The following is a 72,089-nucleotide window of genomic DNA, read 5'->3' as shown; positions in this document are numbered from 1 at the left end:
CCAAGATAATGCATTGCCTAAGCCATTATACGGCTGGTATGAGCAGATGGGCAGGAATGCATAGGCAGGGCACTATTCTGTAGCTGGATAAAAAAAGGTAAGAAGAAGGTTGGGGGGATAAACCTTATTCAGGGGTGGAGGGGATTGTACTCTCTGTCCATCTGGGGCAGTCCCCTCAGGATGTCACTGTCTTCCTCTCCAAGATCTGACCACCCCACCGCCCTCTCTTTCCTCCTGGGCTCTTGAATCTCTTCCCACCCTTTGTGTCACATCTTGCAAAAGTGGCAGTGCCCTCGACTGAGCTCTGGCATTTTTGGGAGCTCCACTTGCAGTGCCAGCCAACATGATTGTTCTCAAACGCTGACAGAGAACAACCCTTCCAGGCAGTGCAATTAAAGGCAGGCCATAATTTATCAGAAGATTATTTTCAAGAAATAATGCCATACAACATCTTCCAATCTGCACATTTTTATATTTATAGATACAACATCGGGAATCTATTGTTCCTGGGACCTTAGCATTTTACTTCACTTTTAACAATTTCTCATGATTTTACGTTATCTTATATTTTTAGCAGGTGCTTTAAAGAAAATGAAAGCTACACTGACAAAATGCATCCTGACGGTTTAGAACTACACTGCAAAATAAAAAAAGCGGTTGCTTTCTGTACTCATCCCTTTGTCCATCATATCCAGTTTAGTCCAAGACTATGCCATACAAATGTCTGTGTTTCACTCTTCATTAAGTTACAGAATTTATCACACTTCTTTGTGTAGATTAACTGCTTATAATATTCTGGAAAAGTTAAGAAATATTAGGCCAAGGCATTATTAACTCATTAGTAGAACAAAGCGTAAAATAATCACTCTTTTTTTTAAATAGGTCATTCTTTTCCAAGGCAGAGATTATTACTGTTCAATTGCTGCTCAAATATTATGTTTAAAGGATTGAAAGGGCAGTCTTGAATCCACCTCAAGGTGATAGTCACCTCTGGCCTATCTGCAGTCCCACTGCCCACTGTCCATCCATCAAACAGCCACTTGACAACAGTCTCCTCAACCATATTTCAGACAGTGAACATTATCTATTGATTTATTGACAGCAGCATGCCTGGGCCAAGAGCTGCGACTCAGGGAGCCTATCTGCTCTCTGCCAGCTTTCAGTCAGGGATTTAGCTCTCTGCTGTTATCTCAGTCTTGTGGAAATGGCTGCAATATCCCTATTCAAAACTGCAACGCAAACTGATATTCTACTGTTTCAATTTTTTTTTTAAATCACATTTTACTGAATAAAATATTTCCTTCACATTGGATTCCATGTAAACGCTCCTTGACACAATGAGTAAAAAGAAAATTGGTTTAGATAGAATTTTCTGTTTCCATGTTTTTGCTATCAGAGATCGAAGATTTTGTTATGTTAGGTGCAGAGGTTCTTCTATTGCCCTGCCTTCCCTGCAGATGACATCCTTAAATTAGAAATAGAGATTCTTTTCTTGCAAGTTCCTTTCAAATCTGATCTTCCTTCGAAAGAATAACCTCAACCAATTGTACTGATCAGATTATTATCTTCACCAAGCAACCAAGGGCCCTCTGATTGCACGTTCCCAGGCTCATCCATTATTTAGAGAAATACCATTATACTCTTAGTATATTGGCTAGCTTGCCATATTTATGTAACCTCTACCTGACTTAAGGCAGTAATGTCACTGGATGAGTAATTCAGAACCCCAGATTAATATACTAGAGTCATGGGTTTGATTCCCACCAAGGCAGATGGTGGGAAAATTGAATTCAATAAAACTCTGGAATCAAAATTGGTGACCACTGCTGATTGCCTTTAAAAAAAAGCAGATTCACTAATGTCCTTAGAGATGAAAGTCTGCAATCCTTATCTGGGATGGTCTGGCCTACATGTGACTCTACACCTTCAACAAAGTGGTTGACGTTTAACTGGCCTCTGGTCAGTTATTCATAGGCAATAAGTGCTGGCCCAGCCAGCCACACCCACATCCCATCAATATATTCAAAAAAAACTCTGTGTAAGTGCCCTTGTTTCAGCCAATGGGAGCCATAAAACACGCAAAACTTAAAACATGGAGTCACAGTGATACAGCTGAAAATGTGTGGGTTTTCAGAGCTATGATACAGCAAGGTTTGAAACAAAATAACAATGTAGGCATAAAAGAAAACAATCTTCAACTTTGAATTTCTAGATGAGTTGAAATAGCTGTGCATTTTCTATTCCCTGTTGCTGTGGAAATGAAAGGAGTTAGGAGACAGATCAATTACTTTCTTCCACATTGTCAGCACCAAAAATGGCAACAAAATTAATTTTTAAAAGCCTGAGAATATAAAAGTCGCAATGTAATAGTCAGTGCTGGATAAGAGTGCGGCAAGTTGTTTTGCTGCCTAGATCAGTGATTTCTGACCTTTAAAGGATCAAGGCACAGTTCAGTTAGACTAACAATTCCATAGCACACCCATATTTTTCAGCTGATGTGATTGCTTATAAACATCGCATTTATTTGCATTTACTATAGTTTGGGTGGACTAGAGAGTTTTGCAACATAACGTTTCAAATCCTCCGACAAAAAGACTTTATATGAAATGTGTGTGCAAAGACAGATGAAAGTGGAATAAAGTGCAGTTAATATACTGTTTTGTTAATGAATAATAATGGTCTTTGTGACCATGTATTGGATAACTTGTGTGATTTGTAACTACAAATGATAGTGCCTGCAAATTTTTTTTTATTAAAAGGGGTTATTTTCGGCAAGCCAGCTAGTACACAAAACATACAATTGTATTAATTGTATATTTTTGTACTAGCTATCTTGCCTTGGACGTGTGGCCCCTATATCCATTGTAAGTGCCTTTGTATGCACCATATAGGAACCATTAAACATGTCACTTGAATTACCATTCTGCTGCAGGAATAGCTGGAAACATAATGGATGTGTTACCTTGGAGAAACCAGTGACTGATTATAGAAAGGTACAGATTGCAACTGGGGCAATAAGTCAGGCTATCTCTACTCTTGCCTGAGATGTGGGTAAAATTGGCATTCTTTTGCCTGTCCCTAATTGTCCTTGAATTGCTTGGCTCTCTGGGCCAAGTTAGAGGACAGTTAAAAGACAACCACATTGAGATGGGTTTGGAGTCACATGTAGACAAGACTGGGTAAGGATGGCAGATTTGTTTCCCTAAAAGACATCAGTGAACCAGGTAGCTTTTTATGACAGTTAAGAATGGTTACTATTATTATATGCTTATTATATTCTATTGGCTTTTACTCCCAGAATTTTTTTTAATTTCAAATTTCACAATCTGCAATGGAGAGATTAGAAATTAGTGTCCTCGGAGAATTAAGATGGAGCTCTGGATTATTAAACCAATAACATTATCACTACAGCAGCACCAACTCGACAACGGCAGCTCCACCTTAATAACTATTAAAGAATAGAGACTGATAACTATCAAAAAAATGCTTTGAGCTTCTAATTGAGAAATGAAGGAATGATACATCAAGATTTACTTTATTAGGTAGTCTGTCACAGTAACACAGAACAAGATATTTCCATATTTTGAGGGGTTCGAGCAAACGTGATGAATTTGGGAAATTATGGCAAGGATGAAAAAAATTATCTTTCTGACATCAAGAAAAATATTTACAATTTTCCTCTTCGGGTTTAAACAGTGAGTTCTGAATCTTGCTAATGAGTGGCAACTACTATATTTTGAGATATTTGCCTCTTACTAATAGCTAACTCACTTCATTTGTATGTAGTACCTCATTCTACCTTCCGACCCTGAGAAGCCAGATGGTACCAATTGCTGACATGAATGTCATGCTGTGGAGGTGCAGGTGTTGGACTGCGGTGGACAAAGTCAGAAGTCACATGACACCATAGTTCAAGAGATTTATTTGAAATTACAAGCTTTTATTGACTTCAACTGATGAAGGAGCAGCACTCCAAAAGCTTGTGATTTCAAATAAACCTGTTGGACTATAAACTGGTGTCATGTGACGTCTGACTTTGACATGAATGTAAGAGCAGTTAGCTGGTGGAACAGCTCATACTTGGTTCTTTAAGTTCCGCCATTTCTACTGTTGCCCTGCATGCTCCTGGAACACCCACCTCCTCCACCCTTTGTCCATACAACTGAGCAATGCCAGACTCACCACATCAAGTTGCCAGCTTCTGGACAAATTCAGTCCTTCAGAGTTTCACTTTGAAGCTCATACTTTTGACATGTTGCACAGGCCTACATGCATTCCATGTATCTACACAGGATACATCTTACCTTTACATTGTTTTATGATGCATAGGCACTTGAGTGGAATGCCTCATCTTCCACCTCGGAACACTTCAATCCCAGGGCATCAATGTGGACTTCACCAGTTTCCTCATTTCCCCTCCCCCCACCTTATCCCAGTTCCAACCTTCCAGCTCAGCACCATCCTCATGACCTCTCCTACCTGCCAATCTTCCTTCCCACCTATCCACTCCACCCTCCTCTCTGACCTATCACCTTCATCCCTACCCCCGTCCACCCATTGTACTCTTTGCTACCTTCTCCCCAGTCCCACCCACCTCCCATTTGTCTCTCCACCCTGGTGGGTCCCTGCCTTCATTCCTGATGAAGGGCTTTTGCCTGAAACATTGATTTTACTGCTCCTCGGATGCTGCCTGACCTGCTGTGCTTTTCCAGCACCACTCTAATCTAGACTCTGATTTCCAGCATCTGCAGTCCTCACTTTTGCCTGCTTCAGTGCTAACATACTGGCTGTCAGTCTCTCAGGGTTCCATTGCAGTTTAGCACAGAGGGAGAAGCAAGCAGTTTCTCACCATTTCGAGCATTGAACAGCCAAGAAGCTGGAGATAGCATGGAATACTGCCTGGCACTGGGCTACATCAATGTGCTAAATACACCTCATGTGATTCAACCAAATGACATGTCTGAAAATCAAAGGGGCCCAGTCTCTGGTATTGTCAAGGTGGACTACAGTCAATCACAAGGTGGCGTCACATTCAGTCAAGGATCTGAGTCCAGGGTTAGCCATGGTGAGCCAGGTATCCACCAGGATTGGGATCACAGCTATGTCAATCAGGAAATATCTGTGAAAACATCTATCTGGGGCTGGCTCTTGCTTAATCACGACTTCCTCCCAACTCATACCAGGGGGTGGGCCCAGTTAGTCGTAGAGTAACGCACAGAAACATACCCTTCGATCCAACTCGTCCAAGCCATCCAGATATCCTAAATTAATCTAGTCCCATTTGCCAGCATTTGGCCCATATCCCTCTAAAGCCTTCCTATTCATGTACCTATCCAGATGCCTTTTAAATGTTGTAATTGTACCAGCCTCCACCATTTCCTCTGGCAGCTCATTCCATACATGCATCACCCTCTGTGTGAAAACGTTGCCCCTTAAGTCCCTTTTAAATCTTGGCCTCTCACCTTAAACCTATGGCCATTAGTTTTGGACTCCACAACCCCAGGGAAAAGAGCTTGGCTATTCACCTTAACCATGTGTCTCATGATTTTATAAATCTCTGTAAGGTCACCCCTCAGCCTCCGAAGATCCAGGGAAAACAGCTCTAGCCTATTCGGCCTCTCCCTATAGCTCAAACCTTCCAACCTGGGTAGCATCCTTGTCAATCTTTTCTGAACCCTTTTGAGTTGCACAACATCCTTCTTTTTGCAGGACACCAGAATTTCTTGAAATATTCCAAAAGTGACCTAACGAATGTCCTGTACAGCTGCAACGTAACATCCCAACTTCTTTACTTTATGCACTGACCAATAAATGCCTGGGCTTTTAGACTTTAATGATTAGAGGCTCATTGTGGAGCAGTCCTGAAGAGAATGGGAAGCTTAAGCCCAGATTTGGAGACCATTTAACTGGGTCACTGAGGAAATGATAATAGTGAAAGGGGGCATCACAGGATAAGGTAGATAGTTATGGGTGGTTACGGGTTGCATGGAGGCTTTCCCTCTGACATTGCTGATGACACCTTCATGAAATCCTCAGGTGGACCCGGAATGGAGATACATGCTTGCACCCAGGGCCATACAGAAACAGACTGTAGATCTATTTAAGAAGATGTCTTGATGCCTGGACCAGTCCAGCAGGACTTTGCAGCATTAGTGGTATACCACATAATTGTGGTGCCCCATAATTGGGAGTGACAAAGGATGGAATCCTGGAATCAGATGAAATGGAGAAAGAACAGGAATCTCTATAGATGAGGACATTGACCTAGAGGGACATCCAAACGGTCCTGATAGAGCTATACAATATTGACAGAAAGAGGCCAACAAAATTTCATTGCACATAGGAGGCATCATCTGTCTTTGCACTTCTGGCTGGCTGGGATGCTCTTTGAAGGGTCAGTATGGACTCAATGGGCTGGATGGCCTGTTTCCAAACTGTCGGGCTTCTGATTCTGAGAGTTGTAGACCATCGGCCTTGGTCACTTGGGTGTGCAGCAAATGAAATTGGTTGAAATAGTAGTGGCCCTGTGAGTTTGGGATAGCAGACAGAAGTTGGTGGCATCTATGTTTGTATGGTCATTAACTCTCTTTTAGCACTGAAAAGCTTTTATGCTAATCCAAGACACCACTTTGACCTGGTGACTATCTCCATCTAGGCTGGCTGTGTTACGTGGTGTTGCTTCCTTTACTGTCCTTTTTTCGACCACCTTGTCCATCATGATTCTTGATCCCTGTCAGGAAAAAATCCCCCCAAAATACATTTTGCCAAAAGATGGGAAAATTCAACCCACAGTTACTGTAACAAATGGCTATAATTACTGTTAGCTAAATACTGTCCTTGTGGGCAAGTTATGTTTTAAACTACAGAATGGAGTATCCTCCTCGTTCTTTGATCAAACAAATATAAACACACTTCACAAGTATACTTTACATTATCCTTTACATAAATGCTTTTTTTGTCACAGAATCAATCCAAAGTGTCTCCCAACTCTTGGGGGTTTAATCCTGCTCTTTTCTTTACACAGCCTGGTAGAAATGTCTTTCATCATGAGGTTTTATTTTCACAAAGACTCCCTGAAGCCCAAGCCAGGCAGCACTTCTAGCCTCATTATAATTTCCCAGGAATTTTGAATTTCCGGTCTAATTGGGAGCTTCCTGTGTGATGAAGCATAGAGATATTTCTGGTCTGTAGCTGCTCCTTCCCTCTTGGATCCAGATAGACTCAAAACACTGTTTGTATGCTAAAAACATTTGCAACTAGATGCTTTCCCCTGAATCTTTCTCCACAACAATGTGAACCACATGGGTTTTCTTTGTATCTCAGTAAAAATGATCGTTGGTATCCTTGACAGTTTAAGTCCATTTCATCTCAGAACCAGTTGGACAATCGAAAACACAACTGTTTACAAATTGACATTCCAACACCTTTATGGGACCTTGGGGATTCATGGCCTCCACTTATTAAAAAAAATTTACTAGTGGGAATTGCTACTTGACCAGCACTTACTTCCTCATCTCTAGTTGCCACCTTGAGAAGGTGGTGATGAGTTACTTTCTTGAATCACTGCAGCCCATGAGCTGTAGGTAGATCCACAATGTCCTTAGGGTGGGAATTTCAGGATTTTGACCTAGTGACAGTCAAGGAAAGGCAATATATTTCCAAGTCAGGATGGTGACTTTGGTGAATCAGGCGATGAGTTACTTGTCACAGCATTCCTAGCCTCTGACCTGCTCTTGCAGCCACTGTACTTTATATGGCAAGTCCAGTTGAGTTTCTGGTCAATGGAAACCACTAGTATGTTGATAATAGGGGATTCAGCATTGGTACAATTGAATGTCAAGAGGCGGTGGTCAGATTATCTCTTTTAGGACAAAGGCTTCTGTTATTGTCTTTAAGCATACATAACTTGCGCCTTCTTCCCAATAAAAGCATCTAAGTGTTCCTTAGGCCTCCAACAATCAAACCATCCAAGTTCACTGTCAGGCAGACTTCAGAACAGGTCACATGACCGCATTCATTTTTACATTAAGTTTAATGACACAGTGCCAAAACGTAGTAACCTTTCAAACTTCAAAATTGGAACACAACAACAAATTGCATTTATGTTACACCATCATGTTCAAATATTCGACAACATTTTACAAAACTTTACATACCTCGACGAAAGTTGTATAGGTCAACTTTTTTTTCATGAAGATAGGTCAGCAGGAGACAGTGCAAAGTGGAAATGGAGGTCAAATCAATTCAGTTGCCAAAAATTGGTAGTTGGAGGGATATGGGCCAGGTGCTGGCAGATGGGACTCGATTGGGTTGGGATATCTGGTTGGCATGGACAGGTTAGACCGAAGGGTTTGTTTCCATGCTGTACATCTCTATGATTTTTGACTCTATTCATTTTACTTACAGTAATCATGAGTAGTAATATTAATAAGACCATGTTACATACTACATTTTGATGTATTAGTTTTCCATTGACATCTTATCACATGACATGAATCTATGCATCAAAAGCTGCGAACCATAACAAATGCTATTTACAAATTCATCCGCAAACTTCAAATCAGAGGTGGCAAATATAAACAAAAAAACGAAGGAAGACAAAATAAGAACTTAAAAGCTGTGTTGTCAATTTCTTTTTGACTCAACAGCATTAATGGTAACTATATAAACCCTAAGAGCTTTATCAATGTGGCACTGACTTAACCTTCATAAAAATTTCCAACACATATCCCACTGACCTGTAATATACTGGTTGATGAGAAAAATATGTTAACCTATGTCTTTGGCTTACTCATTCTAATAAAAATTAGACTAGACAGGAGACAAGACATAGAGGGATGCACACAGATACATAGTCCGCTCTGCTGTTTTATTATATGCATTCAGTATTTGGACACTAAATCATCTCAACTGCCTTGATGCTTATTCCTGAAAATAAATTAATTTTTTAAAAACGTATTTCTCCTCTCTTCTTGACTGAAGACAATAGCTGAAAATCAATACCAGCCTTCTACTTGCCATTGCGATACATACATCAAGCAATCTAACTGAAATGCATTAAATAATATACAGCCTATGAGTATAGGGACAAAGATTCGAATTTCACACCAGTTGACACTGAAACTTCGACTGAGATCCATGGACAAACTGTTTGTTTTTCCAGACATGAGGGAACCGAATAGTCATTAAACAAAGAAAATAAAGGAGAGAAATGTATGAATTCTCAAACCTATGCAGTGAATATGAGTTTGTTCATTACACAAAGGTTCTAATTTCACTGCTCTCCAACGCATCTGCTTTAATATTCTGATTTTTTTCAGTTTGTTTCCCCATTAAGGAATCATTAATGAACTTTCATTACATTGCGTTTATATCGAACTTGCAATTATTCTCTTGTGAAGGCTAATTATCTATGATGAGGCTTTCTACATGAAGAATGGTTTTTTATGAAGATAAACCGGAGCTAAAGATTTCTGAGTGGAGATGGAGACTGAGTTTAAACCCATGCAATCCATTATATTTAACAATTCTTTCTGGGTTTGTGGGAATTGCAGGCAAAGCCAACATTTATTGTTCTCAACAAGATGGTGATGAACTAACTTCTTGGCTGCTGCCCACAGTGATCTGCCCACAGTGTTGCTGGAGTGCTGGTGCACTTCCAGGATTTTAACCTGGCAACAACAAACAAAATGTTTTCAAGCCAGGATGGTTTGCATCTCAGACAGAAATGTGTACATGGAGGATTTCCCACAAGCCTGCTGCCTTTGTCCTTTGACGTGGTAGAGTTTTCAGGAGTGGAAGATGCTCTCAAAGAATTTGCAAATTGCTATGGTTTATCTTGTGGATAATAAACACTACCGATACAGTACACTGGTTGCTGTGATAGTGAGAACAATAGAAAAGGCTGAGATGCATTATTCTCCTGGATACACACTATTGCAAACCTTTCAGCCTTGCAATGAATGTGTGAGTCATGGTGACATGAAAAATGATCTTTTCAGTCTGTTTGACTGTCTTATGACACACATCTGTAGCCGTCACTTCCTGAGGCGAGACTTGAACTGAGATTTTCTGGCCTAGAGATAGGAGGACCCTTCAATTGTGATAGCATGCCACTTCTGTCCTACATAAATATAAACTCTTCACAAAGGTGTTCTTGTGTTCAAGGGCAAAGACAGCTTTCCCTCAACTACCAGTGGGACCATATGTGTCAGCGCCCTATGAAGAACCCAATGCTCAGATAATACAGAAAACAGATGGATGTTCCATCCTTACCAGATTTACAGAGACTAGTATAAATGTTCCACCATTATCAGATTTGCAAAAAGGGAGCATATACCCAACCCTAAGCTGATTAGCAAAGTTCAGTTCATAACCTATCTAGACAACTGGGCCTTACATTTGCGGCTTGATTTTTGGAGAGGCTTTTGAGAGTCTGGTATTGAGTTAATTGCTGCAGAATACTCAGGCTTTGGCCTGCATCTAGTAACCATCCCCTGTCCGAACTCCTTAATGCCTCTCCTACATACAAGGCACAAGCTAAGAGCCTTATGGAAAACTCTCCACTTGAATGATGGATGTGGTGGCAAAGCATTCAAAATCCTCCATGTGATCGAGAAAAAAGCTGTGTTTGATAAGCAGCCTATCCATTAGCTTAAATGTCTCTGCATATCATGTACACCATGGCTGTGATGTGCATGTGCAGGATGCACTGTGCCAATATCACTGGAGTTAGTGATGGGGTGGATTGATGAAATCCAACCTGTGAAAACTAATCTTGTGCATATAAATGAGGTTGCTGAGGAGTTCATTTGGAGATAATGACCAGGAGTTAACCCTTGGGCTTACCAGAAATGGTCCTGTAGTTCAGTTTGTGAACAGAAACTGAAAATAAAAGCAGGATCTTTTTGCTTTTGAAGATTTCTGTTTCCAGGGATTTCAGTCCAATGTTGAGCACATCTTACTTTAAAAAAAAGCAGGCACAGGATGTAGAGGTTAAAATTGCACTTCAATTTATTGAATTATGAAATCTTAATCCTCTGTAAAATCTGGGAACATAAGAAAAGGATTAAGCCATTCAGTCCATTAAACCTGTTCCACCATTCAATACTATCTTGGCTAATCAAATGCTTCAATATCTTTTACCTACCCTATCTCCATATGCTACTAGTAATCAGAAAACTATCAACCTCTACCTTAAACATACTGAAAGACTGAGCATCACAGCCCGCTATGACAGAGAATTCGGAAAAGTTCACAACCTTCTGAGTAAACAAATTTCTCCTCATCTCAAACCTTTTCCATTGTCCCCTGGTTCTAGACTCCCCAAACATGAGAAACATCTTAACATTTGCTACTTTAATTGTTGAAATTATTTTGACCTTTGCTGCTTCATTGCAGATGCAATCTTAGCCAAGTCATCTCACATGTTTCTTCTTTCATTTTTATTTTCTGGCGGAAATTTACAGAAGTCAATGTCATTAGGTACCTGGAGAAAGTGAGGACCGCAGATGCTGGAGATCAGAGTCAAGAGTGTTGTGCTGGAAAAGCACAGCCGGTCAGGCAGCATCCGAGGAGCAGGAGAATCGATGTTTCAGGCATAAGCCCTTCATCAGGAATGTATGAAGCTCTTCCTGATGAAGAGCTTATGCTCGAAACGTTGATTCCCCTGCTCCTCGGATGCTGCCTGACTTGCTATGCTTTTCTAGCATCACACTCTCATCATGAGGTACCGAACAACTTAACTCCAACCTTACTCCAAACGTGCACTTCCAGATGTAAAAAATCTAATTAAGGTTCAAAACAATAATTTGTGTCACCAAAATAATGTTGCCACAAGGAAATCAAATACCTACAACTAAAGTTTCAAATAATAACCTGTGGCAGCAAAAGGGTAATTGCAAGTAAGTAAATACATTTTCCAAAAAGTACTAAATTAATTGTCTTAACATTTTTTTCTTTTAAAAGGTTAGTAGAGGGTAACATTTTATTTATTTCTATGCTATACAGATTAATATTAATATATTTTTATTTATTTTGTTCTCTTTGTAAGCATTAAAGATGCTTACTGAAAGAAATTCATAATCTGCACTATTATAATTCAGCTGTTTAAGCTATTTCACTATGAAGGTTTAATTAAATAATTGAATAATTTTTGTTTAGATCTTTAATAATAAGAAACTTCATAGATGAATGTAAAGTGAGGTAAAATTGGAGTCAATGGTCCATGCACGTCTCAATTAACTATTAACATTACAGACTTTATGTTGAAATGCCCAGGAAATGGTTGGAAATCCAGGTGTGTCAGTTTTGTTCTATTTCTAGGGCCTTCCAGACTGCTTTGTTTACCTTTTATATAAAAAAAACCATGGAGCAGCTTTGGGGACTTTCTAAGCCAAGATTTCAGCTGTTGGGCATGGAAGAGGACTTACTTGGAAGAGACAAAGTGACAGTCCAGTCCAACCACAACCATCTCCAAAACATTTTTCTCAAGTCATTATTATTTTCTCCAAAAACAAACTCTCACTCTCTTTACACAGTTACCATCTGGATCTGGCAGACAAGCAAGGGAAGTAGATACATATTGCAGACACGCTGTCAAGAGCTGTCTGTCCAATGAAGATAACAGAGGGTGTTTTGACATAGTGTCTGATCTTCCAGGTTTAATGTTGAGCAGTCACCTGTCATGATTTGGAAGCCATCAACCCAGCAGAAACACTGAATATAACAAGCAAGGATTTTGCTCAAATAAAGTGAACTACCCAACACAATGGAACACTCCAATTATTGCAAAACATAGTAAAGAAAATTCAAGGACATTCCTGTTGCTATAAGAGCATATTGGACATACAGACAGGAATTAAGTGACTGAGATCTAACATCATACAAAGGAAATAGGATCAGTGAGCAGAATCTTGCAGGTGTGTGAGGGCAATGGCAAGATTCATGGCACAATCGGACAAGTGATCTGGCGAGGGTAATCTCGCATCAGGAGCAGCTCGCTCCATCTTGTATTTTTTTCACAAGTGAGGTGGCAAGATTCTGATGAGGCAGTGGTGAGTTGCCAATTAAAGGAAGGGTTTGCTTGTTAAATGCCTTGTTGGTGGTCCAACTCATCTCATTAATATTCAGCTTTCTACCATACCAAACTCGCCAAACCAGTCAGATGTTGAGAAAAATCGGCATGGAAACCAAAGCTGGCACCTGCTGAATTCAGCTCATTGCTTGCACTGTATGACTTCTTTGGTACTGACCAAGCAACAACATTGCAGGACATGCTCAGTGGGCACCAGCCACACACACACACACACCTCTTGTCCGTGGACATTGGCATCTGATATGTGCCAGCCACTAACAATCCTCATGTAATATCTCTGGGGCTACTGGGATCTTTTCCACTTCCGTCAGCTGCGCTAGTAATTGTCATTGTAATAAAATTGTTGCAAGGATACTATGGTCAGGGGCAAACACCCCATCAGGGCCAGACCAGGCTGCAGCTCTGGACTCTTCATTCACTCTCACAGTGCACACTCAGTCTGGACCTACCTGAATGCTCATAGCATTCCTGCTGGGCATTACCTTGTCTTGTCTTTTTGAGCTTTACCCCTTCAGCCAGAGATACAAGGTTCACTCTTATCTTGTCATTTAGTGCAGGCACAAAGTTGGAAGGTTGATATTGTCAACAGGCACATTAAAGGGATAGCTATCACTCAAGGAGTCCTGGCAAAGTAAGTGAAGAGCGGCTCTGATGTCCGTCTGGGAGCATAGAAATGGTCAATCCGTCACTCAGGGTGGTCAGAATCAGGATGCAGAATATCGGACAGCCCACCAAACATCTTGTGTCTTTTTGCACTACTGAAAGTCTTTTTCCTTTCTGGAATGAAGGAGTGGCAGGTATTAAAGGAGCTGAAATGGGGTGACATGACCGTTAGCCCTGAAGCAAACGAGAAGATGTCCCACGTGATTGAGTGGACAGTGGTGTGGGCATGCTGGGTTTGTGGTGTCAGAGGTTGGGTGATAGGGTGAGGGAAGATGTCACAGGCAATAGTGAGCCACGGGCTTTGGTAGGAAGTGGGTACAATAACAGAGATAGTGTGTGTGAGATATCAAAGAGGAGATGATGTCACTTACACTGACAGAGTGGAGAAGGAGATCAATCTTCTTCCTATATTGCTGTGCAGTTCTCCAGAAAGCTGTGACTGCACTGACCTGGTTGGAAAACTTGGACCAGGCTGACATTTTCTGGTGTCCCCTGGGAGATGATAATGCCCACCTCTGCACCACCCCTTCCAGGAGCACCTCCACATCCATATCTGCAGAGCAGGATGTTGGTTTTCCCCTGCCTGCTGTGTCCAGGACAAATATCAGGAACTAATTAGGGTAATTCTGGACTGACAGTGCTTGTGCAGGTGCAGTGGAGTGCAAGCAATGTCGATGCTTCTGCTGAGTGCCGAGTTGTTCTGAGCACGGCCCATGCTTAGATGGGGCTGGAATTAGATGTGAAAGACACCATGGGGGCAGGGTGGTTAGCTAATGAGACAAGCCTGATAAATACAGCAAGAAACATAAGTAAGCTTCGTGACTGAAATTCCTCCAGCATCTTAATGTAAAACTGACTTCCAAAGATTCAGCCTGGTTTCCCTGTGGATTTTTGAGGAGATGCTAAAATGCATCTTTGCAAGCCAACAAGGAATCGAAGTTAAAGCGTGTTCTCTACTCATCAAGCATGAGAAATAAAGTCAAGAACCACATCAGTCAGTGCATTGCCTGTCATGAGGCCAAACTAAGGAAGCTAGAAAGCTGTTGATGACACACAACATCCCAGACAGACCATAGATAAATCTGGGAAAAGATCATTTCACACTCACAGAAACTGATTAAACTGTTACTGTAGAATACTATACATCAATTGGTGGATCAGCTGATATCAATGTCTGGCATTGGGGTTGACTAAAATAACACATCAACCATAATGACATTCCCAACATTGACAATGGCCCTCAGTTCATGAGTGAAGGATTCAGTTGCTTCATAAAAGATTGGGAAATTAGACACCGTACATCATCTCCACATTATTCCCAGTCAAGTGGCAAGACTGCAGAGCAGTGACTGTTGCCAAAGGAATCATAAAGAAATCAAGTATGTCCATATGGATGTATTCAATTTTCAAGTGTAGAAGCACTCCTGTTAATGGCCTAGAAAGTAGCCCAACACAAAGACAAATATAGCGCTGCACCCATACCACTCTTCCAACAGCAGAAGACCTACTGAAGCCAGAAGTAGTAACAGATGAGAGTGAGCAAAATCACAGTGAAACAGCAGAAATCCATTTCCAAACAGCTGCTAAACCATTGACAGAGTTGAGCATTGAAGAACCAGGCAGATTACAAACTGTTAATGGCATCAACAAAATCCAGTACACATGGCAACGTTGGACTTGCAGGAAATGTTCTCGGTTTCATTGTATGTGATGGGAGTGAGCGCCCAGTTAGATTTTTGCCATCTCAGTACATATTCCAAACTGGAGAAGGTATTCTTCAATTGCAAGAAACTGCTCAGGAAGAGGCAATCACATTAACTACACAGTTCACCCATTAAACATCAAACATGGAAGTCCACAGCAACGCAATCAGAAACATTTATCAACATGAGGTAAGCCAGCACCACAACCTCCAGATGGAAGTTAAATGCATGAAATGGTGTAATGCATGCTACAGTGTGTGTCTCAAGGCAGAGGTCATATGACACATGAGATTGACAGTAAAGAAGAACATTCATATATTATTGTACTTCTATTCAAACTTCATCTTGTTTCCACAAAAGAACAAACATAATTGCCTGTACATTTGAATTACCCAATCTAGTCCAACCTGTCCATAATCAACAAGGCATAAGTCGGACATGTGACAGAATACTCCCCATTTGCCTGGATGAGTGCAGCCCCAACAACAGTCTAGAAGCTCGATACCATCCAGGTTATAGCTGCCTGCTTGACTGGCATTACATCCTCAGGCATCTACTCCCTCTACCACCGACACTGAGTAGCAGCAGTGTGTACTATCTACAAGATGCGCTGCAGAAATTCACCAAATAATCCCAAACAGCACCTTCCAAACCCTCGACCACTTCCATCTAGAAGGACAAAGGCAGCAGATACATGGGAGCTGCGCCACTTTCAAGCCCCCTCCAAGCCACTCACTGTCCTGACTTGGAAATATATACCATTTCTTCACTGGCAATGGGTCAAAATCCTGGAATTCCTGCCCTAATGGCATTGTGGGTCAACTCACTGGAGATAGACTGCAGTGGCACAAGAAGGCAGCTCACCACCACCTTCTCAAGGGCAACTAGGGAAGAGCAATAAATGCTGGCCAGCCAGCTACGTCCACATCCCCCAAATGAGATCTTATGTTCACTTCAATAAAGAGCTCATGTTGGACACAACATGCATTGTACATGTGAAGTATTCCCTATTGAGGGTTTGGAGGTGCTGGCAGGTGGGACTAGATTGGGTTGGGATATCTGGTCGGCATAGACAGGTTGGACCAAAGGGTCTGTACATCTCCATGACACTGCTGCTTCTGTCAGGCATCGAACAAGTAGGTGCTGGCGTCTCATATATAGAACAACCTTGATTATCTGAATGAGATGGATGGGGTGTATTTTGTTCAGATAACTAATTGTTAGGATAACTGATCTGATCGTAAACAAAGGAAGTCATACAGAACATAATTATGTTAAAAAGCATGTTTACAAAGTTTTCATTTCATTCAATTGATAAAATGTGTACAAAAACTGGACATTGCTTAAATATTCGTGATATTTTACAAATAAAATGACTTTTTGGCCAGAGTTTGACTAAGTCTGTGAAATTTTTCGCTGACATTTTCCTCGGTTTTATCCCGGTCCTCGACAGCAGCCAGCGTCTTTCTGTTTGGTGTTGTCCCGCCGTCCAGACTAACCAATTGCTGTCCCTCCCTCCTCAGCGAATTCTGAGCCCTTAGAGAGGGAGAGAGAGACACAATATACAGGGAGAACACAAGAGAGAGGGAAGGTTTTTTCGCTGACTTCAGTTTCCAACCCCTCATCTTTTTTTTTAACGGGGGTAATGTTTTCCTCGTGTTTCCTCCCATCAAGTTTTCTTCCTGTTTATTTTCACGTGTGCTAACTCACTACGATTTGCTCTCCCCATCAAAATAAAAGTTATATTAAATTTTGTTGTCAGCTGAAAGTTATTGAATTACTTTTTCATTGGAAGAAAAGAGTCGTCATGGGATAACGGGAGGAAAAAGCAATGGAAACAAAAAGTGAAAACTGATTTTTTGACTTAACTCTCCGGAGAATAAGCTGAGGAAAAATATTGTTGGGTTTGCAAAATGGAGCGAATGAATGCTGAGAGGGAATCTTGCTGTTAGAGCACACAGCTCGGACTTGTACATATGTTGTTTTTGTGTGTTCATAGTCACAAACCTTTGTCCTTGGGGAGAATACGTATTGGAGATCCTTTTTATTAAAAGTGTAAGACTTAACAGTAACGATACGTCTCAAGTATATATTTGAAGTTAATTCTTTATTAAAGCATACTTGCATCTATATTCCTGTTCAAATTTATAAAATTATGCATTAAATGAATGAGGAATAGAATTTTCCTATTTCAATTGAAATGCATGTACAGGGACATTGAGATCTGGTTCGGATAATCCAAAATTCAGATAATTGATGTTCAACACTAAAGGGTGTTCTGCATACTGGAGTTTATATCTGAACCATGTGTTTGTGCTGATGCTGAAGTCTCTGATAGACTCATATAATCATTGGAATCTTAAGATCTTTCATGGTCAATAATGATAGCTGTTGATTGTACAATGATAATGACTATTCGTGACTCCTCAGATAGTGACGCTATACATGTTCATATACAGCAAGTTTCATTTGTGACACACAAGTGCCAAGCATTGGGGATCTCTAACAAGAGAGAAGCGAATAATTTCTCCTCGGTATTCAAAAACATTGCCATTACTGAATCTCCAACTACCAATTGCCTAAGGTCTACGATTGGCCAGAGAATTAATTGGACCAGCCAATTACAATGGTTACAAGAGCAGGTCAGGGGTTTAGAATGCTATGGCAAGTAACTCACCACTGACTCCCCAAAGCCTGTCCATCATCTACAAAGCACAAGTCAAGAGTACAATGGAATTCTGTCCAGTTGCTTGATCGAATGTGGCCCCCACAAATCTCAGGATGCTTGACACTTCAAGCACAAAGCTGCTTAACTAGCAGCTGAACAATATGTTTTAAAAAGGGACTAACTACAGATTTATACTGACTGCAACAATCACACGACCACACAGGTCAGTCAAGCATCATGAAAATGTCTGAATTAGCATTTTGTAAAAAGATACTGAAACTAGTCAACTCAATCGTGTGTGAAAAGGTCCTCAACTCCGATTTTGAATTCCACCTGTGTGATCCGTCTCACATAAAGAGGATGAAAAACACTTCGTGCAACAATCAAACTTGGAAATGAATGACCCCAGTCATGGTAAAACTCAAGCGAGCTTTAATTTCAAGGAACTATTTTTGGCAGAGAGATGCTTGAGGTGAATGATAAGAAATGTGCATCTCGGTTAACAATAGGTTTTATGTGTGTAAAAACTGGGTTCCAATTTTCTATTCACTTAAACACTACCTGGCTATTTCTAATGTTAAAGGAGTTTAATCAGGCTAAGGTTGGGACGTCAACGCCACCCCCTTCCCCCATCACCACATTCCCCTCCCCAACTCAACAAAAACCTGGCAATGGAGCAATTACAATGGATTGCATGACATACTGAATCTATTCCAATTCCATTGTAACTTTCAAATGCTTGAGGTTTTTTTTGATGAATGAAGCTTCTGTCTGAGCCAGGCAGCTCTTTCATATATTTTTTACAATTTGAGATCTTTAGGACTCCTATTGCTGCCAACAGCTGTATTCTGACAACTGGTCGCCTGCTTGGAGAGTCCTTTTCAGGTAAGTTCTACACTCCACTTTGTGGAGCCAGGTGGTGTCAGAGTGTCTCTCTTGGTCTCAAAAATGAACTGTAGGCCTTCCCTTCTAGGCTGTCCACTCCCTTCATGAAAACTGACCTCTGTACCAACACCCTAGGCGCGGCTGTTCTGAGCAATTGCATCTCCATCTATCTAAGTTAAAATGAATTATTAGTAAATTCCCACATGTGTTTTCAAAATTCCTTAAAACATATTTTACAATATACATCCAGGCTATGAATATATTGGACACGTCTCAAATTACGTCACAAATTTTATGCCTTACAAGTCTAATTTATAAGCTAACACAAGTATGTTGTGGTGGATTTAGGATTCCTCTGAACCCTATTTTACATTAGCAATTAACCTTTCTGCTATTCAGGGCTTCTGGTAATAAAGAACACATTGAACAGATGTGAAATCCAACACAATTGTTGGAGTGAGTTAAGGAACGGAGAAACCAATGTCAACTTCAAACAATACTTTTCACCAGTCCAATGTTTGCATTGCACAAAGAGATTTCGGAAAATCTGTCGTGCCAGAGCTGATAAGACTTGACTTTTCTGATGAATGTTTAAGCTCCAATCTGAAAGCAAGCTTTTTTTTTAGAATACATAGACAACAAAACACAATTGTGAATAAAAAACACAAAAGGGGAAAAGAAGCAATAAAAACCAATGATAAAGCAAAAGGAACATACATGAAACTTTTAAATTTCCAAAATACTTGCTCACCAAAAAGTAGTAGAAGATTGCATTGTACTCTCAAACTAATCCATATTCAGAAAATGATTGCCAACTCCAAACTGGGCTAAATGTTATCAAATAAATCCCTTATTGTCTAATTTTACGAATATGCTGTTGAAATAATTGAAACCATTTGTATGTTGAGAAAAAAAATCTATTTAATCATATAAATCTCCATTCATTTTATATGATTGCCTTAGAATTTTTAATATGTTGCTTTGATGTTATTAAAAGCTTGAATTTAACTGCCATGACAAAATGCAAAGGTATTACTGGAAAAAGACATATTTTGTTGAAGTTTTGTGTTTTGCAATCAACAGAATAATTTGCAAGAAATAAAACTTAAAGGGAAAACTAACTTTTAATACTGTCTGAGAAGAGAATGCTGATTGGATGCTTATTGCTGCAGGTCTTGTCATGAAGAATGCACCATTTTGATGATGATTGACAGTTAACCGCCAGGTTTGTTTACATTTAAAGTAAATAGGTAAGCTCTGGTTAAACTTAATAAATGGATAAGAGAATGGCTATCACATGTTTTCAGAGCTGAAACAGACTGGAAGGGTGTACATATTCTTTTGGTTTGCAAAAAGAAAAGCCCTACATATTAATATATGTAGTCTCCAGATAAGGCAAGCACTTCACACTGTAAACCCAACTGGCACACTTAAATACATTGTTAGAATTATTATACAACATTCAGACTTATTTAGCAAGTGCTGTCCGATTATGCAATTATGTCTAATGTTGGACAATGTGTTTTGTGTTTGTAAACCCAGGCTAGTTGGATATGCCAGTACCTGCCTATTCCAATCAGACAAATGTTTAGTTATGTTTAATTTTGCTGCGCTGGTCTTTCGAACATGCAGCCTGTATACCTCACATTGCTACAGCACTGAAATTTATATACTACATTAACGATTTGTGTGGTAAATCAAACATCTTTTTGGCTTGAAGTAGAATTTTGTTGGTGACATAGTAGCATCATGAAACAGATAGATTCACCTGCTTTCTCAAACTTTTAAAATATTTTAGCTTTCCAGGATAATCTGACATGGACTGAGCACATTATAGGACCAAACATAATGACCTTCGGCCCATTCTTGTGTTTGTGTGATATACAGCAAGGCATGATCTAATCAGAGTTACCATTATCCCATAGGATGGCTTTGATGTACACTACTTCACTCTCAAGATTGCATGGTGACCAAATAGCTCAAGCTCTATTCATCAGATTGCTCATACACCAATCTTATCACATGGGGAGCTGTAAGAATCCAGAAGCATATATTGACCAGTGAAGGTAGGCTTGGGGTAAAAAGTATGTAGTGATTGGAATGAGGTTAGCCAGGTGGATCATATTGAGTATGAGTTCCCTAATTGGGGTTGTTAACTTGGGCCAATCAGGCACTCCTGACTGACGGAGACAAACTGGAGTCTTGGAGGGCTCTCTACGCGGGAATCCTCCCCCTTTCTCTCGGGGATCTGGGGTGGAGGGTGCTGCACGCAGCAGTCCCCTGCAACCGCAGATTGCGGTGGTTCACGGACTCCCAGCCCAACTGCTTGTTCTGTGGTGCTGTGGAGTCCGTGGACCACGTGTATATTGGGTGTGGGCGTTTGCACTCCCTTTTTGATTTCCTTAAAAACCTTCTCCTCTGTTTTTGGCTGCACTTCAGTCCCACGCTCCTGATCTTTGGGCACCCGGTACGGAGGAGGGAGGGCAGGTCTGAAGATCTCCTCGTGGGTCTGCTCCTGGGCCTGGCCAAGCTGGCCATCAACAGGTCCAGGCAGCGGGCCGTGGAGGGGGTCGTTAGGGCCGACTGCCTGCCCCTCTTCCGCGGTTACGCTAGAGCCCGGGTGTCCTTGGAGAAGGAGCACGCGGTGTCCACCAACACCCTGGAGTTGTTCAGGGAGAGGTGGGCGCCGCAGGGAGTGGAGTGTATTATTTCTCCCTCCAACTCTATTTTGATTTAGTCCCTACCCTCCCCTTCACTGTTTTGATCACACAGCACTGCCCTTTGATGTGAAGGGCAGTGCTTGTCACTGGCCACCCGGGTGTTTTCCTATCTTCCTGGTGGTGGGAATTGAATAAAGATTCGTGCACTTTGTGTCTCTCACTGAGTCTCACAGCTGCACACACACACCATGGGTGCTGGGGATAAAATAAGCACTACCACACTTAGGTGGTAGTGTGGGGGTTAAAAGAAAAAAAAAATAACAAAAAAAAAAAAAACTGGAGTCTTGGAGGGCTCTCTACGCGGGAATCCTCCCCCTTTCTCTCGGGAATCTGGGGTGGAGGGTGCTGCACGCAGCGGTCCCCTGCAACCGCAGATTGCAGTGGTTCACGGACTCCCAGCCCAACTGCTTGTTCTGTGGCACTGTGGAGTCCGTGGACCATGTATATATTGGGTGTAGGCATTTGCACTCCCTTTTTGATTTTCTTAAAAACCTTCTCTGCTTTTGGCTGCACTTCAGTCCCACGCTCCTGATCTTTGGGCACCCAGTACAGAGGAAGGAGGGCAGGTCTGAAGACCTCCTCGTGGTACTGCTCCTGGGCCTGGCCAAACTAGCCATCAACTGGTTGAGGCAGCGGGCCGTGGAGGGAGTCGTTAGGGCCAACTGCCTGCCCCTCTTCCGCGGTTACGTTAGAGCCCAGGTGTCCTTGGAGAAGGAGCACGCGGTGTCGACCAACACCCTGGAGTTGTTCAGGGAGAGGTGGGCACCGCAGGGAGTGGAGCGCATTATTTCTCCCTCCAACTCCATTTTGATTTAGTCCCTACCCGCCCCTTCACTGTTTTGATCACACAGCACTGCCCTTTGATGTGAAGGGCAGTGTTTGTCACTGGCCATCCGGGTGTTTTCCTATCTTCCTGGTGGTGGAATTTGAATAAAGATTCATGCACTTTGTGTCTTTCACTGTGTCTCACACATATACACACACACCATGGGTGCTAAAAAAAAATAAACTGCAAATTCCTGGTGGTGGAAATTTGAATAAAGATTTGTGCACCTTGTGTCTTTCACTGTGTCTCACACCTGCACACACACAACATGGGTGCTGGTGAAAAAATAAGCACTACCGCACTTAGGTGGTAGTGTGGGGGTTAAATTATAAAAGAAAAGAAAAAAAAAGAAAAAAAATAAATAAACAGGAGGGGTGGCTCTGTGGCGCAATCGATAGCGCGTTGGACTTCTACATAAAAAGAAAACAAACTGGAGTCTTGGAGGGCTCTCTACGTGGGAATCCTCCCCCTTTCTCTCAGGAATTGGGGTGGAGGGTGCTGCACGCAACGGTCCCCTGCAACCGCAGATTGCAGTGGTTCACGGACTCCCAGCCCAACTGCTTGTTCTGTGGCGCTGTGGAGTCCACATATATATTGGGTGTGGGCGTTTGCACTCCCTTTTTGATTTTCTCAAAAACCTCCTCCTCTGCATTTGGTTGCAAGTCAGTCCCACGCTCCTGATCTTCAGGCACCCAGTACGGAGGAAGGAGGGCAGGTCTGAAGACCTCCTCGTGGGTCTGCTCCTGGGCCTGGCCAAACTGGCCATCAACAGGTCGAGGCAGCGGGCCGTGGAGGGGGTCGTAAGGGCCGACTGCCTGCCCCTCTTCCGCGGTTACGTTAGAGCCCGGGTGTCCTTGGAGAAGGAGCACGCGGTGTCCACCAACACCCTGGAGTTGTTCAGGGAGAGGTTGGCGCCGCAGGGAGTGGAGTGCATTATTTCCCCCTCCAACTCTATTTTGATTTAGTCCCTACCCTCCCCTTCACTGTTTTGATCACACAGCACTGTCCTTTGATGTGAAGGGCAGTGCTTGTCACTGGCCACCCGGGTGTTTTCCTATCTTCCTGGTGGTGGAAATTGAATAAAGATTTGTGCTCTTTGTGTCTTTCACTGTGTCTCACACCTGCACCCACACACCATGGGGGCTGGGGAAAAAATAAGCACTACCGCCTAACTGCGGTAGTGTGGGTAGAAAAAAAAATAAAAAAATTTAAAAATAAAAAAAAAACAAATAGAGTCTCCCTCCCCTTCACTGTTTGATCACACAGCATTGCCCTTTGATGTAAAGGGCAATGCTTGTCACTGGCCACTGAGGTGTTTCCTCTCTTTCTGGTGGTGGAAACTGAATAAAGATTTGTGCACCTTGTGTCTTTCACTGTACCTCACACCTGCACACACAGAACATGGGTGCTGGGGAAAAATAAGCACTACCGCAGTTAGACGGTAGTGGGGGGGGGGGGTAAAATAAAAGAAAAAAAAAGAAAGAAAATATAGGGAAAAAAAGAATAAAAAAAGAAAGAAATGGAGTCTCGGGTGGTGGAGATCCCCAGTGGAGGGCTCTCTATGCGGGAATCCTCCCCCTTTCTCTCGGGAATCTGGGGTGGAGGGTGCTGCACGCAGCAGTCCCCTGCAACCGCAGATTGCAATGGTTCATGGACTCCCAGGTGAACTGCTTGTTCTGTGGCGCTGTGGAGTCCATGGACCACGTGTATATTGGATGTGGGCGTTTGCACTCCCTTTTTGATTTTCTTAAAAACCTCCTTCTCTGTTTTTGGTTGCACTTCAGTCCCATGCTCCTGATCTTCGGGCACCCGGTACGAAGGGTGAAGGGCAGGTCTGAAGACCTCCTCGTGGGTCTGCTCCTGGGTCTGGCCAAACTGGCCAAAAACAGGTCCAGGCAGCGGGCCATTGAGGGGTCGTTAGGGCCAACTGCCTGCCCCTCTTCCGCGGTTACGTTAGAGCCCGGGTGTCTCTGGAGAAGGCGCACGCGGTGTCCACTGACACCCTGGAGTTGTTCAGGGAGAGGTGGGCGCCGCAGGGAGTGGAGTGCATTATTACCCCTCCAATCTATTTTTATTTAATCCCTTCCCTCCCCTTCACTGTTTAATCATGCAGCATTGCCCTTTCATGTGAAGGGCACTGCTTGTCACTGGCCACTTGGGTGTTTCTTTTCTTCCTGGTGGTGGAAATTGAATAAAGATTCATGCACCTTGTGTCTTTTCAGTGTGTCTCTGACCTGCACACACACAACAAAAAAAAAAACTGGACTCTCTTGGTGTCCCTGGAGAAGGAGCACGCGGTTTCCACTAATATCCTTGAACTGTTCAGGGAGAGGTGGGCACTGTAGGGAGTGGAGAGTACTATTTCCCCCTCCAAATCTATTTTGATTTAATCCCTGCCCTCCCTTTAACTGTTTGATCACACAGCATTGCCCTTTGATGTGAAGGGCACTGCTTGTCACTGGCCACCCTGGTTTTTCCTTTCTTCCTGGTGGTGGAATATAAATAAAGATTTACACACTTGTTTTTCTTCACTGTGTCTGATACCTGCACACACACAACATGGGTCCTGGGGAAAAATAAGCACTACTGCTGTCAGGCGGTAATGTGGGGAAAACAAAAAAAAGAAAAAAAAAAGAAAAAAGAGCATTAGTGTCCTGCCCTTCTTCCATGGTTACTTTCGAGCTTGGGTGTCTCTGGACAGGGAGCACGTGGTGTCCATCAACACCCTTGAGCTGTTCAGGGAGAGGTGGGCACCACAGAGTGCAGAGTGTTTTATTTCCCCCTCCAACTCTATTTTGATTTAAAAACAGAAAAAAGAAAAAAAAAGAAAAAATAGACTGGAGTCTCTTGTGCTTGCACACACAACATGAGTGCTGGGGGAAAAATAAGCACTACTGCTGTTGCACGGTAGTGTTGGCGGGGAAAGACAAAAAAAGAGAAAAAAAGAAAAAATATAAACTGGTGTCTCAGGGATTGTCCTCACTCTAAGGACTGGCTTTGAACTGGCTGGTCAAAATTCATGTACTGTGCACATGTAAATAAAGGGTGACTTGGTGATGGGATACCAGCCTCCATGGAGTTATTTCACAGTACCAGATGGCCCATTGCTAATTTCTCAACTAGAATGCCAACGAAGAGAGCTCATTTAACTGCTCCATTTCAAAATTGAGTTTATGTGCATTAGGATGGGTAAGAAAATTCTTATATACCATTATGGATTCAAATAGCAAATTAGAAATATGCTACGTGTAAGATGTCAGGTATTATTCCCTTAAAGACATGTTTCTTAAAGAGCCTGAATAAGATATTTGTGATAACTGGATCTAGTGGGGATCCCATGGCAACACCATCTATTTGAGCATACATGATGTTGTTAAAACTGTGCTCAACTGCCAGAGGTGCTGATCTCCAAATTCAATGAATATTGGTGCTGAGTGTAGATCACCATGATATAATACTGCATTACAAATGCTTATTGCATGGTGAATAGGTCTATAAGGTTAAATGAGCATATAGACACAGCATTGCTCCTAAAATTCAAGTCCAGTTTAGTCTTCAATAGTGTGAAGTTCTCCTTAACTATGTCTGCAGAAAACATGTTCAAAATTGATTCCAACAATTTGATCAACCAGTGGCTAGTTCACAATATGCAGAACCAATCATGGATAAGATAATGTGTAAAGAAACCTCACCTTTGTATGTGTTGAGAAGCCCTACATTTGTGGATGCAGTAAGCAGTGAGGGTGAAGCCAATGATATATATCACCTGGTAGCCTGACACAAGTTCAGCAAGGATTTTATTTTTCAGCTTACTTTTGTGCAAGGCTGTCTGATGATGATAAACAGCAGGTACAATGGATGTGAATTTGAATGTACTATTAATGGTGTGTATTTTATTGATAGAGTTGCATTGGTTAAAGATGACTACTCCTGTCACTTTAATAATATATATGTCCAGACTGGTCTTGGGGTCTCACAAAGCCAAATCTTCAAGTTGAACTTAATAACTGGACAATTTATTTGGAATCTAACAACATGCATGTGCTTGATCAGCTAGGTGCACTTTCAAGGATTCGCCATCTGCAGAGGACATTGGTTTGTGGTGGGACAGCTAGAAGTAGAGGAGGTTAACTTCAGCCTGTGTGATCAAAGTCCACTTGCAAATCAATCAGCACTCTTTTCTTTCACAGTGTCAAAAGGTTGTTTCCCATTACTCTACTTCCTGTGAATTATCCTGATGACTACAAGTTGAAAATCTTCAACAAAAAGTGTCTTTTAAAAAAATACTCAAGTTCTGTACTGCTATGTGACTAAATGTAGAAGTGTTACTTTATACTACATTCTCGCCAAAACTCCATAAATCCTTCTTAATAATGCTCTGCAAACAGTCCTGGAAAATAATGTCTTATCTGAAACTTTGCAGGAGGAAGAAAATGTTATTAAGAAAGAGTAAGCTGTTTGCTTATTGTACAGCAGAATGGTCTATGACTCATGTGAGAAACTATAAAGCATTAGTTGATGTGAATTTGAACCCAGACCACAGATTTTCTCTAAGACTGCAGTTTGGAGATTTGAAAAGGGCTCATTGTTGCTCAGGTCACTTTGGTATCTTCATAACTTAGCCTTCAAAACATCATTTGTAGTTTTATAATTTGTTTATTATACCTAAGTGTATGATGTTTGTAAGTAGTGATAGCAGTGAGTCTATGCAGATTGTGCTGTGGATACCAATTGCACATTTCTAGTTGATGACATTATGATTTCCTGATTGCTGAATCATGTCTTTTTGTAAGCTTTATGTGCTGCCATTTATCTTCCTCAAAAAGATGATTTTTAAATAAATACAATGGCATATTTTGGAGAGAAGTGCGGAATATATTTTTTGCTCCATTGTCCAGTGCTAAGTATTCAATCCACAAGATCTTTTCCACATCATCTATCTCAATAGTTCTTCATAACTGGCATCTTCTGACTGCTGCCTTATACCTATCTCTTTCAGAACACTGTGTAATAAACAATACTATAGATTGGTTCTTTCTTCATGGCAAGCAAGTAAAGTACTGAACTATGTTTAGGCACAAAACCTTAATCTTAAATTAGTCTTGTCAAATTTCTTTCTATCATATTAATGCTTCAAAATGGTTAAAAGCCTCACAGAACAAAAGGTATAACATCATGTTGCTCACTTATTCAGCCAACAAGCAAAAATTGTTTGCTGTTTGTCTCTGGGGAGGTATCTTTTTTTTGTTCCTGTGTGAAGTCAAGTAATTCCAGCTAATTTGGATAATTTCACTTTATAATCTAGTGAAACATCCACTTGAAAAGTTGTCATTTCTCGTTCTACATGCCACTGTCTGACCTGCTGAATATTTTCAATACTTTCTGTTTAAATTTCATACTTCCAATATCAACAGTAATTTCCTTTTGTAACAATAGATAATTTCATATCTCACGTTCTCAATTCTGGTAGAACTGCATATTGATTCAATAGTCCTCCTGTTTCTCTGCCTCGGACAAAAATACTCTGCCAATTGTTCTTGCGTATTACCATTTCCCTCAAATATCAACAATACACAAGAATTCATAATAGTCAATAATGTAGACTTCACACTAAAATTAAATATTCATTTAGCCAGGAACTTATAATCGGAACTCCACTGTTCATTAATAGAAAAATAAACACAATTTGTGAAGGGACAAGATATTGTGCGTTAGGCTTTTGATTTTTGTTTGAAAGTGTTTACCTGACCTCTGACCTGGCTATTTAGTCTGTGATCCTTGTGGTATTTAAATTATATCCAGGCAAATTCTCCTTGAAGCTCACCTTCCCCATCAATTATTAGGAGCTATTTTGCTCAGTGTATCTCAAGTGAGTCATTCAGTCCTCTTTTGAGCTTTGCAACTAATAGCTGTCCAGATTTACTTGAGTGTCATTAATCTGCATTTAAAAAGGATTCTTTATTCTTTTACATGTTTTATTTTCTAAAATAATTTTAGTGCTTTACCTTATTCTTTCTTCACATTACATTGAAGTAAATGTCAGCTGATTCAGTTGTTGTTAGCTGGAAAAATACAATTCAATCTTTTTTTTTAATTTGCATGTTTAGTAGCTTCTATTTGGAAGACAAATTTATCATAAAAAAGAATGTGTTTTCTTGAACCCGTTAACTGACTTGGTATAAGTGACCACATCTGCTTTCTATTTTGATGATATGCTCATTGTCCCAGTTATTTCTCTCCCCACTTGTGCTTTGAGCCTGTAGTTGTATATCAGTTCCACTGAACTGCAACTAATCGTGCTGCAGCACAATGTCAAACCCTAGCATCAGACATTAATATCAAATTAAGCAAATTGCTTCTTACACCATTTATGGACTGGTTTCCATATCCCAGCTGTGAAATTATTGTGCTCAATAATCTCTCATATTTTGTGCTTTCCCATTGGTTTAGAAAGATTTTTTATTCTTTTGTTGTCATTGAATGGAATAGGAATTCTGCCTCATTCTAAAGCGATGTAGATTAAAATGATTAATCAATATACAGCTGTAATATATATGTAATTGAAATGCTGCATTGGTATTTGTACTGGCATTTAATTTACATGATAGCTGAGTTCCAAAAATAAACTACACTTTAAGAAAGGTAAATTCAATCCAAGCAGATATTTGATCTATACATGAATAGTGGTTTTAAAAGAATAGATCCTGCCAGGTAGTAGTTGACATTGAAAAAGGAGCTGTTTTTTAGCTTCCTTGTTCTTAACCCCAGTGTCCACCATGTGAAATATTGTTTTAAACTTCTGATCTGCAGTAAAATGACAAGTAAAAATCCTGATTCAGTCAATTCATATATTGATAGGGTCAGAAGCAGGATATTGCCAACAAAATGATTCATTTACTTGTTCAGGGCTTCTAATAGGAATGATATAAATTAGTTGAATATATTCTATTTTTAGAGTAATGAGCCAATTTGCAAACAATACTGATGATTAATTTATTATAGCATATGGTATTTACTGTGCATTTGCTGGTGGGTATAATTTCTGAAGCAGAGGAGTAGGGCTGTGAAGAGTGATCAATATCATAGGTTTCATAGTCATGATGGAGCTGCTCATCATATTTGTGGGTAGAAAGAGCAGGAAATTGTATTTATAAAAATACGCTGATTCTTTCTGTCAAATTATATTTTGTGGTCTCATGTCCATACATGGGTTTTCTTGCGACAGGAAATGTATGCAATGATGGTGATGTGGATTTTTCTTGAATAACCACAGCATTGATTTAGGAACGTGCTCTTTCCATGTACTGTTGCTGCAAACGTTGGGCAGATATCGATTGGTCTGTCTTGCTGTTATGGTTTCAGCTATGAGGGAAAAAAAGAAAAAGAGGAAAGAGCACTGTTTGGAATACGCATTTTTGTAAAATTTATATGCCAGTAATATTTTAACTCTTTTTGAATGTCAGCTTTCATTACTTTCATTCAGAACCTTCTCACATACCAATCATTAAATGTACATTATGCTATTTACAATTTTATTTCACAGCAACAAAAATCTTACTGTAATTTGCCCATTTTATTCACAAAATTGCATGAAACTTTGATCAGTTTATATTTCAATAAAAACATAAAAGTACTGGTATAATTAGAAACATACATTAATGTGATGTGGAGAGCAATTAGTTGAACCTTAAATACACATCTGAGCCAAGAGTTAAGTTAAGGATACAGGATTCTTGTTTTGTGACCTGCATAATCTTTCTTTTAAAGGGATTGATTAGTGGACCATGAGAAGCAATGCAGTATTTTGTACATATTCTCTCTGACTTCAACAATGCAAACTCATGTTTATTTGTAGGCTCATGTTTCTACAATACAAAAATGCTATTGTATGTTCCCTTCATTACGTTCAACTGGTAACATTGTGTATTTGTTGATCCACTGGTACATGAACTATGTTTGTTACCTCAGGTGCTTGTTAATCCCAGTGTCACTCATTATGTAACTATGATCACTGTATTCCTGTATTTTGTGAATCCAACAGAATGTCCGTTCCGAAGATGAGGCCGCATTCTGAAACCCCTGAGCACTGCAGTAACTTTCTGTAACCAGAAATGAACATGTTTTATTTAGTTGTATATTTATGGCAACTCTGTTCATTTTCTGACAGTCCGTAATACTCAAACTTAAAACTGTACAAGATATATATTTTTTTGCTGTAGTCAAGTTAGAGACAGATATGCAAATATTTTGAAAACTCTGAACATCATTCAGCAGTAAGAGAGTTAAAAAGTGGTTCAATAAAAGCTCAAAACTCGCAAGGAAGCCTGGAGTCTGCTACTGTCTGGAACATTTTACAACCTAACCGCAGTGAGATATTGGAACTATTTAACATAAACAATAAAGGGAAAATTCTCATACGGCAGACTTTCAAATGTTGAGGAGAAGATGTTATGATTTACGTCCATTATTAACTGTGGTGCTCTGAAGCTTTATAAATCATAAATTGGGATAGATTTGAAATGATCCCGTCTGAAACAGACAATCTCAAGGACAGTCTTTGCTCCATCTTCAATCTGTGTAACCTGATAATTAGAAGAAAAAGTCAATAACAATTACACATAACAGCCACTTGCCAGAATTGACACAAATTATTTTAATTTTATGTTGTTATTGATGATCACGTATTACGCAAGCACCCCCTTTTCATCCTTGTTCCTATTGATGGTCATTTTTCAAATTTTTTAAAATAATTTTGATTGTCTATCTAACATGATACACCTTGAGGACAGAGGTCTTTAGAAGGAACCACACTCCTCTTTTTTGATCTCTTTGTACACTTAACTTTGGGTTATCATAACACTCATTTTCTTACCTATCTCACAAGGACCCATAGAGACCTACTCTACGGAAACAAACCCTTCAGACCAACTTGTCCATACCGGCCAGATTATGCTGCTTATTTAATCATTAAGTCATGAAATACCATATCAAATTCGAAAGACATCACAAAAACAGATGTATCCCCCTCAGAACATGTCAAATAAAATAAAAACGCGTGCAGGCAAAGAAAATTCTTGATCTCAAACTTAGAACACCCAAATTATTCAAAAATTATTGTGTAAATATTATTTGAGAGAATTATTTGTAGTTTAACACTTTTGTACATGAGAATGAACTTGAATAAATGTCTTCCTTTGGCTTTTACATAAATAATTCAATGTCACCCATCGCGTCTCTACCCATGGATTTTTGTTTCCATGTTCTAAAAGTATATCTCTGCAGCTTGCTCTGTGTTTTTCTCAGTGAAGTTCTCTGGGAACAGAATTGCCTAGTTTTGATAATTTTGGGTGCAGCAAGCAGAGAGCCTCAATGACCATCAACAATGTTCACTACATCAAATCGAAGACACAGTACAACAAAGTAGTAATCATACAGTAATGTGTGTGCCTGACATTCTTGACAAGAAAGTAACGGATACATACACAGTTTGTTTACAACACAGAATAACAGAGGAATTTGCAGAGGTGAGCTTTTATTTCTAAACTGCTGATTGGACTGTTGTAATAAATTAGCCAAAGACTCTAAGATTATTTTAAAATCAGTGTTAGATGATTTATGTCAAGACAGGGCTGAGGAATCTTGGCATAGTCATATTCCTTGAGATATATTTTTTCTGGTGATGTTTTGTTAAAGAGGTGCATCTGAGTCTGCATATTCTGCATTGCAGGAGCTCTGGAAATACATAATCAGTCCCATTCTTCAGTGAGAGTTGTGGCGTTCTGGAAGCCTAAGTGTTGTCCAAATGTTGAGAGGTGCCATTTCTGGGAAAGATTTTCATGGTTAATTCATTAAAATGATTTAGTCCACTCCTACTTGCCTATTGTAATGTTTCCAAAATCCTTTCAATGTCTAAACTCCAAGTAAATGACTTCTATTAAACATTTGAGATCCTGTAACTAGGATGAGCTTGATTTTCAATTTGCTATAATCAAGGTTTTTTTTAATGTAAAAAAGTGGATTATTCCAAACGTTAAGGATTTGAAATGAAAACAGAAAAAGCCAGACACCCACAAATCATGAGTCAGTACCTGTAGAGAAGCCAATAAGTTGAAATAGTTGAAAAAAGTGTTTTGGGGAAAGAAATGTTAAAAAAAAAGCAGAGATTGGTCCAATGAGCTCTACAATTTTGATCTTATGTACTCAAAAGTTGTCCAAACATTGTAAAAATCATTTAAATCAGTACTAAGTTTTAGAACATGAAATTCAGCCATTAGGATTATGTGTGATAGTTCACATATGGCTCTTTGAACAAAATTGTCATGCACAAGTTTTATCATTGTTTGATAATCAATTCATTTTTTTTAAATTGTGCCTTCAGGGAATAGGCTTTCAAGCACTAAAATATATTGTTAAAATAAATGTGCATTGACCAAATGTGTGTGAAAAATTATTCTCATCTCTGATTATTGCCATTAGTATTTCATTGATGCTCTTTAAAAAATGCATTGACAAAATATAACTTTTGACATGGTACATGTTTATTGAAATAAATAATAGGGCCACAATGAAATGGAATAAAAATACTCTGAAGATGTTTGCCATCTTATTCTTAAATTTCAATACCACTTCCAACCTTTCTATGAAATTGAAGTGTCTCCTAAGTAGAAAAATGTCAGACATAACTATTTATGTCTAATAATTCTGTGGGACTAAGCTTAGCTCTTACTTCCAATTTCATCTTTTCTAACTAACTTCAATCCAATGTGTTGCCCTTTCCCCAATTCCAGGTGTGAATCTAAGTGGTGAGGATAGCACAAAGCATCGACAGAGGGACATAGTCAGATTAAGTGAATGGGCAAAACCTGGGAGATGGAATATAATGTGGGAAAATGTGAGATAATTCACTATCATAGGAAGAATAGAAGAAGCTGAATATTATTTAAATGGAGAAAGACTGCAGAAAGCTGCAACACAGAGGAACTTGGGTGTCCTCATACATAAATCACAAACAGCTGACATAAATGTTCATAGGAAAAGCAAATAAATCATTAACCTTTATTTCAAAGAGAGTGTGTAAAAAGTAGTGAAATATTGCTAAAACTATCCAAAACACTAGTTAGTTCACACCTGGAATGCTGTGTTTATTTTTGGTCGCCTTATCTAAGGAAAGATACACTGTCATTGGGAAGCGGTCCAGAGGAGGTTCATTATATTGCTTCTAGGTTTGGGGAGTGGTTGAGTAAGTTGGGCCTGAAGTAATTGGAGTTTAAAAAATAATAAAATTATTGAAGCATATACGATTCTTTAGAGACATATCAGACTAGACGTGGAAAGGAGTTTTTTTTCCCCTTGAGAGAGAGAGAGTCTGGGACCAGTAGGCGTAATCTCAGAGTAAGTGTTGCCCATTCAAAATGGTGTAAGGGGGAATTTCTTCTCAGATGGCAGTGAATATATGGGTTTTTTTTTAACCACAGAAAGCTATCAAGATTGGGTCACTAAGTATATTCAAGACTGAGACAGGCAGATTTTTTTTATAATCAGTAAAGAACCAAGGCTTATGAGGAGAAACAGGAAAATGGAGTTGAATGTTAGCCAAGATCTCATTGAAGGCAGAGCAAACTTGATGGGCTGAATGGCCTGTTTCTGCTTGCACATCTTATGGTTTCATGGTCTTAGGCATCCTTGTAGTCACCTATTGGGCAAGTTATCAAAGGCTTTTTGAAAGTCCATGTTGTCAGCATCTGCTTTGTGTCCACCATTAGCTGTTATCTCAAAAAAGCATGATCATCCTTTCCAAAACCCATGTAAACTGTTTCAGAACTATTTTCTCTCCATCTGGAGATGCACTGGGAAAAATAACTTTAATTTACATGTTGCTGTTCATGTCCTCTGAATGTGTCACTGTATTTCATGGCCAATAAATACATTTGAAGCACAGCAATGTAGCAAAAATTTGTGCCCAGCAAGTCCCCCAAACAGCAATGAGATAAATGATGAGGTAAAACATAAAGAGCTGCAGATAGCTGGAAATCCGAAACAAAAACAGAAATTGCTGGAAAAGGTCTGGCAGCATCTGTGGAGAGAAATCAGAGTTAATGTTCTGGGTTCAGGGATCCTTCTCCAGAACAGACTGGCCAGGACACTAGAGTCAATAAAGTTAGTGCTCCTTTCCAAAGCATTGAGTCTTCTCCTCCTTGGATGCCGCTTGACCTGTTGTGCTTTCTGTTGTGCCACACTTTAAAAACTCTGGCCAGGACACCAGAACATTCCTGCTCTTCAGAGAATGTTGCAAGGTATTAGAGGCAGATGGGTCCTTGATGTTACACTTTATCTGAACGGCAGTACTTTGGCAGTGCAGCAACCCTACAATTATTAGTCAGCCTGGAAGTTTTGTTTGTCTCTGGAGTTAAATCATTTTGATGCACCAGACTCTTTTAAACTTGACAAATGAACAACAAGGTATACGGTTAATGGGGTTGTAACTGGCAACTTCATTTTATAATATCAACACTGCACTAACACTCAGTAGAGACATTGAAAGTGATACCAACATTGCCTGAGATGTCAATTTACTCAACAGGGATATAATCACATTTATACAAATTCACAGGTTAGTTAGCAATTATGGGGACTATGAGTAGGTCAGGAATTGTACTCATTAAGGATTTGAATTTAAAAAAATCAAGATTAAACTGTTTGGGCTAGAAATCTGAAATGCAAACTAAAAATAAATCTGGTGAAGCATTCCTCTTAATGGATTAACCTATCTTTCAGTTTCAGTTGCTGAGTGACTTAAGGACACCCACCATTTATCCATTTATAGTTGTGGCCTGCTTCTGTTATCATAAGGAGGGGCAGTATGTTGTAGGAGATCATCCAAGTATTATTTTTGGTTTGCTGTAGACTTAAAGATGGCATCAATTCAGTATCAGAATTTTAAAGTCCGGTCTGTTTTGAGTTCAATCTTATTGACTCTGGTAAAGCAATATATCGGAGTTGAATAATTAGCTTGATCAATTATTTGCTGATACCTGTGCAGAAGAAATGAGGAAGATATTCTTTGTTTGTGTAGATGCCATTTACTGTATTCCAACAGTCCCTTTATTTTAAAGTAAATATCTGTCAAATTTCTGACAGTGATGTAGATACTTCAATAATGACAACCTATGTATAGGTTGCAGCAAAGTCTCTTGAACAACAGCATGCTGTTTGCCTCTTCCCTATGTGAGATCAATATGATTTCAGATTTATGTGGAATGCTATGAAAAACACATGAAACAGATACACTTCAGTGCGGATTTTACTGCACATTTTTGTCCACTTCTCTTGTCCAAATGTCTGAATACATCCCCTTCAAAACATCATTTCCAACAAATTTTTAATGTTGTATAATATAAGGCAAAACTAAATTAAATGCACTGAAGTATATAATTTTCCTAATTCAAATCATCACTCACATACCATGTCCATTTTATGATACTGGAATGCAATACATTCGAATTGAAGTGTAGTCAACTATTACAGTGTTTATATAAAGGCAAAATATTGCAGATGTTGGACATCTGAAACAAACAAAAGAGAATGTTGGAAAAACTCAGCAAGTCTGGCAACATCTGTGCAGAGAGAAATAGATATTTTCTCCATACAGTTGCTGCCAGACCTGCTGAGTTTCTCCACCATTCTCTGAGTTTATTCCTGTGTCTATAGTTGTTCGTATCATACAATCTGTTATTGCTAACAGCTTTCATTGCACTGTAGTTACATTTCCCTCTCAACATACAATGTAAAAATATATCATAGCCATCAAATTCTGCTTCTTTTTGTGAATAAGATGGTATTTCTAAGATTTATCTCCAATTTTTTACAGATTAACAGTTAAATTTAAGGAATGGACAATAACTTCAAAGTTTTTAAAGATTGCATAAACTAACTAAATTTTCTTCCTTAAGTTTGTTTCATTGCAACATTGCACAGGTATCAGCAAATAATTGATCAAGCTAATTATTCAACTCTATAGTTTTTGTACTATATTACGTCCTACATTTCAGTACCCTGCCTCTAACTGTTATTCTACAGTGAGGCTAGAGCATGCTTATCCAAAAGCTTCCATTTGTACCTAAGTATTATGCATTCTTCAGGTGTCACACTAAATGTTGATAATTATCAAACTGATTTGTTAACCTTTTTCTTATTATAATCCTATACAGTATTTTATAAGTATTCTCACATGTCTGAATTTTTTTGTTATGGTGTGTCTCAATATCCTCCACTTTAAATGTCCATGCCACATTGAACAACAAACTGCCTGTGATTACACCTCCCCACCTCTATTGGCACTAGAGTGCTCCAGCTATATGACTCCTAGTTACCTGTGCAAATAAAGCTTAACTGTCTTTATAATATAAAGACAAATAACATCCTGAAATGGTGATTGATGCATTACAGCATGACATTCAAACTTCCTGATTTGGAGATGCCAGTGTTGGACTGGGGTGTACAAAGTTAAATATCACACAGCACCAGGTTATAGTGCAACAAGTTTAATTGGAAGCACTAGCTTTTGGAGCGCTGCTCCTTCACAACCACCTGATGAAGGAGCGGTGCTCCGAAAACTAGTGCTTCAAATTAATCCTGTTGGACCAGAACTTGGTGTTGTGTGATTTTTAACTTCAAATTTCCTGTAATGGAAAAGCTTACAGTAGCAGATATCTTGACGTTAAAACAGTCCAAGTTGCAAAGAATGTGAATATGAGGATGTTGCAACACAAGGAAAAATTAAACAGTTACTTGATCTCAATTCTACTTTTGAGTTGAGTCTGTTGTTTTTAATTGTAATGGAACACTTCTATTATCCATTGCTATCAAGAAGTTATACCATCTGTATTGATAGAGTAATAGAGTCATATAGCACGGAGAGAGATGCTTTGGCCCAACTCGTCCATGCTGACCAGGGTTCCTAAACTGAACCAGTCTCATTTGCCAGCATTTGGCCCATATCTCTCTAAACCTTTCCTAGTCCTCTCCTTATCCAAGTGTCTTTTAAATGTTGTAATTGTATTCACTTCTACCATTTACTCTGAGAACTTGTTCCATGTACGCACCACCCTCTGTGTGAAGAAGGTGCCCTTCAGGTCCCTTTTAAATCTTTCCCCTCTCCCCTTAAACCTATGCCCTCTAGTTCTGGACTTCCATACCTTGGGGAAAACACTCTCGCTATTTACCTTGTCCTCATGATTTTATAAACCTCTATAAGGTCATGATTTCCCACACACAAACCAATGTTGAGTATCACTAATCAATCTGACTTTCCAAATTTATGTAGATCTTATCTCAGAATCCTCTCCAACTACTTACCCACCATCAGGCTCACTGGTTTGTAGTTCCCTGGATTTTCCTTGCAGCCTTTTCTTAAATAATGGCACCAAATTAGCCACCTTCCAATCTTCTGGCACCTCACCCATGGCTATCGATGATACTAATATCTCTGCTAGGGATTCTGCAATTTCCTTCCTAACTTCCCACAATGTCCTTTGATGCACTTCATCATATCTCGGGGATTTGTCTTCATATATGTGCTTTAAGAGCTCCAGTATCTCCTCTTATGTAATGTGGATTCTTTTTGAGACATCACAAATTATTTCCCAGAGTTCTCAAGCTTCCATGTTTTTTTCCACAGTGAATACTGATGTGAAATATTCATTTAGGATCTTATCCAACTCCTGTGGTTTCACACATAGATGGCCTCATTGATCTTTAAGGAACCTTGTTCAATTCCTAGTTACTCTTCTATCCTTAATGTACTTGTGAAATCTTTTTAGATTCTCCTTAACTTTATCTGTCAAAGCTATCTCATGTCCCCCTTTTGACCTCCTGATTTCACTTAAAGCATACTCCTTACATGTCAAGGGATTCACTTGATCCTAGCTATCAAAACCTGACATAAACCTCCTTCTTTTTCTTGACCAAAGCCTTAATATCTCTAGTCATCCAGTGTTTCCTTCACCTGCCACCTTTCCCTTCACACTAACAGGAGCATGCTGTCTCTGAACTCTTGTTATCTCACTTTTGAAAGCCTCCCACTTGCCAGACACCTGTGAACAGCCTTCCCAATCAACTTTTGAAAGTTCCTGTTTAATACCATCAAAACTGGCCTTGCCCCAATTTCGAGCTTTAACTTGTGATACATTTATTGTTAAACTAAAGTACTATGGATGGTGTAAATCTGAAATAAAAGCTAAAAGTACTCATCAGGTCTTGCATCATTAGGTAAGAGAGAAACAGAAGTAATATATCGATTCAAAGTTGACTCTTCTTTCGAACTACAGCTCTGTGGCCTGTAGTTTGAGATGTCCCACTCATAGAAAACATTCAACTGTTATCTTATCCATTGTGCCCACTTGATTGGCAGAATTTTACTTCCCTGGGTTCATGTTGACATGTTGGTGAGAGAATGATACCATGGGTGTTTCTGCCAGACCTGATCTGCCTGCTGCCAATTCCACCATCATTTTTCATAGCTGAGCGGGGGAGAAGATAGGCAGCACAGCCTCATTTGGGCCAATTTTAACCCTTAACTATTTATGCAATGGCCACTTAAGGGCATCTCCCCACCTTGAAGTAATTTCTCCCATGACAGATGCAGGACATTTGAAACTGCCAGGCCTCCACTCCTTGGCCTATTATTGGGAAAGGGGCTTCCTCCTTTATGGTTCCCCTGGACTTATTGCAGCTTCCCACATAATGTCTTTCCATCTCCCTCCATCCCAGCTTCTCTCCATCCTGGCGCCTATGTAACCTCGACCCCAAGCACCTTGTTCCTTTCGAGGAGTCTTCCTAGTCTTGTCTTGTCAAGAACTCCCATCATTTTAACTTGCTCCATTGTCTCACTCCACTGGACATTATCATTGAGGGTTATTCTGTTCTGAAGAAGGGTCACTGAACCCAAAACATTAACTCTGCTTTCTTATCACCGATGCTGCCAGATCTGCTAATTTCTTTCCAGTAATTTGTCTTTTTGTTTCTGATTTGCAGAATAAACAGCTCTTTGATTTTATTTTTGAGGTTAAGTTTAATTCCAGCAGTGGGCACCATTTGCCATGACACTGCTGAAATCAGACCACATCGAGCTGTTTGTCCAGAAAGAATAGGATTTCATCCCCACACAGTAACAAAATTCTCACCCTGAGCTGCTTAACACTCCTTCAAAGATAAAATGCCCACTTGAACTGAGGCATGTTTGCAGTTGATCTTTAGACTGCGGATGTGGAAATGCTGGCATGTTTAAATCTGCCCAATATGTTTCAATTAGTTCATCCTTCTCGGGTGTGTCGAGTCTAGTCTACTCAATATTTCCTCATCAAACAATCCTTTACTCCTATAAAAGTCTAATGGACCTTTGTTGTGTTCCATCTAAGGCACGAATATTGTTCCTCAGGTAAGGGGACTGCCACTAGCTAACAGCAATGTGACAATGAAACGCAAAGATGCATGTTTGTCCTTGTCAATACATATAACTTATGCATCAGAAAGTTGTCAGTTTTGCATCACCTTGGAAACTGGGTCATTGAACCTTTTGGCTCAAACTGATCCATGCCGACCAAAATATCCATCAACACTAACCCCGTTTTCCTGCACTTTACCTATATGCTTTGGTGGAGGAGGCCAAAACTAGAGAGCATAGGTTTTGGTTAGAGGGGAAAGATTTAAAAGGGACCTAAAGGGCAACGCTTTCACACAGAGGATAGTGCGTGTTTGGAATGAGCTGCCAGAGGAAGTGGTGGAGGCTGGTACAATTACAATATTTGAAAGGTATCTGGATGGGTATATGAACAGGAAGGCTTTAGAGGGATATGGGCCAAATACTGGCAAATACTGATTTAATTTAGGATATCTAGTTGACAGGATGAGTTGGACCAAAGGGTCTGTTTTCATGCTGTACATCTCTATGACTCTACATCTCCCCAGAGCAATAGACCATGTGAGCAGGGTCTGCTTAAGCTGCTGGAGAAAATTGACTTCCCTTTGTATCTGTTCAATGTGATGTCCTCATTCTATGGCAACTCAATGAGTATGGGCAGCTGTGATGGGTCAATATCACCAGCCTTTGAGATCCACAATGTGGTCAAACAAGTTTATATTCTGACATCAACACTCTTTGGCACATTCTTTTCTTTGCTGTTGTTATATGCCTTAAGGCCGCCTACTGAAGGTAGTTATGTACATATCAGAATTGATGGAAACCTGTCTAATCTTGCTCACCTGAGATCCAAGACAAAATTCACCAGTTGCTCTATACTATCAATACAGTGCTAACACTCCATACTTTGGAACACCTTCAGCAGCAAAAAACCAAACTCTGTCACACCTTAGTTTTGGCATCAGCATCTGGAAAACCAGTACCTAGATACAAGATGTTTCAGCATTGATAATATGACACTGGAGATTCTTGATAGCTTCACATATCTCAACTTCACAATCAACAGCAATCTGTCAGCTGATGCTGAAATTAATATTTGCATTGCAAATATTGCAACATAAGTGCAAAACAACCTGTTGAGAACACTAATCTTCAAGTCTACCAAGCCCACATCCTCAGTGCACTTCTCTACAATGGTGAGAGCTGAACAATTGACATGTGCTAGGTAGGAGAAAAGGCTTAATGGTGTCTACATTTGCTGTCTCAGATGTATCCTCAGCATCTGGCAGGGAAAGCTTACTAACTTAGGGATCCTGGAGGATGCTAATTGTTTTAGTGCAAATTCTTTGGTTCTTCATATAAGCTCAGGCCAGAATTCCACGTTTCTCTTCAACATTGTTAATTATGAATACATACACGATGGTAAAACAGCACAGCTCCATTCTCCGAGCTGTACTCACTCCAGTAAAGTTCTATCACATGACCAATGTAGTTATAGTTATGTCACAATGTACCTCAGAAGTCATCTACATGTTCATTAAAGTCTATCACTAAACTCATTCCATCAGCACACACTCATTGTAGAGCCAGCCACGTGCATTTGATGGAAGACAGTCTATACCCAAAGACATTTATACAGCAAACTGCCCTCTGGGTCATTACCTCATGGTTATCCATACCTCTGCTTCAAGAGGGATATGAAGATGGAGGACTTTGTCATTGACCATTTGAAGACTGACTTCACTGATGGTTGAAGACCTTTGGATTTGAATGTTTGGGGGCACATTGGAATAGGAAAGCAGAAACAAAACAAAAATTAGCAAGATGTTCCAGAAAAAGACAGAAACCAATCAATCCTGCAACTGCTCAGCAACCTCGTCTTCCTCCCTGGAAGATGCAGCAGTGACTGCCATGTCAGAAGGATGCTTTGGAACCACTCCAGGCAATGCATACTATAGAGCTGACCACAAAGCAAACCATCACCTTATGGAACGGAATGCTGTCAGCCAGATAAGGAGGTCAAGGTCTTTATCAATACTCCAGGTATGATCTTACCTCTGATGTAGATAATAAGGGTTCACAAAGATTTAATGTAAAGGCATCTCATCAACTTATAGGTTGTAGCTTGAAATCTTTTTCTCTCAGAACTTTGAGATTGTGTTGCCTCAATCCCTCATGCAACCCATAATATAGATTCGATTAGATTCCCTACTGTGTGAAAACAGGCCCTTTGGCCCAACAAGTCCACACTGACCCTCCGAAGAGTAACCCATCCAGGCCCATTTCCCTCTGACTAATGCACCTAACACCATGGGAATTTAGCATGACCAATTCACCTGACCTGCACATCTTTGGACTGTGGAAGGAAACTGGAGCATCCGGAGTAAACCCACACAGACATGGGGAGAATGTGCATATTAGCTCTTCATTTTAGATAAAAGGCAGTCAAGTTTCAAAATTGGGAAAAACAATTCCCAGGCATTCCCTACCATTCATGTTTAATAATCCTCAAAAGGACATTTGTCCTCTTCTCCCCCTTCAAAAAGCAAAGAACAGTTAGTAAAACAAAACAAATGCCCTTTAGCAATTCAGAGCCAGCTAGATGACAAAACATCCATGACAATAAATAGTAAAACCCCATTGTTTGTTGGGGATGTGTTCCTTGAAATCTTGCAAATGGTGGATTTGCAAATGGCCAACATATTTTATAAAAGGAGTCAACTGAACAGGTTCCAACCAACCAAAAATGTGATACATGTAGCATATAACAGAAGGTGAGAGAAATAAAAACAATGTTTTTAATATATGTAAAGATGGTTTGAAAATTTATTTAATTCAGTAAGAAAAATGTAAATATGTCACATTTATCGTCTTCAGCCAAAAGTGATGGATCATAATGCGCATATATTCCAGAAAGCAAAATGACCAGCATGCATGTGCAATGTACATTTTCCAGCTCAAGAATACATTACGGTATATCACGGACATCTTCTGTACCTTTTTTTACATTAATTTAGTTAATTTTTCACCTTCTGACATTTTCTGCAGGTTTTGTCTTTATTCCCTGAAAACTGCAATTTAACAAAGATTAGGCTCACAGTGGATGAAATGGAATACATCTTTTTTGTGGCAAAGAAATTTAGGAATACTGAAGTGGCAAATGACAGGACTTTACTGTGTCGCAAACACAGTAACATTGTACAACACAGAGTTCAGCATATGCTAGTCTTTATCTTAAAAGGGTGTCCTTAATAAATACAAGATGAAAACATCAATAAAATTTATTAGTCCCTCAAAAAAAAACCTGGCTTTTTCTGTCCCTTAACTGCCATATTTCTTAATCAACTTCACTTGAAAATCTTTCCAGTTAACGATAACTGCAAGTTGTATTTAAAAGATTTTAAACTTCTTATTTTGTGAATCTAAAACTTTGCTTACTCTGAGTGTCAAATCAAGCTTTGCAGTCTGTTATATTTCTCACTACTTACTGGTAAACCATTGATGGCATCAGCATCACAGGGACTGCAATGATAGTCCTTCACCATGATCAAGGACAGTAACTAGCAGTTCAAACTAGCATCAAAAAGAATGGCTTAGAAATTTGGGAGCTCCTTATTTTGAGAGCTGTAGTGTCAGGGAAGCATCAAAGACTGGTATCCTACATCAGAATAGTGATGTCTGAGGCACCCAGATATTGAACCATGGATCTCATTGTCATAGAATGGATAAACTAGATCAATTCTGACAGAGACATATCTTTGACGTCCAGGCATTCACAATAGAGCCCTTTAATATGGGAAATGGAGATTTGCATCCTTGGATGTGAATCATGTATTCTAATACATCTAACCACTCATAAGTATTTATAAGGCCTGTAATTTCTCTAATTTTAATTTTAATCAATATTAACATGCTTACAGGAAATAATTTTTTGCAGATGTCTTGAGAGAAATTTTTGTAAGATAATGTTGTTGAGCCACTAGTAATGATAAATGAAGGGTACTTTTGTCAGTTAGATACAGTTATAGTTAGTTACGCAGTGAGTTATAATTGTTTACACAGTGAGTCATAGTAAGTTGCATGGTGAGCTAGATGGTGAAAGAATAATAGATATTTTAAATGAATCTTAACTGAACCATTTTAAGTTGAACATGCAAAATAGCTCATTTACTCTTGCTTAATGTGACATAAATTAATTTACAGAGTCCTGTTCACTGCAAACAAAAGGAGTATGTTCAATTTTTGCACTTATTGTGAGGTTTGGAGATCTATTGTTGCTTGTTGCTCTCTCCATAACAACATCATGGCATCATTGTGCCAATTGTTAATCTGCATGCTACTCTCCTGTAGTATAAATTGACATTCTTGTGTATATCCTGACGAGTGCAAGATAAAAAGATTCAGCAACATATCTCTCTTTTTCACAATATCAAATAAATAATTTGCCATTTAAAATCAGTAGTGGATCATCAGCCATCAAAGCCCTAAAGATCATTTCTGTGCATGATTGCAATGTTGCACTGTTGAGAGAATAGATGAAAGAAGTTATTGTGATAATACAACTACGTATATGAACTTATCTCAGTAAACATTGACACAGAATCATTACACTGTGGAAGCAGGCCATTCGGCCCATCGAGTCCACACTACCCCCCCAAACAGCATCCCACCCAGACCCTGAGGAAGGGCTTTTGCCCGAAACATCGATTTTCCTGCTCCTTGGATGCTGCCTGACCTGCTGTGCTTTTCCAGCACCACTCTGATCTAAACTCTGGTTTCTGGCATCTGCAGTCCTCACTTTTGCCTAGTTGATTCCCACCCAGACCCACGTACTCTTGCATTTCCCTGCTAATCCACCTAGCATTCACACCCCTGGACACAATGGACAAATCAGCATGGCCAATCCACCTATCCTGCACACCTTTGGACTGTGAGTGGAAATGGAGCACCCGGAGGAAATCCACATAGGCACTGGGAGAACATGCAAACATCACACAGACCATTGCCTGAGGGTGGAATCAAACCTGGGTCCTGGTGCTGTGAGGTAGCAGTGCTAACTGCTAAACCACTGTGGCTATTTCTGGGCTGAAAATTCAGAGTTGATATGAAGTGTGTGGAGGCAACAGCATGCATGCTGTCTGACCCACTGTGATTTCCAGCATTTTTTGTTCTCAGTCCAAGCTAGCAATGTCGAGCACTTTGATGGACAAGGACAATCAAAACATGGGACCAACTCCACTTGCAAGTTTTGCTCCAAGCTACACATGACTCTGATTTGAACCTACATCAGCATTCCGTCATTGGCACAGGATTCAGATGCAAGTACATCCTTCCCAACTGCACTGTGGATGTACCTACGCCACTTAGATTGCAAGAGTTTAAGAAGGTGGCATCCATCAACCTTCTCAAGGGTAAAAAGGGATAAGCAACAAATTCTAGCCTTTTCGGAGATGCCCACTTTCCATGAAAGAATATAAAAGAACTTTGGTAAAGACCAAACGCAGAAAATTTCATTGTCCAAAGAATCATTCCTTGAAGACCTCCCCGCCATTAACGTGTGTTTCAGGATAACATCCAACACTTTAAATAAAATGAACATTAGGCTCACTACCTTAGTAGGCCCCAAGTCAATTTCTGCACTACATTCTGTTAAAGGTTCAAATTGCCTTGGCTTCTTCACAGTCCTCAAGACCCACCTCCTCCCTCCCCTCCTCATTCCTAATGATTTAATTAAGATAATGGCAGGGTGTAACTAAATTTGACATCCACATCTTTAAATCATGTTGTAAAAGATGCAACAAAGCATTTCACCCTGTTTTCCTTTACTCTCCACAACTCATCAGAAGCTATCTTACCAAAATTATGATTTTTCTTTAGTGCTTTCTTCTCCCACCTTGATTTCTCCCAAACTCAGCTTATATACTAAGATGTCCATGGATTATTTCACAAACAGAGCTCTTGATCGTCTCTGTGCTTTCTTTTCCAACTGACAGAAATTACCAACGTTTCTTTGAATATTCCTGATATTTTGATTTCACTTTCACTTTTGGTGCTCTTCATAGTTTCTTACTCCCTTTCCTCTATTTTAATATTCATCATGTTTTGCTGTCTTTAGCTTTAATTCTCACTTTCATTCTGCCCACTCTAGCCTGAAACAATTTACCCCTGTTAACCATTTGTCCCCTGTGGTCTACAATCATTCTATGCACTGTGTACAGCATCACTCAATATTCCTTCAAAGCTGTTTTCTTCTAACCACAGCCCCAGTCTAGTTTCCTGTTCCATCCTCATCTCCTCAAAAATTTGACTTTGGAAAATTCAATACTTCCATCCTCATTTTCTTTTTCAGTAATCAGTCAAACTGTGAACTCTACTGAATCTGACAACCACTTTAATCTTGCCTCCATCATGAAAATGTAGGGAGTGATTTAAATTGTTCAGAAGTATTTATACTTTGACAAGACTGAAACAAAAACAAAGCACTCTGGCTATTTGTATGAAAAAAATAACAATTGCTTTATGGAAGACTTCAAAATAAACAGTTAACTGTTTGGTGGCACTATATTTGGATCCATAACAGCCATCAAGAACAGTTTAAAACAAATCATTGCTTCTGATTGGATAAATTTTTCTACTTAATTACAACTTGCATTCAGAAAAAAATGACATTGCTGCAGTTAAGAAGACTGACTTTTTTTTAAGATTAGATTACTTACAGTGTGGAAACAGGCCCTTCGGCCCAACAAGTCCACACCGACCCGCCGAAGCGCAACCCACCCATACCCCTACATTTACCCCTTATCTCTTTTTTAATTATCTATTTGTCAATTTTATGCAAATTTTCCAAATTCAAGATATCAGGTCTCTGAGCATATTCAGATTTAGGAACTCAACCACCAGTAAATAGATTACAGTAAAATGTAAATAATCATTCAATAGCAAAGGTATATTGTCAAATAATTTGTAAAGTTCAGACATCAGATGACATCTATTTACATTTATTTCACAATAAGCCAAGCAAAAGTCTAGGAAGGAAATTATAAATGTCTTGTTTATGCCATATCCAGACACAGGTTAGTGTGTTCAGTAGTCGACACACGAGATAACTCAGTCATATGTAAGAACTTATGAACAGGAGAAATGCATATATCCCAAAGAGCATATTCCATCATTCAATAGGATTCTGTCTGATCTTGAATTTCAACTCCACCTTCCCAGCTGCACTCCAAATCCCTTGATTCCCTGAGAGATCAAAAATATTTCTCTCCCAGTCTGAAAATATTCAATAACGGCACATCATCACCTCTCCAAAGTATAGAATTCCTAAGATTCACAACAATTTGAGTCAAGAAATTCTCTCCTCATCTCAATCCTAGAAGATCAGCCCCTTAAACTGAAACTGTACCCGCTTGTTCTAGATTTCTCGGCCAAGGGCTAACCCTACAGAGTTGACTTAGGCCTATATCCCTTCATACTTTTGCTTAACAAAAGTTTATCTATCTCAGATTTAAAATAAACAACTGATCCTGTATCCACTGCCATTTGTGGGAGGGAGTTCCAAACATTTGTCACCCTTTGTGTGTGGAAGTGTTTCCTCCCACCTCTCAGAATGGTCTGGCCCTTATGCTCAAACTCTGCCTCGTAGATTGAGAATCCTCAATCGATGGAAATAGTTTAGCTTTATCCACCCTATCTTTTTCTGTTAATCTTTTGAAGACTGTGATCAGATCAACTCTTAACATTCTAAATTCTCGAGAAAACAAGCCCAATTTGTGTAATTTCCCTTCATAATTTAACCCCTGAAGTCCAGCTATCATTCCTATGAAACTATACTGTACTCCATCCAAGGCCAATATATACTTCCTAAGGTGTGGTGCCCAGATAGTTTTGGGCAGTTTCATAGCGTGTTTCTCACAGTGAGCTCGAGCACAATACTCACATAAGTTTATGCTGCTCAGCTTATTAACTATACACCATACCCCCATGGCACTGTTGTCACACAATATTGTACTCGCTACTCACTACCAGGACGTACAAGCCTGTGGCCATATTTCAATCCCAGCAGTGCACACGTTCAAATACTGCAAGCCAAAAATGGCCCTCACAATATCACTGTGGGATCAATTGCCCCAGAGATGGCTGTTAGAAATAGATTGGCACCATGTTTTGTTGACAGTGACTTTGAAGTCCTGGTGGCTAACTGCCCTCTGAAGTGGTGAATTATAAGGCAATTAGGGATGAGGAATAAATGCCCACATCCTGCACATCAAAAAACAAAAAAGAATCATTGGAATGCAACAGTGAAGAGACATGTACCAAGCAGCGAGTCTTTAAGATGGGCAGGTCTCCTTGCACTCCCTATTAACGCTGGGCTGGTCTCTTTGCATTCCCTATTAATACTCATTTCAAATGATCTGGGGTTGCTAATTGACCTAAATAACTCAGGTCGTGGTTGACCACTTCAATGTGATGTCATGGTTAGGCCTTCTTTGACCTCACAGAGTGTTAGATACATTGTGAATGAAAGATAAAAACTATCAAATATTTATTTTCCCTATGAAAGAAATTGAAACAGGACTTTTATTTATTTTATTGATCTGCTCAGGCAGTGTCATATATGAAGGTGAGATGTTATAGAAGATTGACTTTCAGTTGCAGGCACAGTGGACAGGCCTTTGTGCTGAAGACAGTTTTCAGTGCGCTCTGAAATATAATGCTGAACAAAGTTTGGCAGAAACATAATTAAGTTATTCTGGCCTGAAAACAACAAATTGTTCAGACTTTCTCCAGAAGTGAGTTCCTTTCCAGTTATTGCATATTTAAAATTAAACATTTTCAAGAAATAATCTGTGGGAAATATTTATTAAAAGACAATGAAAGATATTAATGTCAACAAGTTAAGTACTGAAAAGTATCTCCTCATACTATTTAAGTTGTAAGTTAGGTTGTGTTTTTAACATAATATTAGCTTAGTGACCCAGTTATTTTATATACGTTTCATGCATGATGCTAACCTAGCCATCAAATCCCAGTGCAGTCAATAACCTATCAGGCTGTACCTATCATCTACTTTGGGCGAAGCTGAGGGTTTAAGTGCTGTTATAAATAACTGGTATCCTAAACCTGAAATCAGCAGGGGAACAATCAATGATAACTTCCCCAGGGTCACACATCACAAAAGTGTAACAGAGGGCACAGGTGGAGTTAGTGCAGGGCACTTAGAGGTCATTTCCTTTAATAAGATTAATTCACCGAGTTCATTGTATCCCTTTTAATTGCAAACCTTTTTTGACAATGAAGTTACAACAGGTGATTAAAGAGATTGTAATTTTTTTGCTGGCTGACGTCAACTAAGTAATCCATCGTGCAATAACAAAATAAAGTAACCATTTTCTCTAGCTATCCAAAGACAGTGACTCTTGACCTTTTGGTTCAAAAGACTCTTAATGATGAGTGCGACCCTGAGCCACAAGTGGATAAACAAGGTGCAAAACTGGTAACTGGACAATTCCGAGCCCACTACCTTCACTCGTTTTCAATTTAGGCTTGTGAAATGTTGTTCAGTAAGAATATAGCTGTACAAAAATACATGGATCTTTTTTTTGTAAAAGCTTGTTTTTAAAGAAGAGAAAAGCTCACCCAACCTGAAACATTAACTCTGATTTCCCTCCACAGATGTTGCCAGAGCTGCGGAGCTTTTCCAGCAATTTCTGTTTTTGTTTCTGATTGACAGCATCCACAGTTTTTTTCCATTTTTAAACAAGTGACTCCTGATCCACTTTGGTACTTGAAGCATCTGCAATGATGGAACATTCCACTTTTCCGATTTAACAGTAAATTTTAGGAACTGTGGAAATTTATGTGCTTTACTTACTGATAATTTGAGTTCATATCTTTGTAAGTTGGATTACAGAAGGATAAAATACAATCACGAATGGGATGCATATTCCTCCCTTGACATCGCAGCAAGTTTCTAACAAAATTAAAATGCTTAGAAATGTATGGAAGAATGTAGAAAGAATGTAGCCACCATCCATTCTGAGGAAGGGTCACCGGACCCGAAACATTAACTCTGATTTATTTTCACAGATACTGCCAGACTTGCCAGACTAGGCAAAAGTGAGGACTGCAGATGCTGGAAACCAGAGTTTAGATCAGAATAGTGCTGGAAAAGCCTATTCCTGATGAAGGGCTTTTGCCCAAAACATTGATTTTCCTGCTCCTCCGATGCTGCCTGACCTGCTGTGCTTTTCCAGCACCACTCTGACCAAGAGCTGCCAGACTAGCAACTCTTGGAAATTGCAACTTTGTGCAAAACAATTTTAAGTAAAGCATAGTCTCCTGTAGGAATTAATGTTGAAACCAGAGTAAGCTCCTGGGAACAACCTTTACTACAAAGCTACCTAGGCTGAAAGGATGTTCTAAAATTAAGTAAAAAGAAGTTTCTGAAACAGAAGCCTGTTGTAGACAAGATCTTAAAGACCACATATTAAATTACAAGTGAGCTGAGGTAACAGTTTGTTTGTGTCTCAGGAAAAGACATTAACTAAAGAATATAGTATTGAGCGAATTAAGAAATTTGCTGAAAATGCATTGATTACAGCCATGCCACCTGATCAAAGAGCTTTAATGTGGAGATATGGTAACCTTTCATTGAGGCTTGAATGCCTGTAAGGTTATTGTTGAATGTAAAGTGGTTGAATCTTTATTTCCATTTTTATTATAAGACTGACAAATAACTCTTCTATAGTGTAACATAGTCCACTCTGACATCTGACTTGTCCAGTATGACCCAATCGAGAACCTAACATTTTAAACTTTACATCATACTGCCTACCTTCATTCTTCTTCTCAAAATATATCACTTCACTTGTCTCTTCATTAAACTCCATCTGAATTTTGACATTGTGACCTGAACATAGATGAAGTGCAAGCAATTAACATGAACTAAGAGAAGCAATGGTCATATTATCTAACACTGAGAATTTCCCACTGTATACCTTTTTTCTATCAGAAAACAACTATTTGCATCTGAATTCCTATCACTCAACCAACTTTTTATCCATGCTTAACTGTACCTTTTGTTCCATGGCTTTCAACTTTGCTGACAAGTTTATCATCTGACACTTTAATAAACACATTTTGGAAGTCCATGTACATCATATGAATTGCATTACCCTCATTGACCATCTCTGTTACCTTGCCAAAATTCTCAAGCAAGTGAGGTAGACATGACTCATCTTCAAGAAGTCAGTGTTGACATTCCCTAATCAACACACATTTGTTCAAGTGTCCTGTTTTATTCGAGATTACTATTTCTAAAAGCTTCACACCAGTGAGGTTAAGCTGACTGCTCTGTAGTTGGTACATTTATCGCTACTCTTTTTTTTGAAGTAGGTTGTAACATTTGAAATTTGCCAGTCCTTTGGCACCAACCGAACCCTAACCTGAACACGAGCTTGTGTACAAGGAGATTTGGAAAATTATTGCAAATACGTCCACAATTTCTACCCTTGCTTCTCTGAGTATCCTTGGATAAATACAATCCAGTCCTGCTGTTTTATCAACTCTAAATGCAGCCAACCTTTTTAATATCTCCTCTTTATCACTGTCTAGGCATCCCATATTGCAATACTCATATTCCATGATGTAAAAAATGTATGCACCTACATTCATGGTGCTTGAACCTTTACATAATGCTAGTGAAGGGTTCAGCACTTTTTAATATAAATAGACTGAGGGTGCCCAAATTTGGGATGCTGGTGTTGTTAAGCTAAGCAGACTGTACTATTGGTTGGCAACAACACTGAAGCTTCCTACAGAGCTGTCCAGCAGCTTAAAGGAGCTGCGAGAAGCAGTGAAGGCACACCTGCCGACACCATGTATTATTCAGGTGAGTTTAGGGCATGAATGTCACATGCTACCTTGATAAGTCTAGCTGAATGTAAGTACGTCATGAATCACAGCCCTCATTTCTAAATACAAAGGCCAAACATATGGGCAGGATTTTGTGTTCCCATCTCTGTGGTGTTCCAGCTGGTAGCAGGTGGGGTCTGTCAATCTCATTGGATGGCCTTTCCACTGGTCTCCCACTCAAACTAATATCTTGCAATTTTATGGACGGATTGGGATTGCCTGTGTTGGCCCACCCACACGTTTAACGACTGCTTTGGCCCTTTTTCAATTTTCAAGCTGGCAGGAGGAGGATCTCAGAGAAAGGGAAAGCCTGGAAAGGGACCCTGCCCAGTCCTTAAGAGTGAAGGGAGGGGGGGGGGGCAGCAGACCCTCCCTCAATAGTTTTTTTCAGTTTTAGATGTTTCCCCACAAGGTATGCTCCTGTGGATGGTCCCTCCCTGCCTGACCCTCACCTCCCTTCCCCACTTTCCCCAAGACGCCTAAACTTACCTGCTATTGGACTCACGGAAGATAGGTTTTGGGGAGAATGTGGAGTTCCAGTCTTATACACTGCAACTTCTGTCACACCAGGAGCTGTAGCAATGCTGACCTATCTGCTTGTAGCACTAGCAGGCTGAGGGGCAGCCAGTATCTGTGCAAATGTGTGGGTCAGCCAATCTTCATACGGTGGGAAGAGAAACCCACCATTCAAAAAATACCTGATCTAAATAACCATAAATTACATTAGACACCTTACACCTGTATGCAATTCCTGTCAGCAATAATTACTATGTCCTGATGTTTACATTAACAGTTACAGATGAGCATCATCAAGCACCCACTTATAACAAAGAATCTTGAACAGCATCACTGTTTCAACATTGATTCCTGATGTGCGATTTAATGGCTATTTATAAGATGAAGTAACTAAATTTGATAGAGCTATGCAACAACCTGAAGCTTAACAGTGCCTCACGGCAATATTAGAATTGTGAGGAACGTGTTGGATATAATTGTTTGACTGTTATTGCTATATATCATTCAGTCAACGTTATCACACATCATTAGACACCCACATTAGTGAACATCATTAAATAGTCAGTTCACATCATGAATACAGTCAAGTTGTCCACCATGACCCCTTCCTTTAAGTTAGCAGTTTAGCTAATTCAAGATGACTTTCTGATCACATATCCATATCTTCACCAAGTCTGTCTACTTCCATCTCTGCCAAATTGTCCAATTCTGCCTCTGCTGCAGCTCACCTGCTGCCGAAACTCTCTTCTTGGCCTTGGTTATCAGCTTGATAATTCCTGCTCATTCCTGCCATCTTCTATCCTTCAAAAACTTAACTCACCCTTAACTTTGCTGCGTGTATCCTAAATTATAACATCTATTCTTCTAGTCCCAGTGTTCACTGACATACAGTGGATCCCAGTCTGGCAACATCTCAATTTTGAAATCCTTCCCTTCCTGCAGTACAAACTGTTCCTCTCTCATTTCAAGGTGTGGAACCATCTCTATTAGGGGAAGAAAGGAAAGAATGGGGATGATTAAGAGAAACTATTTCTTTTCTTTACACTCAGCTGCCAGTTCAGAGGCTGGCATTTACTGATCTTCAAGTTGAGGCAGAATACTCTGTCTTACTGTCCAAAAAAGGATGAAACAGCTTATTATGTGACCATCTTCAAGTTTTTCATCATCAGCTAGCCCATCTCCATTGACTTATTTACTTTCATTGCTATCCAAATATCAGGGCCTACGAATGTAGAAACATACAAAACAGGACAGATATAGACCAGTCGGTCACTCAAGCCTGCTCTACCATTCAATATGGTCATAGACAATAAAAACTGCAGACGCAGGAATCCAAGGTAGACAAGCAGGAGGCTGGAAGAACACAGCAAGCCAAGCAGCATCAGGAGGTGGAGACGTCAACATTTTGGGTGTAACCATTCTTCAGGACTGGGGGTGGGTGTTATCAGAGCTGCAGATAAAGGGGGTGGGGGGAGCAGGGTGGTGAGGTGGGGATAGATGAATACAGGGAGAGGGTACAACCTGATTGGTCGATGGGAGGAATGAGTCTGGTAGGTGGTTGGGCAGAAGGGTTGATAAGAGGAATGGAAGGGAGGGGGAGGGGGAGGGGCTGGGAAGGAAGTCAGCAGATGGGATGGGAGGTTACTTGAAATTGGAGAACTCAATGTTAGAGTCCTCCGGGCTGTAGGCTGACCAGGTGGAAGATGAGGTGTTGTTCTCCAATTTGCAGTCTGATTTGTGGTGGCAATGGAGGAGACCAAGGATGGTTATGTCGGAAAGGGAGTGGAAAGGAGAAATAAAATGGGTGGTGACTGGGAGGTCAGTTCAGCTCCTGCAGACCCTGCTGAGATGCTCGGTGAAATGTTCCCTCCGTTCATGTTTGGTCTCTCTGATGTGCAGAAGACCACATCGGGAGCACCAGATACAATAAACTAAGTTGGAGGAGAGACAAATGAATCTCTGTCTCACCTGGAAGGATTGTTGGGGCCTTGGATGGGGCTGAGGGGGCTGATATGCCGGCAGCTTTTGCATCTTTTCCGGTCATGGGTGATATGTTTATGATTTGAATTCCATGTTTCCATCAACTCCCAATAACATTTGATTGTCCTACCTAACAAGTATCTATATACCTCTGCCTTAAAAATATTTAATGACCTTAGTTCTACTATCTTCTGACACAGAAAGTTCCAACATTTCACAACCCTCTGAGAGGAAAAAAAAACTCATCTGTCTCCTGAAAGAACAAGTCTTTCAGGGGAAACCATGCCACTGAGTTCCAAACTCACCCACAAGAGGAAGCATCCTTTCCAAGTCCACCCTGTTTAAGACCATTCAGAAGCTTATACATCTTAACCAGGTAATCCATCACTCTTGTAAGCACGAGTGGAAACAACCGGAAGGAATTGAATAGAGAGGTCTTCTTCCTGTCAAACTGTGCCAAAAATATGCCTCTTGGAAATGTGTATAGGGACACCTTAATTGGTATCTAAACTAACTGATATACTGGTTCCTGTGGCTATATTACTGTGCAATGAATAGTACCATACTAACCTGCAAGTACTTGATGGAACAGTTGAAGTTGTTCAATCTTTGGCCAAATAGGAAAACATTTTCATTACACCAATAAATCAGATATCTCATACAGAGTCGTAAAGTCATAGAGATGTACAGGGAGGAAATAGATCTTTCGATCCAAAACTTGTCCATGCCGATTAGATATTCTATATAAATCTAGTCAGATTTGCCAGCACATGTTGTAATTGTACCTGCCTCCACCACTTCCTCTGGCATCTCATTCCATACAAGCACCACCAACTCGTGAAAAAGTTGCCCCTTAGGTCCCTTTTATATCTTTCCCCTCTCACCCTAAACCTAAGCCCTCTAGTTCTGGACTCCCCCACTCCAGGAAAAAGACCCCTGCTTATTTTACGTATCCATGCCCCTCATGATTTTACCAACCTCTATAAGGTGAACCCTCAGCCTTCGATGCTCCAGGGCAAATAGCCCCAGCCTATTCAGCCTCTCCCTATAGCTCAAACCCTCCAAACTTGGTGACATCCTTGTAAATCTTTTCTGAGCCCTTTCAAGTTTCACAAAATCCTTCCTATAGAAGGGAGATCAGAATTGCATGCAATACCCCAAAAGTGGCTGAATCGATATCCTGTAAAGCCGCAACATCACTATCCCAACTTCTGTACTCAATGCAGTGACCATAAAATACAATCAAACAGAAACATTTAAAACACACTTTAATGTAATGGTACAAATGAATTAGACAGAATTGTCTATCATAAGCAGCTAGTGGTTTTACAAAATCAAGTTTATTCAGTTTCATTTGAGAAACATACATTCTATTCTATTACTCTGATGTACTTATGTAAGGTATGATATGTCTGGCTAGCATGCAAAATATACTTTCCACTGTATCTCTTTACATGTGACAATAATAAGTCAAATCAAATCAAATCAAAATCAAATTATTGATTTTTAAAAAAATTTATTTCTAATCTTTTTTTTATTTCACGGATAGAAATGTGTTGCTGGAAAAGCGCAGCAGGTCAGGCAGCATCTAGGGAACAGGAGAATCGACGTTTCGGGCATTAGCCCTTCTTCAGGCTGAAGAAGGGCTAATGCCCGAAACGTCGATTCTCCTGTTCCCTAGATGCTGCCTGACCTGCTGCGCTTTTCCAGCAACACATTTCCATCTCTGATCTCCAGCACCTGCAGACCTCACTTTCTCCTCATTTATTTCACGGAACCTATAAATCATAGAATCCCTATAGTGCAGAAAGAGGCTACTAGGCACTGCACTGACTCTGCACTGACTCTTTGAAGAACATTTCTGCACTGACTCTTTGAAGAACATTTCATTTACCATAACCAGCCCACCTAACCTGCACATGTTTGGCTGTGGGAGGAAACTGGAGCACCTGGCAGAAAACTATGCCAACACAGGGAGAATGTGTGATTTCCACACAGACAGTCACCTGAGGCTGGAATCTAACCCAAGTCCCTGCTGCTGCAAGACAGCAGTGTTAACCAGTGTAGCTCATGTTGGGTAGTGTCTTTGGAATTCCTCTAGTGTAGCTGAAGAGAAAAATGTAACAGAAACATACAGAGTGAAAGGAATGCTGCCTTTCACAGCTTCTGAAGTATTCAAGAGAATGGGAACTAATCTGGTGCTGTGGACAAGTTACATTAAAAAAAGTAATTACATATAAATTTAGATTTTAGTGTCACATGTACTCAGGTACAGAAGTAGAGGAGTACAATGAAAAGTGTATAATATTACCACAGACGGTACCATCTTAAGCACAAAGATACCCAGGTACAAAAAACTTTGGTATAAAATAGTAAAAGAAGCAGTTAAAAAATTAACAATGTTATTTTTTATTGCATGAGGAATTGAATGCAAAATGTAGGAAGGTTATGTTTCAATTATACAGGTGAGATCATATCTGGAGTATAGCATTGGTCTCCTTGTTTAAGGAAGAATGCTGGAAACAATTCAGCAAAGGTTTACAAGTGTATGTGTAATTGCTAGGTCATCTTCTGAGGGAAGGTTGTAAAGATTAAACTTGTATCCTCTGGAGTTTTGAAAATAGGAACAACTTGACTAAAGCAAAATATTCCAGTGTGTCTTAACAGGACAGATGTGGAGAGGATGGTTCCTCTAAGGAAGCATCAAGAACCAGGAATATTTTGATCACCCTTTTAAACCAGTGATGTGGTGATTTTTTTTAATGCATATCTCAGATGCATGAGTCTTTGGAATTTTCCTGAAAAGGTGGTAGAAGCAAAATCTATCAATATTTTAAAGCAATAATTTTAAATAAAGTTTGGTAAGCAAGGGTTACCACTTAAGATATCCAGGTTATGTGGGAATGTGCATTTGAGATTACAATTTGATCATCCATAAACCTACAAATTTTCATGCCAACACTTCAGGTAATTTTTTCCTGTCTTCCCATCATTAAGTGTTGGCATAATTAAAGAATTTGTAATCAAGTTTTAACAGTAAAATTACTTACTGCATTTGGTGATTAACTTACTGCCTGCATTTAATAACTGCCTACATCATTTATTAAATTTTAAAAATATCCATATATTGAATACATTTAGTAAATCAATTAATAATCAAATTTCAGTTTAAATTTATTAACTTGTATTTTCAGTTCTGTTGGTATAAGCTCATTCTTTCATTATCCATTAGCAATTCCACTGGAGTTAAACAAATTATAATTTTTTTTTCAAATTATTGAGCATTATATTGTTACCTAAATATTAGATGCAAATAAAATTTTAAAATGTTGTAGGATAATATGACTTTTAACGAACATAAATTGGATATTGTTTCAGATCAAACCTGACAGACAGATATTTCTATTATATTTTAATGCTCAGGCCTCCTCAAATAGATATCCAAGTAGGAAAACAGAACAGTCAATATATGCAAGTCTATTCAGTATGTATGAACTCGATTCTGACAAAGAATCTAAGGACAGGAAAGACAAAAGGCTTTTTGAAGCAATGTTCTTAGTGAACACAGCAGCTTCCTTAGGACTGGACCATTGCTTCTATTTCCTTTATCATTTCAAGTGGTTTCTATATTAGGAGATCTGTTGCCTGAATTTCCCACTGCTGCTAAGAAGCTGTCTGTGCAATCTACATCTTTTTCTTTTTTTTCTGCTTTTCTATTGCTTTTTTCTATTGCTTTTTTGTGTTTCAATGCTTCTGCTTTTCTATTACTTACACCAGTCATGTGGTTGGCCTTGAGCCTGTGCTTTCACTTATGTCCCTTAACAGCACTGGCTAAAATTTTGAATCTTTCAGTGGATTAATAGCTTCCCGAGGTGGCTCCCTGTATAAGTATATGGGGCTGTGCCAAATAACTAGAATTGATCTATGGCTGGTGCTAACTTACTGATGTATTGTTTGAGGTGAAATGAAGTTCTAGAATTGTAGTCAATGTCCAAGGGTTATTATAGACAAGAAATTATTTCTCTCCTTAGAAGTGACACCCCACCCCCATTCACCCCCAAAACCCCCGAAAAGTAAACATTGTTGGGCATTGGATGGTTATTTCACGTCAAGCTGTGACCCAACATAACCCAATACCTTTAAAGAGAGGTATTGAGAAAATGCTGAAGTGAATTAGGATTCCTATGATGGCTGTAATTTGAATGCTAGTAACAAGAACAGGATCTAGCATCACAATATGATAATTTCAACTTCTCAGTCACATTAAGTACAGCAGAAATAACACATACTTGGAATAAAAGTCTTTGATCCTTAGTAGGTCAATATTTTCTAAGGTTCTGTCAAGGGCATATAGTAGTCCGGGAACCCTGCTCTGCCCGGTTATACCTCCTTCCCAAGATCCACAAGCCTGACCACCCTGGCCGACCCATTGTCTCAGCATGCTCCTGCCCCACTGAACTCTTTTCTACCTACCTCAACACTGTCCTATTCCCCCTAGTCCAGGAACTCCCCACATACGTTCAAGACACCACGCACGCCCTCCACCTCCTCCAAGACTTCCGTTTCCCCGGCCCCCAACACCTCATCATCACCATGGATATCCAATCCCTCTACACCTCCATCCGCCATGACCAAGGCCTCCAAGCCCTCCGTTTTTTCCTCTCCCGACGTCCCCAACAGTACCCTTTCACCGACACTTCATTCGTTTGGCCGAACTGGTCCTCACCCTTAACAATTTCTCCTTCGAAGCCTCCCACTTCCTCCAGACCAAAGGGGTAGCCATGGGCACACGTATGGGCCCCAGCTATGCCTGTTTCTTTGTTGGCTACATAGAATAGTCGATCTTCCGTAATTACACCAGCACCACTCCCCACCTCTTCCTCCGCTAAATTGATGATTGCATTGGTGCCACCTCATGCTCCCGCGAGGAGGTTGAGCAATTCATCAACTTCACCAACACATTCCACCCTGATCTTAAATTTACCTGGACCATCTCTGACACCTCCCTCCCCTTCCTGGACCTCTCCATTTCCATTAATGATGATCGACTTGACACTGACATTTTTTACAAACCCACCAACTCCCACAGCTACCTGGATTACACCTCTTCCCACCCTATCTCTTGCAAAAATGCCATCCCGTATTCCCAATTCCTCCGCCTCCGCCGTATCTGATCCCAGGAGGACCAGTTCCACCACAGAACACACCAGATGGCCTCCTTCTTTAGAGACTGCAATTTCCCTTCCCACGTGGTTAAAGATGCCCTTCAATGCATCTCGTCCACATCCCGCACCTCCGCCCTCAGACCCCACCCCTCCAACCGTATCAAGGACAGACGCCCCTGGTGCTTACCTTCCACCCTACCAACCTTTGCATAAACCAAATCATCCGCTGACATTTCCGCCACCTCCAAAAAGACCCCACCACCAGGGATATATTTCCCTCCCCACCCCTTTCCGCCTTCCGCAAAGACCGTTCCCTCCGTGACTACCTGGTCAGGTCCACACCCCCCTACAACCCACCCTCCCATCCTGGCACCTTCCCCTGCCACCACAGGAATTGTAAAACCTGCGCCCACACCTCCTCCCTCACCTCCATCCAAGGCCCTAAAGGAGCCTTCCACATTTATCAAAGTTTTACCTGCACATCCACCGATATCATTTATTGTATCCGTTGCTCCTGATGCGGTCTCCTCTACATTAGGGAGACTGGACGCCTCCTAGCAGAGCGCTTTAGGGAACATCTCCGGGACACCTGCACCAATCAACCACACCGCCCTGTGGCCCAACATTTCAACTCCCCCTCCCACTCTGCCGAGGACATGGAGGTCCTGGGCCTCCTTCACTGCCGCTCCCTCACCACCAGATGCCTGGAGGAAGAACGCCTCATCTTCCGCCTCGGAACACTTCAACCCCAGGGCATCAATGTGGACTTCAACAGTTTCCTCATTTCCCCTTCCCCCACCTCACTCTAGTTCCAAACTTCCAGCTCAGCACTGTCCCCATGACTTGTCCTACCTGCCTATCTTCTTTTCCACCTATCCACTCCACCCTCCTCCCTGACCTACCACCTTCATCCCCTCCCCCACTCACCTATTGTACTCTATGCCACTTTCTCCCCAGCCCCACCCTCCTCTAGCTTATCTCTCCACCCTTCAGGCACTCTGCCTTTATTCCTGACGAAGGGCTTTTGCCCGAAACGTCGATTTTACTGCTCCTCGGATGCTGCCTGAACTGCTGTGCTCTTCCAGCACCACGAATCCAGAACCTATTGCTCTAATGCTGACTGACTCTCAGAGCTGAATCTACATTAAAAGTTTGGACTATATTCTGAATATATAACCTGCTAATAACTGAAAATTGTTTCTGGTGTAAGACACAAAGACTTTTTTTAACTCATTCATGAGATGTGCCCATCTCTATTTGTTTGAGGGTATTGGAATCATAGAATCCTGACAGTATGGAAACAGGCCCATTGAGTCCATATCAACTCTCTGATCAGCATCCCACCCAGACCTACTCCCCCACTCTCCCATTCCACCCCCCACCATACATGTAACATTGTATTTCACATGACTTAACAGCTAGACTACACATTCCCATACACTATGGGCAATTTAGCACGGCCAATCTACCTAACCTGCACATCTTTATACTGTGGGAGGAGACCGGAGGAAACCCATGCAGACACAGGAAGAATGTACAGACTCTGCATTAAGAGTTAACCACATCACCACACATCACCATTGGTCTAGAGACACATCTGGCTACACAAGGTCAGCAAGGCAGATTTTCTTCCCTTAAAGGGATCAATAAGCCATATCTGCTTTTCTAAACAAAGTTAGGGAAATATATTTTTAATTGTTTAAATGTCAAATTTTATTGAATTCAAAATCCACCATGGTGGGATTTGAACCAATGTTCTCAGAACATTAACCTGAAGGTCAGGTTTGATAGTCCTGCTTATGAGTGCTGCTATTAGAAAAGTACTGACACCTTTATTAACAACTATATCAGTGAGAATGATGCAATAATGTGCCCTAACACTGAGTTGAAAGTTGTGCTGAATGAATAGGCTAGGGCTGTTTTCCATAGAGTGTATTCATAGAATGAATAGGCTGAGGGATGCCTTACAGAGGTCTATAAAATAATGAAGGACATGAATAGGATAAATGGACAAAGTATTTTCCCTGAGGTGGGGGAGTCCAGAACTAGGGGGCAGAGGTTTAGGGTGAGAGGGGAAGGATTTAAAAATGACCTTAGGGGTAACTTTTTCATGCAGAGGTGGTGCATGTATAGAATGCACTGCCACAGGAAGTGGTGCAGGCTAGTACAATTACAGCATTTAAAATGCATCTGGATCACTATATGAATAGGAAGGTTTTAGAGGGACATGGGCCTAGTGTTGGCAAATAGGATTAGATTAATTTAGGCTAACTAGTCAGCATGGATGAGTTGGACCAAAGGGTCTGTTTCCATGCTGTACATTTTTATGACTTTATGACTGTAAATGGGGTGAAGGAAGGTTATCCTGTTAGGTCCAGATATTCTAGAACATGCAGGAGAGAAGGCCACAGTGTTTGAAAAGAAATTATGTCAACATCAGTGGAATGTTAGCCTAAATACTTGGCTCAATTTGAGGAAAGGTTTACAGATCTGAAAAAGATTACCTATTGTGTTTTGCCCATACACCTAACATATTAAATTATCAAAACAAATACTCTTGAAACCTTTGAATGCTCACCATATTTGGCTATTTATTCAAATTCTGGTATCTTATAAGGACTTCAACTAAAATCTGACTCCATGTAAACATGCTTACAATCATGATTAGTTCATTGATTAGCAAATGAGCTTTCCTTTAGAAGTTCTTGCCACCTCAACACTACTTCTCTACAGTCGCAGTCAGGAGAATGGTTTCATAATAGCATATCTGCACAGTGACATTTCATCTAAATATTTAAGGGAGTGTAAACACTCCACAAGGTTTGACTGTGAATGGAGAGGAATCCACTTGTTACATGTGTGCAATCATGTATAACGACTGACCAACTGTGTTTTTGTGTGAAAGTTGCATGGTCATTCTCTTTGGTGTGAATATAGAACTCTCTGGATAAGATAATCATGTCTCTATCATTTCTAATCATCCTACATCATGGTATAGATGCCTGAATTTAATATGCATTCTGCAAATGCCTCATAGTCTGTGATATTTCTTATGAAATCCATGCAAATCTATCTTTTAGAATCCAGTGCTTAAAATTAACATTTTTGTAAATTCTTTCTGTGGAGAATATTTCAAAGTACTGGCGCTATTTTTATTTATTCACAGCATTTGAGCAGCAGCAGCATAATTGCGTTTATTAGAAATTGCTGGAAAGCTCAGCAGGTCTGGCAGCATCTGTGGAGAGGAATCAGAGTTAATATTTTTGAGGAAGGGTCACTCGACCTGAATTGTCAACTCCACTTTCTCTCCACAGATGCTGCCAGACCTGCTGAGCTGTTTCAGCAATTTCTATTTTTGTCTCTGATTTGCAACATCCATTGTGCTTTTGGTTTTTAATTGACTTTATTGTCAATTACTAATTTCTGTTGAAAAGTTAGCAGTGAGCCATCTTCTTGAATTTCTGTAATTTATGTGGTTTAGGTATAATGTTATTAGGGAGGGAATTCGGGGATTTTGACACAGTGTCAATAAAGGCAAGATTATATAGTTTCAAGTCAGGATGGTGCATCACCTTAGAATCAGAGGTGGTTTTCAGAAGAATTGAGAATTGTAAAGTTGCACCTAGGTCAGTAAAAAATGATAAATCCAGCGATTACAGGACAGTCAGCTTAACCTCAATGGTCAGAAAGCTCTTGAAAAGAATAATCCTGAATAAAGTCATCAGTCATTTTGACAAGTATGGATTAATTAAGAAATCCAGCATGGATTTGTTCAAGTTAAGTTGTGCTAAATTAATTTGATTGTGCTTTTTGATGAAGTAATACATATAGGCTCGATGAGGGTGATACGGTTGATGTGCCTTACATGGACTTCTAAAAAGACATTTGATAAATTGCTACATAAAAGGCTTGTTAGCAAAGTTGAAAACCATGGAGTAAAAGAGATGGTGGCAGCATGAAGTTAAGTGAATGAGAGGAAACATGGAGTACTGTAATTGCAAATGGTTGCATTTTGGACTGGAGGAAAGTCATAAAGTGGGATTCCTCAAGGGGTGATATCAGGACATTGCTTTTATTGATCCCAAATAAGAATCTAGTTTTGTGTGTGATGAGCACAATTTCAAATTGATGCAAAATTTAGAAGTTTTTTATTCATTCATGATTTGTGAGTGTCCCCAACTGGGCCAGCATTTATCACATATTTCTAGCTACTCAAAGTGCAGGGATTAAGAGTTAACCACATTTCTGTGGGTCTGGAGTCATGTACAGGCTAGACTAAGTAAGAAAGGAAGGTTTATTTTCCGAAAAGACGTTAGTGAAGCACATGGGTTTTCACAACCATCAGCAGTGGTTACAGAATCATCAAAAGATTAACTTCTTATTGACTTAAGACTTCCTCATCCTCCATGATGGGATTCAAACCAATGTCTACTGAGTTTTGGCCTGAGGCTCTGGATTATTAAGCCAGTGGCATTGCCACTATACCAGCACCTCCTTCAGATCTGTGAGAAGATGAGTACCAGTTGCAGGTATCTAGTGGGGTTTATCCCACACATAACAGTAGAATGGTGATGAAGCACAGGTAAGATTGTTTCCTTACAAGGCAATGCCACTGCACATTCATCCATCATCTCCCTTCCCAAGTGACAAAAGATGTGATTAAAAAGTTGACAATGTCGTCTCTGACAGCCATCTTAATACCAGTCATAGTAACACAAACTGCCACACCACCTTATGATTCAGAGTCAAAATAGCCCAGATGAAAGGGACTCTCTTTGATTCCCAACAATGATTGCCTATTTATTTACGTCATTGGTGAAGCACTTCGAAGGAGAACAAAATGAGGATGTAAAATGCGAAACACAGGCAATCATCAAGGGAAGCAGCACATTAAAAAAAACACTGAGCACACATGCACTGATCCCTTGTAAGCCATCAAATTAGTTTTACTTTATCATCATTTTATCCACTAAGTTTCCTTTAGCTGGAACCGAGTAAGGTGCCAGGAAATGTTTTCTTTTATCTTGTACAGTTCAGAGCAAGAAATCCTGCCCTTGGGCCACAATCATATTGACTTGACAACAGCACAAAGCTCTGTCAGTTGTAATGAGATGACCCTCTATTTCCTAGGATAAAGTGAAATTTGGGAATTTTACAGATCCTTTACAGAGCCATTTTACTGATCTGCTCTTCAAGCACTGTCATCTTCAGCTCAACATTTGAAAATGCTTTCCAAGTTTCTCCTGGATGTTAGAAACAGATAATTGAACTGCTTGTCTACTAACATAATACTTGCTCAACATTTAACACAGAAGACAAGTAGCAGCCAACCAGTAGGTAATGTGGCATAAAGGATAGCTTGCCTGTCTGTGAACCAGAAGGCCTGGGCTCAAGTCCCTCTATAGGGGCTTGATGGCGAAGGAAGGTGGGTTTATGATGTGACCAAACTGGCTGAGTATCAACCTATTAAATCCTTTGAACATATGACAATAACTGGGTGCTATAGGAGTGGGAGAGATTCCTATGATTAAAAAAAATTACAACCTCTGCAATCACTATTCATAGCTACAACACATGTGTAACTGTGTCTGGTGCAGCAGGAATTCAGGTTTAGTTGGAGCTGGATAGCTGGTGGGGATCTGGTTGGTGACAACAACATAGTGTTTTATCCTCCTCCCATTTGGGGTAGACTCAGGACCTTCCTTCTTCCTCTATCTGTGGTGGCACTCATGACCCAGACCTGCCTTAAGTCAGGGAACTCAAGAAGGAGAAAGAGGGTGCAGCAAATGAAACTAGTCGAAAGCTAATTAAAGAAAACTTTGCCATATATCTTTGCGTTCACTGTATGGGCAGTAATCATTTGCCTGCTATCATTTTCTGAGTGTGTAATGGTCGTGTAGAAATCTTATCCACTGACCCTGCTGAAATAATCCCCAAAGTTAACTGAGTGCTGACATAACACCTGAACTTAAAATGCTATCAGCCCCTTTCCACCTGTTTCAGTCAGGCATGGGGACTACAGATGGAGGTAAATACTGTACAAGAGAGCAACTCTGGGGATAGGTGGATTCAAAGTTCGATACTCAAGGATATCATCAGCAAGCTACTTTAGTGTTGATATAAAAGGTAATATGATGGAGAGAATCATACTGGCCCCGAAACAGTAACTGCTTTTAATAATGGAGATACTCTAAAAAGAGATGCTGTTGTGCAGACTCAGATAAAGAGTTATATTAGACTTGAAATGTTAAGTCAGTTTCTCTCTCCATAGATGCTGCCAAACAGCTGAGGTTCATCAGCATTTTCTCTTTTTATTTTAGATTTCCAGTATTCGTGGTATTTTATTTTTTATTGAACTCCTGCAACCTCTCTTAGGTCAAAGAGTCATAAAGATGTGCAGCATGGAAATAGACCATTTTGTCCAACCTGTCCATGCTGTCCAGATAATCTAAATTAATCTAGTCCCATTTGCCAGCACTTGGCCCCTATCCCTCTAATTCCTTCTTATTCATATACCCATCCAGATGCTTTTTAAATGTTGTAATTGTACCAGTCTCCACCACTTCCTCTGGCAGCTCATTCCATACACGTGTCATCCTCTGCGTGAAAAACCTGCCGCTTAGACCTTTTTAAATCATTCCCCTCTAGTTTTGGACTCCTCCACCCTGGGAAAAAGACCTTGTCTATTTACCCTAACCATATCACTCATTATTTATAAAGTCACCCCTTAGCCTCTGATGCTTCAGGGAAAATAGCCCCAGCCTATTCAACCTCTCCCTATAGCTCAAACTCTCCAACCCTGGCAACATCCTTGTAAATCTTTGCTGAACCCTTTCAAGTTTCACAACATCTTTCCTATAGCAAGGAGACCAGAAGTGAATGCAGTATTCCAAAAGTGGCCTAACCAATGTCCTGTACAGCTGCAACATGACCTCCCAACTCCTTTACTCAATGTACTGACCAATAAAGGTGAGCGTAAGAGAGGTAAAGTATCCAACCTCTTCTCCCAAGATTCCCAGCATGATAATGGTTGATTATAGCATGTAAGAGACCCAGCAGCAGGTTACAGCATTGGGACAAGTTTCTATAGCAATCCCAGCAGCAGGTCAGTGCAGAGGGAGCGTTACTAGCAGAACAGCCCAATGACTGAGAAGCAGCCTAAAATACAGCAATGCCAAAGAAAGAAAACTACGTGGGAAGCAGTCTGTATCCTCTGGTGTTAAGATGAGTCAGAGATGAATTAATTAAAACATCCTGAAGGGACTTAACCAGATGGACCTTGAAAGGATGTTTCCTCTCGCAGAAGAATTTGGAATGAGCTTAAAAATAAGGACCCACTTCAGACAGAGATGAGGCAAGTCTTTTTCTCAGAGAGTTGTGAATTCCCTTTCTCAAGAAGCAGTGGAAGCACAATCTTTAAATATTTTTAAGGCAGAAATGGATAGATTCTTGATTACCAAGGAGATGAAAGATTATTGGGGATGTGCAGAAATGTAGAATTGAGGTTAACATTAGGTCAACCATCATCTTATTGAGAGATAGAGCCAGGCTCAAAGGATTGAGTGGCTTGCACTTGTTTCTTGTTCAATGTCTGTATGTCTGTTTGTAAGAACTTTCTGAATGTTTAAAATTCAGAGAAGTAGCACTGGCACAGATGATTGACTGCATTCAGGAAGATTTCAAGGTTAGCAGCCAAATCAAATGAGGACTAAATCAGTAACCTACTCTATGCAATTGGCAGGATGTGGATATTGTTCTAGCAACACAGGAATTAACTGAAGAAACATTCTTCAATGAGGTCATCAAAGCTTGTGAAGTGTACTTCAGTATTTGGAAAAATATAATCCTAAAGAGAGCAACATGTACTTATCAGAAGCAAAACCTCAGAGACAGCATAGATTAGTTTATCAATGACCTATATGGTTTCGTAGATTACTGTGAATAGGAGGCATTAAAGGATGACTTTATTTTGGGTTGGATCATAGTTAGAGTTTGGAAGATGTTCTGTCAGATTTCTGACAGTCCAGGGAAAGCTGAACTTTAGTAAAGGCAATAGAATGAGTGAGATAAACTGATGTTAGGAAATAGAACAAAGCTTTTACCACAAAAGAGAGTTTGTGGGAAAATAACATTAGAAGCATCAAAAGTAGAAATGTTGGACACAAAAGTGAAAGTACACCAAGACTAAAGATAAGTAAATAAGGATACAGCTGCCGTTGTGTAATGTTCTCATCGTGGCTGCATTGGAACAAAGAATGTCCCGCTAAAAATGTGGAGTGTTGCAGTACATACTGTCACAGTAAGGAGACTTTAACCTCAAAACGTATGGACAAACCCATCAAAATGAATAATATCCAAGATGTTAAATATCCAGGCAGTAATACAATAATATTGCTGAAAAAAATGAAAGAATCAAAGAGGCAAGTATGAAAGTGCTGACATTGAAATAAATGGGCAGCAAACAAATGTTCACATTGCCACCAAGCAGGTGAATCGGTCATCTCAGACACAGTAAAGCGGCTGAATCAAGAGACACTTCAGGCATCCACCATTCCACTCAGCAGACTAGGAGGTATCCAACTCCAACTAAAATGTTGATTGGCTGCAATACTTCAGTGTAAAGACAGAGCAATCACTGACACGTGATACATGATTAAAAATCAACAATGGTGGCACGACCTATTTACAAGGTAAATGAAGTTGATAGCAAGGAAAATTACATTCAGAAATGAATTCCCAAATTTATTCAGTGGCCTGAGAAGATAAAGGGAGCTTACTACATAATGCAGAGAGTGGTTCCAAGTTGATTCACACCTAGAAAAGATCTATATCTACATGTTGGGAAAAGTGAAACATGATGTTGAGGCAATGCTTCAGCAAGGAGTGATCTCACAGGTGACCAAGCCAAAGAGTTGGTGTTCCAGGGTGTTGCCAGTTCCAAAGCTGAGTGGCTCACTAAAACGTTGTGAGAATATAAATGAAGCAATAGACAGAAAACTCCACCCTTTGACTCCAGTGTAAGAAAGTTTAGTGAAACTCAGGAATGGGCACCATTTTCTTGAACTCAATGCAAGCAGAAATTTCTGGCAGTTTTGAAGCTTGGAAGAATAATCTAAACTTTTAACAACATTCATCAAAACATTTGGTCTTGCAATGCTTTAACTGTTGACCTTTAGGCATGACTTCTGCACCTGAAATATTCTAAAGAACAGTGAGAAACATTTTAGAGCAATTAGAAGATGTTGTCTTCTAATACTGAAAAGGTTACAGGAAGAAGGAATGCCTTGACTAAAAATGTGAGTTTTTAACCTATGAAAATCCCCAAAAAGAGAAGAAATAGGCCATTTGTCTGCTTAAATTTATTTTACCATTCAATTATGGTTTGTGTTTTTAATTCTACATCTCTAGCACCAAACTATGTGGGACTCCACTCATTAAATCCTGTCAATTAGATGAAGACCCATTTATGCATAGTCTCTGATTTCTGCCAGTCAACCAATCTTCTTCCCACAATAACATGTTACCCCTGCACATGAGCTTTTATTTCTCACAATAACCTTTAATGCAGCATCCTAACAAATGCATTACATAAATCTAAGTACAATACATCAACTAGCTCCCTTTTATTCACAGTGCTTGCTGTTCCTTTCAATAAATTGGTTAACTTTATTTCATGATTTCCCTTCACAAAACCATGGTAACTTATTTTGATTGCCTTGACTTTTTTCTAAGTGTACAGCACTGACCTCCTTAATGATCAACTTCAACACTTTCCCCATATAGGTTTCAAGCTAATTGGCCTAAAGTTTTCTGTGTTCTGTCTGCCTTCCTTTAGATTATGTTTGCTACACTACATCCAGTTGAATGGAATGTCTGTTGAATCTAGGATACTTTGGGAAAATTAACACTCACGTATCTACTATCACATGAACAATCTCCTTTAACACCCTAGGATTAAGTCTCAGCTCCATTAATTTGCTCAATAATATTTCTGTGGTGATTGTAATTGCACTAAGTCCCTCACTCTTTTCCATCATCTGATATATAGCTATTATAGGAATGTTTATTATCTCCTCTCAGAACCACAATATTTCTTCCTTTACATATAAAAAATCAGAAAACACAGATTCTCAAATACTCCTGAAGGAACTGTGAACAAGATGAGGGAACTTGGTGAAACCAATAGTTTTTTATTCCTCTGAAAGAAATCTTAGGGAGATGCAGGCACATGTAAATATTGCATCAGATCAATTACTTTGGAACAATGTACACTACTCAAATATGTAAATAGTTTTTGTTAGCAGTGATCTAACAGATATCATGGTGAAGAGTGAAGAGTGACATTAAAGTGTAGACCTCATGATAAGTCTAAGAGTGTAAATAGTTAATAGAATGTTGAATAAACAATAATCTTAAAAAGCCTCCTTTAAGTACTGTAGAGCTGCCCATCACTTGCAAGAATGCCAGCACAATAACACATAGAATGGAGGCGAATGTGGTGGGAGGAACACCTGACAGTTTCTTCCATCCTGGAACATCAGAGACACTTACAGGTATGTTCTAATCACCATTACCCAAATGGGAACAGTACCAATGGCCTATTAATCTGCAAGAGGTTGGTGTAACAACTATCATAACCTGAAAGGCCTGAGAGACAGCAGCTTGATCAGCACAGTCTCGGAGCTTATTCATGGACACAGCCAATTGTGTTCTCTATTGTCACTGGTTAAGAGTCCAAATCTCAGGAGGAAGAGAAGGAAGATGCAAGAACTGGTGCCAAGCCAATTCTTTGTCAGGATGCAATATAGATTGTAATTAATTTACCATGGACTCTATTGATATTTGCAATAGAAAACATTATTGTTGTTATCAGTGATGGCTGTAGAACCAGAGACATAATAATTGTGACTCTTTACAGATTGACTGCACAGCTTATACAGATTTGAACAACCTTGGAAGAATAAGCTTCTTCCCAATAAATTGAAATGAATGCCTATCTCAGCACATATTACCGAACATCTGAGTTCATCCCATTGATAACTGAATTCACTCAATTTGATTCTTCTTCTGAAACCTGGGCTTTGAAGGTAAAACAATGTTAGGGCAATGTATGAAAGACAGTGTACAGACAGAGTTTTGAAGGAGCACAGGGTATCTTCTGAGCAATACTAGAACCTGAGCAATTAATAATCCAATTACTCTTCTTAACAGCAGACCCCAATAGTTCAGGTCATGTCAATTAATCAAGCATGGTCATCACTTCAGGCTACAGAAAAAGTAAATGCTTTAAGTTATTGACTTTTCCTCCATGGTTATTTACATTATATAGTTAAGTAAAAGTGAAAAGTGCAAATTGGGGATGGGAACATATAAAAACATAGGAAAGTGGCAATCCAGTAGCATTAGCAACATCCACACCTCATTGTCACATATTATGGATGGTCAACTCCTTTAGATATTTGTCACAGATTAAATTTTCCAATTTCTCACATACAGTGCCCAATGTGAAATAAATTTGTTCAAAAGTTGTGAAATGCACAAGAATAAGCAATTGTGTTGCGATACTTAAAATAATTAGACCCGAGACATTGCTTAGCTTTTGTTAAAAAAACACTCAATATTCATGAGGGTAGAACTCACATCCCTAAGCTGAAAGGTTGTAGGTTTAAGTCCCACTCCAGAGGATTCAGTACATAATCTCAGCTGATACTCCATACGACAGGAGTATTGCACTGTCGAAGGTGTCTTTTTCAAAAGAGCCATTAAACTGAGGTCCCCTCTGCCCTCTAAATGGACATAAAAGATCCCTTGGCACTATTTGAAAAACAGGAGCGTTCTCCCCAGTGTTCTGGCCAATGTTTATCCCTCAGTCAACATCACTAAAACTGACGATCCAGCCATTATAATATTGCTGTGCATGGAGACTTAATGTACAAATGGTTGCTGCAAATCCTACAACACAACAATGACAACACTTCAAAAGTACTTTATCGGATGTGAAATGCTTTGGGATATCCTCAGGTCATGGAAAGTGCCATATCAAATCACATTCTTTCCATTTTCTTCATTATCATCAAAATATTTGTGGAGGTCTGTGAAAAGTGATCTTTGGCAATAAATACTGTTTATCAGGTTTTATCACAATTGTGCAGAGGAGTAGAAACTGTGGGAACAATTTTAACAGCCTGGACATAATTATAATATTAAATATGAACATAACCAAACCAGATCACCTCTAATCCTCTTGCTTCCAGTTTTACTGAAGATTGTTGAGGGATAAGGGTCACTATATCTGTCCAGAAGGCTGCAGGTCTCTCGAGTCAGAACACGTCTGAGAAGTATCTCTGGATTTCATACTTTCTCACTTAGTAGAGTCACAGAGTCATAGAGGGGTACAGCACGGAAACAGACCCTCAGTCCAACTTGACTATGCCGACTAGATATCCGAAATTAGTCGAGCACCATTTCCCAGTATTTGGCCCATATCCCTCTAAACCTTTCCTATTCATGTATCCATCCAGATGCTTTTTAAATA

The sequence above is a fragment of the Chiloscyllium plagiosum genome, unplaced genomic scaffold, assembly GCF_037043375.1.
Source record: "Chiloscyllium plagiosum isolate Xiang-an unplaced genomic scaffold, Cpla_swu_hap1 HiC_scaffold_28, whole genome shotgun sequence".
Taxonomy (NCBI): domain Eukaryota; kingdom Metazoa; phylum Chordata; class Chondrichthyes; order Orectolobiformes; family Hemiscylliidae; genus Chiloscyllium; species Chiloscyllium plagiosum.
This window is presented reverse-complemented; position numbering follows the sequence as displayed.